Source organism: Schistocerca cancellata, chromosome 1 (genome assembly GCF_023864275.1).
Source record: "Schistocerca cancellata isolate TAMUIC-IGC-003103 chromosome 1, iqSchCanc2.1, whole genome shotgun sequence".
NCBI lineage: Eukaryota > Metazoa > Arthropoda > Insecta > Orthoptera > Acrididae > Schistocerca > Schistocerca cancellata.
In genome coordinates this window covers 1,242,611,965-1,242,684,053 of record NC_064626.1, presented here as the reverse complement: position 1 = coordinate 1,242,684,053, position 72,089 = coordinate 1,242,611,965, and the positions used below count along the sequence as shown (strand labels likewise).

The 72,089-nt window shown below is 42.3% G+C and overlaps 1 protein-coding gene across 3 annotated transcripts; it reads left to right on the top strand.

The window, feature by feature from the left end:
- Positions 1-13,086: 13,086 nt before the first annotated feature.
- Positions 13,087-71,817, top strand: LOC126094791 (SREBP regulating gene protein). Of its 3 annotated transcripts, none has more exons than XM_049909377.1 (5): positions 13,087-13,305; positions 19,075-19,234; positions 41,092-41,243; positions 66,538-66,914; positions 69,888-71,816. In XM_049909377.1, the coding sequence occupies exons 1-4, from the start codon at positions 13,204-13,206 to the stop codon at positions 66,760-66,762; spliced, it is 639 nt and encodes a 212-aa protein (XP_049765334.1). In that variant the 5' UTR covers positions 13,087-13,203; the 3' UTR covers positions 66,763-66,914; positions 69,888-71,816. The 3 variants fall into 3 exon arrangements, with proteins under 3 accessions (XP_049765334.1, XP_049765325.1, XP_049765318.1); XM_049909368.1 differs by lacking the exon at positions 13,087-13,305 and adding an exon at positions 13,408-13,646 and having other exon boundaries at positions 66,538-66,777; positions 69,888-71,817; XM_049909361.1 differs by lacking the exon at positions 13,087-13,305 and adding an exon at positions 13,411-13,646 and having other exon boundaries at positions 69,888-71,817.
- The last annotated feature ends 272 nt before the right edge of the window (positions 71,818-72,089 follow it).

Genomic DNA, 72,089 nt, shown 5'->3' with positions numbered 1-72,089 from the left:
GGCGACAGTGCGGAACTGTATCGAACGCCTTCCGGAAGTCAAGGAAAATGGCATCTACCTGGGAGCCTGTATCTAATATTTTCTGGGTTTCATGAACAAATAAAGCGAGTTGGGTTTCACACGATCGCTGTTTCCGGAATCCATGTTGATTCCTACATAGTAGATTCTGAGTTTCCAAAAACGACATGATACTCGAGCAAAAGACATGTTCTAAAATTCTACAACAGATCGACGTCAGAGAGATAGGTCTATAGTTTTGCGCATCTGCTCGACGACCCTTCTTGAAGACTGGGACTACCTGTGCTCTTTTCCAATCATTTGGAACCTTCTGTTCCTCTAGAGACTTGCGGTACACGGCTGTTAGAAGGGGGGCAAGTTCTTTCGCGTACTCTGTGTAGAATCGAATTGGTATCCCGTCAGGTCCAGTGGACTTTCCTCTGTTGAGTGATTCCAGTTGCTTTTCTATTCCTTGGACACTTATTTCAATGTCAGCCATTTTTTCGTTGGTGCGAGGATTTAGAGAAGGAACTGCAGTGCGGTCTTCCTCTGTGAAACAGCTTTGGAAAAAGGTGTTTAGTATTTCAGCTTTACGCTTGTCATCCTCTGTTTCAATGCCATCATCATCCCGGAGTGTCTGGACATGATGGTTCGAGCCACTTACTGATTTAACGTAAGACCAGAACTTCCTAGGATTTTCTGTCAAGTCGGTACCTAGTATTTTACTTTCAAATTCACTGAACGCTTCACGCATAGCCCTCCTTACGCTAACTTTGACATCGTTTAGCTTCTGTTTGTCTGAGAGGTTTTGGCTGCGTTTAAACTTGGAGTGAAGCTCTCTTTGCTTTCGCAGTAGTTTCCTAACTTTGTTGTTGTACCACGGTGGGTTTTTCCATCACCACCTAGAGAGAAGGCCGCGGCGCGAAATTCATAGCAGGTCGTGACGTCACTCCAAGCGGGCCACCATGTTGTTTTTCTAAGCGTTTGTTTATCTACACGTTTGTTGGATCGAGTGCTATATTCGTGCTTAAAACTAGTGATTACAGTGTTTACGTGTAGTGAAGCTACTGTGAACATGGTTTACAAGTGTTGTGTGCCGAGGTGTCGTGGGAATTACGGAACTCGACCGAAAGTAATGTTATTTTCCTTTCCGAAAGATGCGAATCTGCGTTGGAAATGTCTTTCAGCGATTCATCGAGTGCTATATTCGTGCTTAAAACTAGCGATTACAGTGTTTACGTGTAGTGAAGCTACTGTGAACATGGTTTACAAGTGTTGTGTGCCGAGGTGTCGTGGGAATTACGGAACTCGACCGAAAGTAATGTTATTTTCCTTTCCGAAAGATGCGAATCTGCGTTGGAAATGTCTTTCAGCGATTCATCGAGTGCTATATTCGTGCTTAAAACTAGCGATTACAGTGTTTACGTGTAGTGAAGCTACTGTGAACATGGTTTACAAGTGTTGTGTGCCAAGGTGTCGTGGGAATTACGGAACTCGACCGAAAGTAATGTTATTTTCCTTTCCGAAAGATGCGAATTTGCGTTGGAAATGCTTTTCGGCGATTCATCGGGGCAATTTCCAACCCACTGAACACACGAAGGTATGTAAAAACTATATACCTAGTACAATTAATATTTTTTTCTGGTGGAATATCTTGCATTTTGGATACATTTGACTAAAACTGTGAGCAAAAGTTCGCAGTAAATAGGCCTAGTATTCGTTATCAAGTGGCTTTATTTTGATTTTGAAAACGAAATATAAATTTGTGGCTCGTGTTACTTTTTATTCGTGTTTAAATTTCTCTGCAGTTCGTATTTTGTTACGCATTACCGTTACGTTTTATTCTCTATTTGTGAGTGGCTGTTGTTTTTCACTCTCGCGTTAGTTAGCATGAGTGCTAACGAATGTTGAAACAGCTGTTTTCATGTTTAAAAAGCGATCTCTCTGTATGAAGCATATCTGTTTTATTTTTCGATGTGTCAAAAAATGGAACAAATTAATCTAGAAATAGGTTAAATTTATTATTGACGTTTTTAGCTTGACACATTGTCTCATTCCAACTGCTGCAAATGTCTGCTGAAGGTTTGTAGATTTTCACTGTTGACCTATGCTCAAAATCTGCCATATTTTTACAGGAAAGAAAATTTACATTACAATAACAACGCATAATTGTTTATGTGAGGTGAGTTAAAAGTGATTGTTTGCTTGGGGAATGTACTCAGCTTTCCTGAGGGAGCTCTATAAACAGCTACACAATATTTATTTAGGATACTAAAGGCAGAGGAATTTAATATTATACACTGTATTAGTGCAGAATTTTTCAAGTGAGTGTAAATAATAGTTGTCTGGTCCAGAAAGAATGTACTTTATCACAGTGCATTTTTCACAAATGTACCTTGTTTTATCATGTATATCGCAATATTATTTACATCCCGCACTCGTACGTTTTCACTGGCTATTGATAAGTCTTATGCAATTACATTACCGGTAAAAAAAAATTATAAACTATAGTTTCTGCTATATCGCGATTGATAAAGTTACTTATTTTAACCATTCGGCAAAGTACTCTCCTCTTTGCGTGGTGTCATTTGCCAAGATCTCGTTTCGTTATCTCCAGCGGTTTACGAGATATGATAGGCGTTATGAATATTTCATTCCCGCGCGTTGCGATCGGAAGTGAAGTTGCTGCAGATGCTCAATTTTTTCGACATTGGAAGCAGATATTGATCCAAAGTTTTACGAAAATTTCAAAACCTCATCTGTATTTCATACTCAGCAAAAAGAATGTGTAATATGCATCAAACACAAATTCATAGCGACCCCTATTTTTGATGCCAACGTTCTCGAATTTGATACTCATCTGTGAAATACCACAATAGTTATGACCATTATCGAAATGATTGGCACTTCATCATGAAGCTGCCATATAAAGCTAAAAGTATTTCAGAAATTAATAATTTTGTACGGAATAGGTTCTGTTAAACCGTTTGACAAAGATTTGCAGGCCGTGCGTCTCGATTCTTTAAGCGCAGCGCCAGGTCAACCCTGGCCCGCTTTGCGTGACGTCACAAGAGCGCGCCGCGGCCTTCTCTTTAGGTGGTGGTGGTTTTTCCCGTCCCTCACAGTTTTGCTCGGCACGTACCTGTCTAAAACGCATTTTACGATTGCCTTGAACTTTTTCCATAAACACTCAACATTGTCAGTGTCGGAACAGAAATTTTCGTTTTGATCTGTTAGGTAGTCTGAAATCTGCCTTCTATTACTCTTGCTAAACAGATAAACCTTCCTCCCTTTTTTAATATTCCTATTAACTTCCATATTCAGGGATGCTGCAACGGCCTTATGATCACTGATTCCCTGTTCTGCACTTACAGAGTCGAAAAGTTCGGGTCTGTTTGTTATCAGTAGGTCCAAGATGTTATCTCCACGAGTCGGTTCTCTGTTTAATTGCTCGAGGTAATTTTCGGATAGTGCACTCAGTATAATGTCACTCGAAGCTCTGTCCCTACCACCCGTCCTAAACATCTGAGTGTCCCAGTCTATATCTGGTAAATTGAAATCTCCACCTAAGACCATAACATGCTGAGAAAATTTATGTGAAATGTATTCCAAATTTTCTCTCAGTTGTTCTGCCACTAATGCTGCTGAGTCGGGGGGTCGGTAAAAGGAGCCAATTATTAACCTAGCTCGGTTGTTGAGTGTAACCTCCACCCATAATAATTCACAGGAACTATCCACTTCTACTTCACTACAGGATAAACTACTACTAACAGCGACAAACACTCCACCACCGGTTGCATGCAATCTATCCTTTCTAAACACCGTCTGTGCCTTTGTAAAAATTTCGGCAGAATTTATCTCTGGCTTCAGCCAGCTTTCTGTACCTATAACGATTTCAGCTTCGGTGCTTTCTATCAGCGCTTGAAGTTCCGGTACTTTACCAACGCAGCTTCGACAGTTTACAATTACAATACTGATTGCTGCTTGGTCCCCGCATGTCCTGACTTTGCCCCGCACCCGTTGAGGCTGTTGCCCTTTCTGCACTTGCCCAAGGCCATCTAACCTAAAAAACCGCCCAGCCCACGCCACACAACCCCTGCTACCCGTGTAGCCGCTTGTTGCGTGTAGTGGACTCCTGACCTATCCAGCGGAACCCGAAACCCCACCACCCTATGGCGCAAGTCGAGGAATCTGCAGCCCACATGGTCGCAGAACCGTCTCAACCTCTGATTCAGACCCTCCACTCGGCTCTGTACCAAAGGTCCGCAGTCAGTCCTGTCGACGATGCTGCAGATGGTGAGCTCTGCTTTCATCCCGCTAGCGAGACTGGCAGTCTTCACCAAATCAGATAGCCGCCGGAAGCCAGAGAGGATTTCCTCCGATCCATAGCGACACACATCATTGGTGCCGACATGAGCGACCACCTGCAGATGGGTGCACCCTGTACCCTTCATGGCATCCGGAAGGACCCTTTCCACATCTGGAATGACTCCCCCCGGTATGCACACGGAGTGCACTTTGGTTTTCTTCCCCTCCCTTGCTGCCATATCCCTAAGGGGCCCCATTACGCGCCTGACGTTGGAGCTCCCAACTACCAGTAAGCCCACCCTCTGCGACTGCCCGGATCTTGCAGACTGAGGGGCAACCTCTGGAACAGGACAAGCAGCCATGTCAGGCTGAAGATCAGTATCAGCCTGAGACAGAGCCTGAAACCGGTTCGTCAGACAAACCGGAGAGGCCTTCCGTTCAGCCCTCCGGAATGTCTTTCGCCCCCTGCCACACCTTGAGACGACCTCCCACACTACCACAGGTGAGGGATCAGCCTCAATGCGGGCAGTATCCCGGGCAACCACAGTCGTAGTCCGATCGGGGGATGCGTGGGACGAGCTGGCCGTCCCCGACAAACCCCCATCCGGACCCCCACAGTGATGCCCATTGGCAACAGCCTCAAGCTGTGTGACCGAAGCCAACACTGCCTGAAGCTGGGAGCGAAGGGATGCCAACTCAGCCTGCATCCGAACACAGCAGTTGCAGTCCCTATCCATGCTAAAAACTTGTGCAAAGAACGTCTGAACTAATCTACAGAGAGCGCAAACAAAACGACACAAAATTGAAGCGGTTATTAAAATACAAGATTGCCTAGTAAATGCAGTAATGCTGCCACTTGTGCACTGCTGACACACTGCTCGGCGGCGGAAGGAGACTACGCGATTTAACACTATTCGAGTACTAAAACGTGATGCTACAACTCTCAAATACTATAATACGCCCGAAATTTATGAATTAAACAATGCAAGTACCAAAACCTTGCAAAGAAATTAAGAATTAAACTATGTAACAAATGAGTGAGCTAGGAGTATACGACTTGCTGCTGCAGCTGCTTATCCAACGGCGGCAGGGAGCACACTGACTGTGACCAACCGACACTGGCCGTTCAAAACAAAAACAGATGACAGACGACTACGCGAATTTACACTATTCAGGTACTAAAACGCGATGCTACAACTCTCAAATACTATAATACGCCCGAAATTTATGAATTAAACAATGCAAGTACCAAAAACACGCAAAGAAATTAAGAATTAAACTATGTAACAAATGAGTGAGCTAGGAGTATACGACTTGCTGCTGCAGCTGCTTATCCAACGGCGGCAGGGAGCCCTGGGGTACCCCGTTTTCTTGGGAGAAGGTACGGGAGAGAGTAGTGTTCACTCGCACCTGAAATGTGCGCTCTGCCATAAATACACGAAGAAAAAGGGGCAGCCGACCTCGAAAGGCCCAAGAGAACAGTGTGCGGTGGATGCGTGTCCTCCAACAGGTATCATATGCTCTCTCCAGATCAAAAAAATATCGCTACCGTTTGGCGTTTCCAGAGAAAATTGTTCATGATATAAGTGGAGAGAGCAACAAGATGGTCAACTGCAGAACGGTGCTTTCGGAAACCGCATTGGGCAGGTGTTAAACTGCGGGACTCCAGCCACCAGGCTAAACGGCTATTCACCATACGCTCCAAAACCTTACATACACTACTCGTGAGAGAAATGGGGCGATAGCTAGAGGGGAGATGTTTGTCCTTTCCAGGTTTTGGAACAGGAACAACGATAGCTACCCGCCATCGTCTGGGAAAAGTACTGTCGGTCCAAATTCGATTATAAATGTGAAGGAGGTAACGCAGACTGTGGGTTGATAAATGCAGCAACATTTGGATGTGGATACCATCCGGTCCTGGGGCGAAGGAGCGAGAAGAATAGAGTGCATGTTGGAGTTCCCGCATGGATAAAACAGTATTATAGCTTTCGCGATTTTGAGAGAAGAAAGCAAGAGGTTGCATTTCCTCTGCACGTTTCATCGGGAGAAATGCTGGCGGGTAAAGCAAAGTGTTGACCCAATGAATTAGAAATTGCGACGGGGTCCACCAATTTATCATGCGCGACAGTGAGCCCAGAGACCGGGGAGAAACTAGGCGCTCCAGACAACCACCGAATCCGACTTCAAACTTCCGAGGAGGGAGTGAAGGTGTTAAATGAGCTAGTAAAGAAGTCCCAGCATGCCTTCTTGCTATCGCGGATGACGCGATGGCATCGCGCACGGAACTGCTTATATCTGATACTGTTGGCCAAAGCAGGATGGTGTCTGAAAACGCGAAGAGCACGTCGCCGCTCACGTATTGCGTCACGGCACGCCTCGTTCCACCAAGGAACTGGGGGGCGCCGGGGCAATTCGGAGGTGCGAGGTATTGAACACTCCGTGGCTGTAAGAATAACTTCTGTAATATGAGTGACCTCATCATCGACGCTAGGAAAGTGACGGTCATCGAATGTCGCCAGAGACGAAAAAATTGTCCAATCGGCTTGGGCAAACTTCCAGCATCTCGGGCGCATATATGGCAGTTGTGGCTGCAATCGAAGGACACATGGAAAGTGGTCACTCGAATGTGTATCAGCAAGAGCGAACCATTCGAAGCGCCGAGCTAGCGAAACAGTACCGACCGAAAGGTCCATATGAGAGAAATTTGTCGTGGAGGCAGACAAAACGATGGAATGTAGACAGTACAAAGAGAGAAATTGTATCTAGAAAGGGAAAGACGGACATCGACAGCTTGGAAGGAAGTGTTTAAGGGGATTGGGTGATAATGGAGAGTATCATGGAGAAGAATCATGAGGCCTCCATGTGCTGGAGTGCCTTCAACAGAGGGGAGATCAAATCGGACTGGCCGAAAATGGGGGAAAACAAAGCGGTCGTGGGGACGCAGCTTTGTTTCCTGAAGACAGAAGATCACCGGCAAGTAGGATCGCAAGAGGATCGACAGTTCATCCCGATTGGCTCGAATGCCGCGGATATTCCAATGGGTAATGGACATAGGGTGGACAGAAAATGAAAGAATGTGACTAAGGTTGCCCTTAGCTCAACGACTGCTCAGAGCTTGTGACCGACAGTGTGGAATGGCATTCAGCCGAAGGCAGAAGATCCTCATCCATAGGTTGTTCAGCCGAGGGCGGTTACCGCCAGGCAGTGCTGCAGATGAGACACGCCGTGGCGGGGAAGGAGAGGAACTAGGTTCCTTATTAGCCTTTTTGGAAGCAGAACGTTGAGATGAAGGAGGAACCGATGGTTGTGAAGTTGGTGTACGTAAAAAATCTTCACGAGTAGGCTCTTTTTTGGAAATCCGGGTGTCTGATTTTGGGGCTCGAGATTTAGCAGAACCCGATGAAGAGTGAGCCATAGAGCGGGCAGGTGAGAGTGGGGAGGTTGAACAGGTGATCTTCGCGCTGGCCGATCTGACGACCGTGTCACTAAAGGTGAGATCACAAGTCTGAGTGGCTGCCTCCTTTGTTGGCTGAGGAGAGGCAAGGACAGTGCTGTATTTACCTGTGTGAGGCACTGTGGGGTTTCGACTGGCGAATAACTTTCGAGCAGCAAAGGTCGACACCTTTTCCTTCACTCTGATTTCCTGAATGAGCCGTTCGTCTTTAAAAATGGGCAATCTTTAGAGGAAGCAGCGTGGTCACCCATACAGTTGATGCAACAAAGCCATGGAGGTGGACAAGCACCCTCATGGGCATCCTTGCCACACGTAATGCATTTGGCCGGATTGTAACAGGACTGGGTGGTATGATTGAACCGCCGACACCGATAGTAACGTGTAGGGTTTGGGATGTAAGGGCAAATGGAAATTATCTCATAGCCCGCTTTTATGGTCGATGGGAGTTGAACTCTGTCAAATGTCAAGAAGGCAGTATGCGTTGGAACGATGTTCGTGTCAACCCTTTTCACGACTCTATGAACAGCCGTGATGCCCTGGTCAGACAGGTAATTTTGAATTTCCTCGTTGGACAATCCGTCGAGGGAGCGTGTATAAACGACCCCAAGTGATGAATTTCAAGTGCAGTGCGCTTCCAACCAGACAGGGAAGGTGTGTAGCAGTGAAGTATGCAGCAATTTTTGTGCCTGGAGGGCACTGACTGTTTGTAACAACAAGGTGCCATTTCGTAATCGGGAACAAGACTTTACAGGACCTGCGTTGACACCTTTCTGAATAATGAAAAGGTTGACCGTGGAGAAGTCTTGACATTCGTCAGACTGAGAAACAACAAGGAAATGTGGCAACGATGGAAGAACTGCCTGAGACTCAGTGAACTTATGCTTGTGAGGAGGCATAGTAGATGATGAGGAAATCATTGCGGAAGTATCCCCACGATTATCGGCGTCTCCGAAGGCGCGCTCCTTCCTTGTGCGGGCCCTCTCTGAGGGCACCCCTGCCTTAGGTGATAGTTCACACCTCAGGTCATGCCTCCCAAGAAACAGACGGAGGGACCAATCGGCACTTTCGGAAGGCCCTCCCTGGGCCTGGCCGTTACCAGGGGGTACGTACGTATCCTACCTGTCTACCCGGGGAGGGGAATTACGTGTTACCCCGTCACCGGCTACGCATGGAAATGCGTGGGTCGGCCTTCAGACACACACAGGGAGGAAAAAAGAGAAAGGGAAAAAACAAAGAAAGGGAAAGGAAAGAAGAGAGGTCTCAAACGCCGCAGCAGAGAAAAGGGTAAAGAGAAGAGGTAATGAAAAGAGAAGGACAAACGAAGGACAAAGACTTGCCAACAGAGAAAGCGAAGAAGAGAGACTGTTGTACATTTTCGAGCGTCTGTCTCTGGACGTAGGCACAAAACATACTCCCAGAGGGGGAGAAAGGGAAGGAAAGAGGCGGAGGTGGGGGGGTGGGGCGAAGATGGGGGATGGGGAAGAATGCGGAAAAGGAAGGTATGCAGCCCGGAAAGGAAGGAGGGCCACATCAGCTCGGGGTCCCGTACTCGCTATGCACGTATCCACAAAAGAGTTGTGGACCCCCTGTGGGCTCGGGGAGGGATCTGCCAACCCTCGAGCCAAAACCTTTGAATACAGTTGGATGTGACAGACATGAAGAGGCCCCCGTCGTCCCACCACCGCAGCCTGGGACAGAACGGGCGATAAGCCATCGAACAGTGCATCCCAGTCCACCTCGGGAAGGGCAAGACCCAGTGGCGGGAATGATGGGGAAGGGATGACCACAGGTGAACCAGCCACCTGAGAAACTGGGCCTGCGAGGGGGGCCAGCTCTCGCCGGGGCATCTCTAACGATGGCAATGCCGGTGCTGGAGCTACTGGAGGCCGCCAAGGCTCAGAACCCTCGCAGTGTGGTGGAGTCACAGGTGGGAGCTGCTGTAGCGTTCCCTGAGAAAGCACGGGTGCTGGCAATGGGGAAGCCGGTGCCCGAGGGGTTGGAGAGTGGGTGCCCAAACGATGACGTAGCTGATTTTGGTGACGATGTACCTCCCGGTCCCCCGCCTGCAAGGTATAGAGCCAGCAGCCATTGCGGTGCAGGACCGCTGCCGGTATCTGATGTGGATTGCGACCAAACCCACGTGCCCAGACCGACATACCTAGTGGAAAGCCGGGTACCCCATTTTGCAAAGACTGGCGAGGACCAGGCCGGAGGAGGTGCAACAGAGTCCTAGGTTGGCGCCCGTGGAGGAGCTCTGTGGGGCTGCGTTCTCCCATCGGTGTGGTCCGGTATGCCTTCAGGAAAAACGTCAATGCCTCCTCTGCAGGAAATTCGTGCATATACTTTTTCATCTACGTCTTAAATGTGCTCACCATGCGTTCGGCTTCCCCATTCAATTGTTGATGAAAGGGGGGAGAGCAAACGTGCCGAATACCGAAGCACCTACAAAAATCCTGGAAGGTCTGTGAAATAAACTGCGGTCCATTGTCCGATACCAGGGTGACTGGCAGACCTTCCACAGAAAAGATTTTTGCTAGTGCCTGGATTGCAACTTCTGAAGTGGTTGAGGAGCAGTGAACCACATATGGGAATCGGGAATAAGCATCAATGACAATGAGCCAAAAGCCATTGAGAAACGGGCCCGCAAAATCTATGTGAACACATTCCCATGCCTGGGTTGCAGGCGGCCATGAAGAGAACGCTGACCTGGGAGATGCCTGTTGGCTCGCACACTGGGAACAGGTAGCCACCAAGTGCTCAATTTCTCTGTCAATACCGGGCCAGTACACATGTCTGCGAGCCAAGGTTTTAGTATGGGAAACACCCTAGTGCCCCTCATGTAATAAAGTGAGGACCTCCCTTCGCAAACTTGCAGGAACAACCATGCAAGGAGCTGAATCATTGGTAGCCAGGAGGAGGACTCCTTCCAAGACAGAGGCGGTCTTGTAGAACAAAATAATTACGAAGATTGTCCGAGGCCCGACCTGGAGGTCGGGACGACCAACCCCGCTGAACGAGGTGAACTACTTGCCGGAGAACCGAGTCAGCTGCCATTTCCAGGGCAACTCTAGAACTAGAGATCGGGAAGCCATCAACTGCTTGGCGGGATGCCACATCCAAATGAAAACACAATCTCCTCCCGATTGAACTTAGGATCTGGTCCCACCGGAAGACGGGAAAGAGCGTCGGCGTTGGCATGCTGTCTGGTAGGGTGAAAATGAATGTCATAATGGTACTTAGAGAGGCACAAGGCCCAGCACTGCAGACTGTGGGCCGCCCTACCCGGAATCTGAGAGGCGGGGCCAAATAACAATATTAATGGTTTATAGTCAGTGATTAACTGAAACTCCGTGCCATACAAGAAAGGGTGAAACTTGGTAACAGCGCAGACAATGGCCAAAGCCTCTTTTTCCACCTTATTTGTTTTATTTCCAGCTTATTTGTTTTAGTTGTAAATATTTGTCATGTATTGTTGTTTTTCTGACATGTTCCACATCCTGGAGGACCTCCTTACTACAGATTTGTTTTATTTCCAGCTTATTTGTTTTAGTTGTAAATATTTGTCATGTATTGTTGTTTTTCTGACACGTTCCACATCCTGCAGGACCTCCTCACTACAGATTTGTTTTATTTCCAGCTTATTTGTTTTAGTTGTAAATATTTGTCATGTATTGTTGTTTTTCTGGCATGTTCCACATCCTGGAGGACCTCCTCACTACAGATCAATTGGAATGAAAGTAAATCTATTCTAATCTAATCTTACATGCAAGTGATTTGAGTATCTTGTCTATTGCCACAAATACATTACATCCATTTCCCATTTGCCTATCCTTTTGATACACAATGAAATTTTCCCCAAAAATCTCACTGCTACCAGTTTCAGGTTTCATCACGCTACCTGGAGGCCACTTCCGTTTCTGTAGAAAGTAGAGTTGGAAATAAAGGGAATACTTTCCAAGAATGTTTGCCTATCGAAGCCGCGGGCTCCACACGATAGATATCGAACGTGCGATTCTAAATCGATCACGCAGCTATGGTGGCGCGCATTATGAGCATGTTTATAGTGGTCACTGCAGCAACGGCAAAAGAAGAGCGTTACTTAAATAGTTGTAACTACAAAGGAAACGACTTACCACACTCGACGTCGACATTGTGGTCATGAAGTCCATTTGATGTGTATGCTATGGGAAGAATTCCTTTATTGCCGTAACCTGGGTAGACTCTGCAAGTGTCACGCAGAAATATGGGTAGAGTGCCACATTTCCTACAAAAAATTCAAACAATTTTCTACATTGCATAAGCATAGAATTAGATTCTTCCACGTGAGGCAATCGGCCGAAGAAGAGTCTACAATACCAGATATCCCACTCATTACCGTTATAAATCGTTTGGGTTTTTCTAGCCTCTCACAAATAATTCATCAAAACGCGCGCCACCATACCTGCGTGATCGATTTAGAATTGCACATTCGATATCTATCGTTTGAAGCCCGCGGCTTCGATCGGCAAACATGCTTGGAAATCACCATAAGGCATAAAGGATGTCGGCTGTGATGATGAGAGGTAAGGACATTATGCAGCACCACCTAGACGTCTCTAGGCGATGTACTATGCAAGGAGGTTAGAACCTGTTTGGTACTACGCCATTATGAGCTATCCTAGAACAATAACGTATTGTTTATTCTTCGATTTCATTTTTATTCGTTGACTTCATATATTCTGCGGTTAACTCGAGGTGTTCCGATTGTTCGCTCTCGCGTGTATATTAAAATGTTGTTAATAAAGTGCTCGTCCTAAAACTCAACGGGAAATAATCTTTCATTTCAGAAAGTAACGCATTAGCAATTTATTAGTGATTTAGCAAATTCCAGGTTGTCGTGGTTAATAATAGCCATAAAATTTACTAATTCGTTCAGACTTACTCCGAAGAACAAGATGCCTTCAACGTTGTGTAAGAAAAGTAGACAGTTTCGTTGTGTTTTAAAAATAGAAATATTAGTATCTGTATACCATTATACGCGTTATTATCGTAGAATAAAGAAGCTTTTAGTCACTGAAAACTAATTAGGACGATAAAAAATGTACAGTACCTTTTTTATTGAAACTGCAATTGCTGTAGTTCGTCAATGACATTTTTAATCATATTTTCACAACAACTCATATTATTTTTACCCGTAACAAATAGGATGAGAGAAAAAATCCGCAGTGAACACGCCATGGATTATTTACGTTTTTGTACATTGTTTATATGCTATTGTGGCCAATAACGTACACGACTGGAAAAGTAGAAGTCGTGCGTTGCCATTTGAAAAAGGCGCCGCACAAGATCGAAAGCGCAAAGCGAAGACTCAAAGCGATGCGCGGAATGCAATAACAAAAACATTTCATAATGTAGGCGCTATTAAGTTTATCTTGCTTTTAGAGGTGAGGAATATATGATCGAACATGTGGACAGCATTTTTAATGCGTATAATAAGAAAAAGAATTGTGCTAGGATTGATTTTCGCCGTCTCTTTTACTTACTGCGTGGTAAGCTTCGTGAAAGAGGTACGTTGTTAAGGTTAGGACATCTGATTCTTGATCCATTTCATTTCCTACAGCAGAAATGTATGTATGTTTCTTGTTTAGTGTTTAATCTATTTGTGAGAACAGCTGGAGGCCGTATGATCAGGGAGAAATTGCTGTTTTCAATTGTGGTAATGACGCCTCAGAAATCAGGAGATCTACGAACCATTGTGACCGGTGCCAACACATGCCGAATACGTCTTTGGAACTTTGTGACGATTATTGCATTAATAAAGAGAAAAGTTTTTTGCAGTTCATTTGCAAAGCTCCGTTGTCTTTTCTCTTGTAAACAAAATAAACGTAATTACTCTGGTGGCAGAAAAGTATGTGGTTTTGTAGTCTTTATTACCAATTTGTATCATTTGTGTACGGCAAGTACGCTACATTATGATATTGAACTGGTCATTTTTTATGACATAGGAATAAAGGTGTTCAATTAGCCTTCTGCAATAGGATGGAATGCATGCAACCATTTCACAAAGGCTATACAAATCTTACGCTATAATTATATTAATCCGATAATAATTTACACATTTAGGTTTCAGCCATTTGTCAGGTACATAATACTAATACTTTTTGGGTAGTTATGCCTAAACATATGTTTTAAATGCTGAAATGCCTTGAGAATTTTTGATGTCACAAAGTAATTAGTTGTACAGCTTGTTTCCTGCTTGGAATGGTCCACTTTGTCTTAGTTTTGTATCTGAATATTCGACATGTATATCTTGGTTCCCTCTCGTGTTACATAAGTGAATATCTTGGTTTTTAACTACAAGCCGGTTATCATCATCTAAGATTTTCCTAATGAAAGTACTTGAAAAAAATATATAAACAAGATAATGGAAAAACTTGTAAGTCATTAAAAAAAAGGGGGGGAGAGAGAGAGAGCACTTGTAAGAGTTTCTGGAAACTGTACCTTCTATGGCCCATATTGTGGAACAACTTGTGTTCGCTGCCACTTGACTTTCACCAGAAGATTACACTGTATTGCACTAGAGATTCTGCTTTGGCTAGAACATCCTGGTGTGACCTCTGTTAAAAGGAATTTATCTTTCAGTGTGTAGTCTACATTATGATCTTTAATGAGATCAGCTACAGTTTCGTGCGGCCTCCTGGTGCTTTCCCTAATTTTGTTAACATATTTTATACAGTAGTTATTAAATTCACCTGCTGAAATTTCTACCTCAGCTTTCTGCTTGCTTTCGGCCACGTAATTTATTATAGTCCATGCTTCTTTGCATGTATTTTTTGATGGCTCAATGCTGACTAGGTTATGTTGCTTTTTGGCCTCATTTAGAGCATACTTATATTCCTTTTGTGCTCTTGGGTACCTTTGTTTAGCCATATCAGTTTTCTGAAGTCTGTAAGAATCTCCATACAACAACAATCTCATTTTCATATTGGCTAGTTGAGTGGTATACCATGGATTCTTATCCCTATGTCTATTACTGTTACTTTTAGGATTAACTTTACATTTGTATTGAGGGCAGTTGGTCTCAAATATATTTAAGGAAGAATGAAAAAATCTATCGAACAATGTATTGCCAGAGCCCTGGGGATTATTGTTAAACATATGTGACAAGTCATAATTACTGAGTGAGACCATGAAATTTGACAATTTTTGGTCTTGTGGTGACTATTCTAGGCTCTTTAAACTCCTTATATTCCATATTAGACCTATCTGTACCTGTTTTTACCCAAACTGAGTCTTGGTCCGAGAAATCGAAGACAGCTACATCTGAAGATAGTAACTCTCTATTGACATTTGTAAGTATGTTGTCGAGACAAGCGGACTGTCTTGTGGGTTTGCAGTTTATAAAAATGAAGTTGAGTTGTCTTAACAGGTTTCTAAATTCGTCTTTGTTTACATCAAATGTGGCATCTATGTCACCACCAACCACTATACTATATTTCTTCCACTGAGGACTAAGAAATAAATTTAGTAAAGTCTCAAGTTTTTCAAAAAATATTAGTGTAGATAAATAAAAATGGGGGCTGTATTCACCTGGCGAGATGTGTGTACCTTCTTCCACTGAACCTTTTCAAATTCCGACTATATCTAACATTAACCTATCCATTTCCCTTTCTAAATTTTCTAACCTACCTCCACGATTCAGGGATCTTAACATTCCACACTCCGATCCATAGAACACCAGTTTTATTTCTCTTGATGTTGACATTCTTCCCACCCAGAGAGAACTATTTTGCCTCTGGAATATTTTATCCAAGAGGATGCTATCATCATTTAACTGTGCAGTAGAGCTGCATGTCTTCAGGAAAAATTATGGTTGTAGTTTCCCCTTGCTTTCAGCCGTTTGCAGTACCAGCACAGCAAGACCATTTTGGTTGATGTTACAAGGCCATATTTAAATCAGTTAATTGATTAAAAATGATGATCAGTCATTTCAATGAAGATCTAAAAATTTAAAAAAAAAGTTACTGCATCTGGTGATATTCAAATCCGCAACATCCTGCATGTGAAGCTTCTGTCCTTATCCATTACAGCATGCAACTAGACTATATCATGCACCCTATTTTAAAGCTATTGAGCACCACACAAAGTTCCGAAATTTTTTTCGTCAATTTTATTTATTTATTTATTTATTTATATACTTGTTCCATAGATCTGTACATGTGAGCAAGTCACTCAGATGTGGAACGTGTCAATGTACATAATAAAATACATAGAATAAAGACATTGTTATAGTATTAATAACAGTGCACAAAAGTCATACTTATTAGCTTAAAAACTAGTCAACATAAATGTGAAGATAGCAGTTTCATATATAGGGCATTATTTCATCTATTTTAACCTTGAACAGTAATCAAAACTTCCCACTTTGGGTTTAAAAGTGACCCAAAAATGGAAATGAGAAAAACAGGAATTTTTACATTAGGGCATTATTACATTAGTTTAACAGTAAACAGTGTCAAAAAATTTAAAATCATCTTTCCAATCTGGGTTTTACTTATTTCTCTGAAAGAATTCCTCTAGTGAATAAAGTGAGGTCTCAAGTAAATAATTTTTCAAGCTACGTTTAAATACTGATGTACTACTCCTTATACTTTTGATGCTGTTGGGTAGGGAATTGAAAATTTTCGTTCCAGCGTACTTTACCCCTTTCTGAATAAGTGTCAAGTTCTTTAACTCACAGTGGAAATCCTCTTTTCTTCTGGTGTTATGTTCATGATGTAGACAATTCGTTTCATACAGAGTGGGGTTATTTATTACGAAGCACATCAGTGAATATATGTACTGAGATGTTGCTGTCAGTATTTCAAGTCGTTTAAAAAGATTTCGACATGAGGTTCGTGGGGGTACACCACAAATGATTCTTATTGCTCTTTTTTGTGCTGTGAGGATTTTCTTTGCGGCAGGTGTATTGCCCCAGAAGATGATGCCATAACACATGACTGAATAAAAATAGCCAAAGTAAGCTGACTTTGAGATGGTAATGTCATTGAAGCGTGACAAAATTCGTAAAGCAAATGTTGCCGACGTCAGCTGTTTTAGTGTTTGTAGAACGTGATGTTCCCAGTTCAGCCTACTGTCCACGTATACGCCTAGGAATTTTGATAAGTACACTTGCTTTATCATCTGATCATTCTGTGTGATAACTATTTCTTTTGGGTTTTTGTGGGTTGTCTGGAACTGGATAAAATTGGTTTTTTTCAGGTTTATTGAAAGGGAGTTAATACTAAACCAACCCAGAACTTCTTTAAGGATATCATTGACCTCAGATTCTAAGTCAGTAGTTGGCACATTATCCACCACAATGCTCGTATCATCAGCGAACATTGTAAATTTACACTGCTTATTGATGGATAAAGGCAGATCATTAACATATATGAGGAACAGCAAGGGCCCAAGCACTGATCCCTGTGGCACTCCCTGCTGCACAATTCCCCACTCAGTCCACTATATATTGTGATACACTATCTGAAACATCTAGAATAATCTTCTGCTTCCTATTTTCGAGGTACGATTTTAACCAGTTTCCTACAGGTCCTGTAATTCCATAATGACAGGCCTTCTTGAGGAGTATCTGGTGATCTACACAGTCGAACGCCTTTGATAGGTCGCATAGGACACCAATTGGCAGCCTCTTTCTGTTTATAGACTCTAGAACATCATTTGTGAATGAGAAAATTGCGTTATCTATTGAAACTCCCGTTTCAAAACCAAACTGCTGACTGTTAATGATGTTCAGGTCACCAAGGTGTGCCACAATCCTGTTGTACAGAGCTTTTTCTAGGACTTTTGAAAATATTGTTAATAGAGAGATAGGGCGATAGTTTGACACATTTGTAGCATCCCCTGCTTTGTACAGGGGCCTGACAACAGCGTATTTCATTCTGTCTGGAAACACTCCTTGTTGCATGGATGTGTTGCAGATGTGAGCCAAAACTTCGGTCACTTCACTACAGCAAGCCTTCAACAGCTTGCTTGAAATATCGTCGATACCAGCAGAATGTTTATTTTTCAAAGACTGTATGATTTTTTTGATTTCATTGGCAGTAATGGGAGGCACACTTATTTGACTGAAAGGCTCTGGAAAATTATTTTTCATTATACAGGCAGCTTTATCTACAGAACCATGGCAACCTATCTGTGTTGGGACAGTTAAAAAATGCTTGCTAGTGAGGGCCCACCAGGTTGAACGGCTGCAATGTATGATACCTGGGATCTTAAACTACATAACCATATAGATGGTTTCAAAAAATTGATCCCACCACTGGGGACCTCTCCTTGTTAGAATGTGTGTGCCTTATGACTGTCTTGTGCCTTATATCTAAAATGATTTAACCTTGGTACAGAGTGATTGTTATTAAATTTTCTTTCATTTATGTATTTAAAATATGTGTGCCTCATAAAATCTTTTGGCCTTACTTCTCTAAAATTATGTAAATTTACAGTAGTAGTATTGTGGCTAAAATTTATTAGTTACCTAAGTAAATCTACAATTTGAATCAGTAAAACTAATGTTTTTTAACATAAAACCGACAAAGCAAATAAATACTTGGCCCTGCTCCATAGATATGCTGAATAAATAAAGGAGGTAGGACCCAGTCAAGGGAAGAGACTGCAGTGAATTCAAACCAAATGGGCAGATAGAGCTAGCATTCATTTAAAACTTCCCTTTTGAATACATTTCCTTTGTTAGCTTGTGATTTATTTGTAAAACCAAATGGTAAATCTGCCAGCAGATTATCCAACAAGTGAGTTATGTTCTACATTGCAACTGCAAGCAGCTGCAAGAACAGCTGTTCAAACACAGTTGGACTTACTGACAACAGGCATATAGTAAATCAGCTCTTCATCTTTATACATATGGTCGACTTGAGTTCACAACTTTATATGACCTTTCTTGACTTATTTTGAGAAGGATATAATCATTGTCCACCTCAGATGCACAAATCATCTTTATTGTGTTTATTTTCCAGTGCTGAAAGGATGTAATGTATTTGGTGCAAATGTCACTTTCCATTACTTTATCCTAGATGGAATTTACTTGTGCTCTGAAGGTTGTAACAGATAATAATGTTCAATTATAACTCTGTGACAACTCTTTGCCCTGAAGAAGAATTTCTTGTCAAATGGTGTGATGTATATATTCTGACAATTATTTTTTGTGTTAGTTTGCAATTCTCTGTGTTCCTTTGTGATTCACTTTCTTTTTCTCCCCTTCTATTAAAGGAAATTTAAGGGAACTCTTATGTATGACCATCAGTATCATTTTATTATTACAGAATAGCTCCCAGAATAATGAAATTGAATCCTTGCCTGTGAGAAGATTTCAGCAACCATTTCTGTGGCATTCTCCAAAAGATGATTCAAATGGGACAGATGTCAAAGTTACAACTTGCAGGAATTCTGTGCAAGGGAAGGTGCTTATAGTTGATGACAGAGGTATGTATTTCTGATTTCTATCGTTTGCCTATTATCATTATATGTAGTGATGTAGCCTAAATATTTTACAATGGTGACGATAAAATACCAAATCAAATATAGGCTGAAAATAATTTGATGTAGAAAAAAGTTAATATATGTATTGTTACTGTTAGAGTAACAATCTAAAAATGGATTCCATCTTTTTAATCCTACCTGTCAACAAAGGCTCAGCCACTGTGTTTATGAACTGCAGAGGTCACCTTGTAGTCTCCACCAGCTATTACGTACGTCCACTTACAAGCCCTGCCACAGTGACCCCATTCCAGAAATCCAACAGGTTCTCCAGTCCTTCCTCAGATCCTAGGGTCCATCCTAGAACTTCTGCCTCGAGTCTCTCTCTCTCTCTCTCTCTCTCTCTCTCTCTCTCTCTCTCTCTCTCTCTCTCTCTCTCTCTCTCCCCTCATCCCAAACACTCACTTTACTCCTATCTTCTAATTGTTCCTGAAGTTTATAAACCCAACCACTGGGATGTCCCAATTGTGGCTGATAACTGTGCCCTCACAGAATCTCTACTCTTGTGGAAACATCTTCAGCCTATTACCCACACCTACACACCTGTATAAAATACGCAAATATTTCCTCCACTGACTCATCACAGTTCTTGTTCCTTTATCACCCAACACCCACCCAGCCCCCCCCCCCCCCCCCCCAGGGGGTTCACAACTCATTTGTGGATATGTGCGTAGCGAGCACGGGACCCCAAGCTAATGTGGCCCTCCTTCCTTTCCGGGCTGCATACCTTCCTTTTCCGCATCCTTCCCTATCCCCCATCTTCGCCCCCCCCCCTCCCCTCACCTCTGGCTCTTTCCTTCCCTTTCTCCCCCTCTGGGAGTATGGTTTGTGCCTACGTCCGGAGACGGACGCTCATAAATGTAACGCATTCTTCGCCTTCTCTGCTTGTATGTCTTCATCCTTCCTTTGTCCTTCTCTTTTCCTTACCTCTTCTCTTTACCCTTTTCTCTGCTGCTGCGTTTGAGGCCTCTCTTCTTTCCTTTCCCTTTCTTTATTTTTCCCTTTCTCTTTCTTCCTCCCTGTGCGTGTCTGAAGGCCGACCCACGCATTTTCGTGCGTAGCCGGTGACGGGGTAACGCATAATTCCCCGCCCCGGGTAGACAGGTAGGACACGTACGTACCCCCTGGTAATGGCCAGGCCCAGGGAGGGGTGATTACCCGAGCTGATACCTTCCGAAAGTGCCGATTGGTCCCGCCGTCCGTTTGTCGGGAGGTGTGACCTGAGGTGTGAACAATCACCTAAGGCAGGAGTGCCCTCAGAGAGGGCCCCCACAAGGGAGGAGCGCGCCATCGGAGACGCCGGTAATCATGGGGGATTCTTCCGCAATGGTTTCTTCACCTTCCTCACCTATGTCTGCTCACAAGCGTAAGTTCACTGAGTCTCGGCCACAGACAGTTCTTCCATTGTTGCCACAGTTCCTTGTTGTTTCTCGGTCTGATGGTCACGACTTCTCCACGGTCAACCCTTTCATTATTCAGAAAGGTGTCGACGCAATTGTAGGTCCTGTAAAATCTTGTGCCAGATTACGGAATGGCACCTTGTTGTTAGAAACAGTCAGTGCCCTCCAGGCCCAAAAATTGCTGCGTACTTCACTTCTCCACGCCTTCCCTGTCCGGTTGGGACCGCACTGCACTTTAAATTCATCACGTGGGGTCGTTTATACCCGCTCCCTCGACGGATTGTCCGACGACGAAATTCAGCACTACCTGTCTGACCAGGGCGTAACGGCTGTTCATAGAGTCGTGAAAAGGGTTGACACGAACATCATTCCAACCCGCACTGTCTTCTTGACATTTGACAAAGTTCAACTTCCATCCAAAATCAAAGCAGGCTATGAGATAATTTCTGTTCGCCCGTACGTCCCAAACCCTACGCGTTGCTATCGGTGTCAGCGGTTCAATCACACCAGCCAGTCCTGTTCCAATCCGGCCAAATGTGTTACGTGTGGCAAGGATGCCCATGAGGGTGCTTGTCCACCTCCATCCCCTCGCTGCATCAACTGTATGGGTGACCACGCTGCTTCCTCTCGAGATTGCCCCATTTTTAAAGACTAAAAGCTCATCCAGGAAATCAGAGTGAAGGAAAAGGTGTCGACCTTCGCTGCTCGAAAAGTATTCGCTAGTCGACAGCCCACCGTGCCTCAGACAGGAAAATACAGCACTGTCCTTGCTTCTCCTTGGCCAACAAAGGAGGCGGCCACGCAGACTTGCGACCTCAACTTTAGTGCCACGGTCGTCAGATCGGCCAGCGCAAAGAACGCCCGTTCCACCTCACCACTTTCGCCTGCCCACTCTACGGCTCACCCTTCATCGGGTTCTGCTAAATCTTGAGCCCAAAAGTCAGACACCAAGACTTCGAAAAAAGAGCATACTCGTGAAGATTTTTTACGTACCCCACCTTCACAACCATCGGTTCCTCCTTCATCTAAACATCATATTTCCAAGAAGGCTAATAAGAAACCCAGTTCATCTCCTTCTCCGCCAAGGCGTGTCTCATCTACAGCACCACCTGGCGGAAATCGCCCTCGGCCGTCTTCTGTGTCGCTGAGGCGCACTGCTGGCGGCCGATCAACCGGCCGATCGCTGGTGGCAGGAACTGCTCCTGAGCAACCTATGGATCAGGATCTTCTGCCTTCGGCTGAATGCCATTCCATGCTGTCGGTCACAAGCTCTGAGCAGTCGGTGAGTTGACGGCAACCTTGGTCACATTCCTCCATTTTCTGTTCACTCTATGTCCATTATCCACTGGAATATCTGCGGCATTCGAGCCAATCGGGATGAATTGTCGATCCTCTTACGATCATACTCGCCGGTCATCTGCCTTCAGGAAACAAAGCTGCGTCCCCATGACTGCTTTGTTCTCCCCCATTTTCAGTCCGTCCGATTTGATCTTCCCTCTGTTGAAGGCACTTCAGCCCATGGAGGACTCATGATTCTTCTCCAAGATACTCTCCATTATCACCCAATCCCCTTAAACACTTCCTTCCAAGCTGTCACTGTCCGTCTTTCCCTTTCTGGATATACCTTTTCTCTTTGTACTGTATACATTCCATCGTCCACACCAATGGCACGAGCTGATCTCCTTCATCTTCTTGGTCGGCTTCCAACCCCCTATTTGCTGGTTGGGGACTTCAATGCCCACCACCCGCTTTGGGGATCTCCACATCCTTGTCCACGTAGCTCACTATTGCTAGACGTCTTCCACCAAGAGGATCTAGTTTGCCTCAACACTGGGGTCCCTACATTTTTGTCTGCCTCCACGACAAATTTCTCTCATTTGGACCTTTCGGTCAGTACTGTTCCGCTAGCTCAGCGCTTCGAATGGTTCGCCCTTAATGATACACACTCGAGTGACCACTTTCCATGTGTCCTTAGACTGCAGCCTTAACTGCCCTATATGCGCCCGCGACACTGGAAGTTTGCCCAAGCCGATTAGACACTTTTTTCGTCTCTAGCGACATTCGATGACAGTCACTTTCCTAGCGTCGACGATGTGGTCACACACATTACCGACGTTATTCTTACAGCTGCGAAACATTCAATATCACGCACCTCCGAATTGCCCCGGCGCCCCCCAGTTCCTTGGTGGAACGATGCATGCCGTGATGCAATACGTGAGCGGCGACGTGCTCTTCGCGTTTTCCGCCACCATCCTACTTTGGCCAACTGTATCCGCTATAAGCAGTTTTGTGCGCGATGCTGTCGCGTCATCCGCGATAGCAAGAAGGCAAGCTGGAAATTCTTTATTAGCTCATTTAACACCTTCACTCCCTCCTCGGAAGTTTGGAGTCTGATTCAACAGTTATCAGGCGCACCTAGTTTCTCCCCGGTCTCTGGGCTCACTGTCGCGCATGATACGTTAGTGGACCCCTTCGCAATTTCTAACTCCTTGGGTAAACACTTTGCTGAGATATCGAGCTCTTCCAATTACCCTCCAGCGTTTCTCCTGAAGAAACATGCAGAGGAAATGCAACCTCTTGCTTTCTTCTCTCAAAATCGCGAAAGCTATAATACTGTTTTCTCCATGCGGGAACTCCAACATGCACTCTATTCTTCTCGCTCCTCTGCCCCAGGACCGGATGGTATCCACATCCAAATGTTGCTGCATTTATCAACCCACAGTCTGCGTTACCTCCTTCACATTTATAATCGAATTTGGACCGACAGTACTTTTCCCAGACGATGGCGTGTAGCTATCGTCGTTCCTGTTCCAAAACCTGGAAAGGACAAACATCTCCCCTCTAGCTATCGCCCCATTTCTCTCACGAGTAGTGTCTGTAAGGTTTTGGAGCGTATGGTGAATTGCCATTTAGCTTGGTGGCTGGAGTCCCTCAGTCTTTTAACACCTGCCCAATGCTGTTTCCGAAAGCATCGTTCTGCAGTTGACCATCTTGTTGTTCTCTCCACTTATATCATGAACAATTTTCTCCGGAAACACCAAACAGTAGCAATATTTTTTGATCTGGAGAGAGCATACGATACCTGTTGGAGGACAGACATCCTCCGCACACTGTTCTCTTGGGGCTTTCGAGGTCGGCTGCTCTTTTTCTTTGCGAATTTATGACAGAGCGCACATTTAGAGTGCAGGTGAACACTACTATCTCCTGTACTTTCTCCCAAGAAAATGGGGTACCCCAGGGCTCCGTGCTAAGTGGTGTACTGTTTGACATTGCCATAAATCCAATTATGGATTGTCTCCTTCCTGACGTCTCGGGCTCCCTCTTTGTGGACAATTTTGTGATCTACTACGGCTCTCAACGGACCAGCCTTCTTGAACGACGTCTTCAAGGATGTCTCGATCGCCTCTACTCTTGGAGCACCGAAACCGGCTTCTGTTTTTTCTCCCAGTAAGACCGTTTGTGTTAATTTTTGGCGAAATAAGGAGTTTCTTCCACCCTTCTTACATCTAGGACCTGTCAACCTTCCATTTTCGGACATCACTAAATTCTTGGGTCTTATGTTTGACAGAAAACTGTGCTGGTCCTCCCACGTTTCCTATCTTTTGACTCGCTGTCTGCGATTGCTCAACACCCTCCGTGTCCTGAATGGTGCCTCCTGGGGAGCGGACCAAGTGGTCCTTCTCCGCCTCTATCGCGCCTTAGTGCACTCGAAATTGGACTATGGAAGCATAGTTTACTCCTCTGCTCGGCCGTCTATTCTTCGTCGTCTCGACTCTATCCACCGCTGTGGATTACGTTTAGTGTCTGGAGCCTTTTACACCAGCCCTGTGGAAAGCCTTTATGCTGAGACTGCTGAACCTCCGCTGTCCAATCGGCGAGCAGTCCTTCTGAGTCGTTATGCTAGTCATCTGTCTTCCATGCCTGCTAATCCAGCCCATGACATTTTTTCGACGCCTCCTTTGATGTAGGGTATGCAGGCCGCCCCTCCTCCCTACTACCACCGGGAGTCCGCTTCCGTCAACTGCTCCATTCTCTTTCCTTCCGCTTTCCTAAAACCTTCTTGACAACTTGGGGTACAGCACCGCCTTGGCTCTGTCCCCGGATCTGCCTGCTCTGTGACCTTTGTCAATTTCCCAAGGATGGTACCCCTTCACTTGTTTATCGTCGGGCATTTGCTGCTCTATGTGCACAAATGAAGGAAGCCACATTTATTTACACTGATGGCTCGAAAACATCGTTAGGTGTAAGGAGTGCCTATATTGTTGGTGACACCCCAAATCGCTTTCGGCTTCCCGACCAGTGTTCGGTTTATACTGCGGAGCTTTACGCTGTTCTCCAGACTGTCCACTACATCCGCCGCCATCAGCGGATGCAGTATGTTATCTGTTCAGATTCTCTCAGCTCTCTCCTCAGTCTCCAAGCTCTTTACCCTGTCCACCCTATGGTCCACCGGATTCAGGACTGTCTGCGCTTGCTCCACCTGGGGGGCGTCTCGGTGGCATTCCTCTGGCTCCCGGGACACGTTGGTATCTGTGGAAATGAGGCGGCCAATATTGCAGCCAAGGCTGCAGTCTCTCTTCTTTGGCCAGCTATTCAATCGATGCCCTTCGCCGATCTACGGAGCGTTTTATGTCGTCGTGTTGTTCCTTTATGGCACGCACATTGGTCGACGCTTCCCCATAATAAATTGCGGGACGTGAAAGCCCTTCCTTGTGCTTGGACCTCTTCCTCCCGAACACGTCATCGGGAGGAGGTAATTTTAACTAGACTCCGGATAGGGCACTGTCTTTTTAGCCATCAACATCTTTTAAGCGGCGATCCTCCCCCACTCTGTCCCAACTGCTCTCAGCTGTGGACGGTAAGACACCTTTTAATTGAGTGCCCCTATTTTACTCCGTTCCACGCCTGTCTACAGCTGTCGCCTGATATATCGTCAATTTTAGCAGCTGACACGCAATCGGCCGATCGCGTTCTTGAATTTATTAGTGCCAGTGAAATGACATCAGTCATTTGAAGCCTTTTTTAGGGTCAACCAACCCCTTTCTGTAGTTGACTTTTAAGCCTTCCTTCTGCTTTTAGTTTCTCCAATTTTTTGAGTTTCGTTCCCATTGCTGCTGGTTTCCATTTTCGGTTTTCACTGTTTCCTAAGTCACGACCGGGCGCTAGTGACCATAGCAGTTTTGCGCCCTAAAAAAAAAAAGGAAAAAAAAATACCACCCAGTCACCGTCAGTGACACCTCCCTGTACACTCACATCCCCAATGTCCTTGGCCTTGCCTACACTACCTTTCCTAGTGCCTGTCTGACTCCAAACCTATAGCCCCCTTCCTGGTCACTGTCCAACTATATCCCCACCCATAATTACTTCTCCTTTGAAGGCAACACTTACAAATGGACCCAAATGGTACAGCAATGGGCTCCCCCATGGCACCATCCTTAGCTATCATATCCATGGACCATCCAGAGGAATACTTACTAACCGCCATGTATCCCAAACTCCTCAACTGTTTCAAATTCATTGATGATGCCTTCATGATCTGGACCAAGGGTGGGCATACCCTATTTACATTCCTCCACAGCCACAACAATTTCTCTCCATTTGCTTCACCTGTTCTTCCTCATCTACCTTCCTCTATTTTGACCTCCATCTCAAGGATGGTTACATCAAACCAACCAAGGAACCACCAATAATAACTCCACTTCGATACCTGCCACACATTTCAAGTCCCTTCCATACAGCCTAGCAACCTGTGGTCATCACATCTGTAGTGATTAGCAGTTGGGAAGCTGAGATGGGGTCTATGCGAGATGTACATGAGAAAGCTATGGATGTCATTACAGCTGCGCATGCCATTTGTCCACCGCTGAGGAAGCTCCAGTCTAATGTGCAAACTGCAGCAGTGCCATTGCAAGCTGCCATGGCTGTGAGAAGTTTAAGGCCATGGTAGCTCATCCTGATATGAGAAATATTCTCCGTACTGTCATTACCACCCCTCCCAGAATGGTATTCTGTTACCCACCCAACCTATTCATTATCATTGCCCTACCCCCCCCTCCCCCCTTCCTCCCCCCCCCCTCCTCCCACATACTGCTGCCACCCTTGCCTCATCGCTCATATCCCTGCAATAGATCCAGGTGCAAGATCTGCCACTACCACCTACTCCAGTCCTGGCACAGGCACTCCGACCCCATCAAAGGCAGGGCCACCTGTGAAAGCACCTGTGTGATCTCCGGACTTAGGTGTAACCACTGTGCCGCATTCTAAGTGGGCTTGGCTACTAGCGGTCACAGCTACTGCCCACTTGAATGGCCACCACCAAATTGTAGCCATGAGACAGACGGATCGTCCAGTTACTGATGAGATGCTTCACTTTAATGACTGAGAAAAGCAAATGGTTGTGTATCTGAAAATGAATAAATTTCGAACAGTAGCTTCAAGAGCAAAAATGAGCATGGAGAAGGCGGATACTTGGAACGAAGAAAATCTGAACACAATGAACTACAGATATTGGTTGAGTGATTACCAAAAAGCAGCTGAGATTTGTGAGTAATAACAGGGTGTATACAACCAGGGAGATCCGGGAAAAACCCGGGAATTTTTTCATGCGGGGGAAAACCGGGAAAAACATGGGAATTTTTTAGAACTCCAGGAATTTTTCAGAGTTTTTGTTTTCAATTAATTTTTTGTAATTTTGATTGCTAACAACTGATAGCCTAACTAAGGATATTACTGTACCTCACTGCTGCAGAATTATATTGCAGCTATAAAACATAAACAAGAGAAAAAAATTAAGTAAAACTTAAGTTGCAAAGGAAATGCACCATTTACAACAAAACAAGCTGCACACACAAACTTTTGCCAACAACAAAACGTATTAAAGGCATTAGGACAAAAGACTATGCAGTACTTCATAACAGCAAACAGCAAACAGCTTGCGATGAGCATGACGTCACAATTGTTTACGTTAACATCGTTAGAGAAGAAGCCAGTCACGTATGAACAATACATTCTCCCGCTTCTGGCTACTTGGAAGTGTGGCTGTAGCAAGCAGCCAGATGCTACCTGTAAATTTTTTTTCTGGCACACAGTGTTTACATTTAGTTATTTTGCTGTTTCCTCTCCATTTACAGATCTCATGCCATGAAAACAAAACGCACTTCTGTGGCCAGGAGCCATCAATTCATAGATTTCATAGATAAAATAGATTCACATGATTGTTGTTGTTGTTGTGGTCTTCAGTCCTGAGACTGGTTTGATGCAGCTCTCCATGCTACTCTATCCTGTGCAAGCTTCTTCATCTCCCAGTACCTACTGCAACCTACATCCTTCTGAATCTGCTTAGTGTATTGATCTCTTGGTCTCCCTCTACGATTTTTACCCTCCACGCTGCCCTCCAATGCTAAATTTGTGATCCCTCGATGCCTCAGAACATGTCCTACCAACCGATCCCTTCTTCTGGTCAAGTTGTGCCACAAACTTCTCTTCTCCCCAATCCTATTCAATACCTCCTCATTAGTTATGTGATCTACCCATCTACTCTTCAGCATTCTTCTGTAGCACCACATTTCGAAAGCTTCTATTCTCTTCTTGTCCAAACTAGTTATCGTCCATGTCTCACTTCCATACATGGCTACACTCCATACAAATACTTTCAGAAACGACTTCCTGACACCTAAATCTATATTCGATGTTAACAAATTTCTCTTCTTGAGAAACGCTTTCCTTGCCATTGCCAGTCTACATTTTATATCCTCTCTACTTCGACCATCATCGGTTATTTTACTCCCTAAATAGCAAAACTCCTTTACTACTTTAAGTGTCTCATTTCCTAATCTAATTCCCTCAGCATCACCCGACTTAATTTGACTACATTCCATTACCCTCGTTTTGCTTTCGTTGATGTTCATCTTATATCCTCCTTTCAAGACACTGTCCATTCCGTTCAACTGCTCTTCCAAGTCCTTTACTGTCTCTGACAGAATTACAATGTCATCGGCGAACCTCAAAGTTTTTACTTCTTCTCCATGAATTTTAATACCTACTCCGAATTTTTCTTTTGTTTCCTTTACTGCTTGCTCAATATACAGATTGAATAACATCGGGGAGAGGCTACAACCCTGTCTCACTCCTTTCCCAACCACTGCTTCCCTTTCATGCCCCTCGACTCTTATAACTGCCATCTGGTTTCTGTACAAATTGTAAATAGCCTTTCGCTCCCTGTATTTTACCCCTGCCACCTTCAGAATTTGAAAGAGAGTATTCCAGTCAACATTGTCAAAAGCTTTCTCTAAGTCTACAAATGCTAGAAATGCTAGAAACATGATTATGGAAGACTAAAATACGTTATTCATTTCAGTTTTTTGGTTTTATTTTATTTCCAGGTTTTTAACAGGCAAGCATTAATCGCCTTGCCGAACGGTGAAGTTATTTTCGTCTGTTTGCTAAAGAAATTTGGCTGTTCTTAATCTTTTCCGCTGAGGCAGTCAGTTTACTTGAAACAAAGAGTTTTGTTCCATACTTTTGGCTAGTTTCAACTGTTTGCAATTTCAAGTGTTCGTTTTCATCTTCTGGCACGTATGGAATTATCGATATAATGAAATGATAGTATGGCATGATTGGCCGGGAGGCCCCTATTCGGGGAAGTTCGGCCTCCAGGTGCAAGTCTTTATTTCATTCGATGCCACGATAATAAAGAACCAAACATGGGATCTACATCTACATGATTACTCTGCAATTCACATTTAAGTGCTTGGCAGAGGGTTCATCAAACCACAATCATACTATCTCCCTACCATTCCACTCCCGAACAGCGTGCGTCTCCCTACCATTCCACTCCCAAACAGCGCGCAGGAAAAACAAACACCTAAACCTTTCTGTTCGAGCTCTGACTTCTCTTATTTTATTTTGATAATCATTCCTACCTGTGTAGGTTGGGCTCAACAAAATATTTTCGCATTCGGAAGAGAATGTAGGTGACTGAAATTTCTTAAATAGATCTCGCCGCAACGAAAAACGTCTTTGCTTTAATGACTTCCATCCCAGCTCGCGTATCGTATCTACCACATTCTCTCCCCTATTACGTGATAATACAAAACGAGCTGCCCTTTTTTGCACCCTTTCGATGTCCTCCGTCAATCCCACCTGGTAAGGATCCCACACCGCGCAGAAATATTCTAACAGAGTACGAACGAGTGTAGTGTAAGCTGTGGACTTGTTGCATCTTCTAAGTGTCCTGCCAATGAAACGCAACCTTTGGCTCGCCTTCCCCACAATATTATCTATGTGGTCTTTCCAACTGAAGTTGTTTGTAATTTTAACACCCGGTACTTAGTTGAATTGACAGCCTTGAGAATTGTACTATTTATCGAGTAATCGAATTCCAACGGATTTCTTTTGGAACTCATGTGGATCACCTCACAGTTTTTGTTATTTAGCGTCAACTGCCACCTGCCACACCATACAACACTCTTTTCTAAATCGCTTTGCAACTGATACTGGTCTTCGGATGACCTTACTAGACGGTAAATTACAGCATCATCTGCGAACAACCTAAGAGAACTGCTCAGATTGTCACTCAGGTCATTTATATAGATCAGGAACAGCAGAGGTCCCAGGGCGCTTCCCTGGGGAACACCTGATATCACTTCAGTTTTACTCGATGATTTGCCGTCTATTACTATGAACTGCGACCTTCCTGACAGGAAATCACTAATCCAGTCACACAACTGAGATGATACCCCATAGGCCCGCAGCTTGATTAGAAGTCGCTTGTGAGGAACAGTGTCAAAAGCTTTCCGGAAATCTAGAAATATGGAATGAACTTGAGATCCCCTGTCGATAGCGGCCATTACTTCGTGCGAATAAAGAGCTAGCTGCGTTGCACAAGAACGATGTTTTCTGAAACCATGCTGATTACGTATCAATAGATCGTTCCCTTCGAGGTGATTCATAATGTTTGAATACAGTATATGCTCCAAAACCCTACTGCAAACCGACGTCAATGATATAGGTCTGTAGTATTGGTACTCCAAGAAAATTTACATACAGAAAACCACACTGAAAAGCTTAATATCAGGTTTGGACCTACTTCATCATGAATCTGGACATACGAATGTACACTATGAGCGGAATTAGGTATTTTAGTATGGTTTACGAAATTCCGATGCTCTTGGATTATCGTGTGATGTTCTGTTTCTTTTACTATGTTATGTAAGTTCTCTTAATGCTTTAAACGTACGAATATACATGCTGCTCACGGGCAGTAACAACTGTTTTCTGGCGGCCAATGGCAGCTGAAGAAACGAACCTGTTTCTAATAGCTCGTGGGAAAATATCACGAATGGTGGTTTGAAAAGCGTCATTATAAATATCCTTTTAAGCAAGATGAATTATGTTGCGTATGAGAATATTCGATGAATTTCTTAAATCATAGACCGTTTGACTGTCATTTAAAACTTAAAATTTTACTGGCGGATTTGTGTGATGTATCTTAAAGTGCAACACGCGTAAAGAAAATAACAGTTGAAATCTTAGCTTTTCTGGTGGCTAATTGATCTTAGAGTCCAGTATTATATGTGAAAGCATACCTTCCCTTGCAGCCACACTTGTATATTAATTTAAACCATTAACTTTTTCTTCTCTTGTGTTCGTGCTATTTAACAGCGATGTTGCTGTTGACTACATCACGTGTTCTATGCTCTGAATACCTGCTTTCATTGGCTGGCGAGATCATGTGGCATGAGCTATGATTGACTTACAAAAGCGCATCGCAATCTCGATTTCAATGCTTCGGAAACTAACTTTCCAAGTTTGGTGGAAATTCGAATTTTTACTTTTGTTATATGAAAATATGCAGCGTACTTGTTGCTGCATATAATTTTTTTTATCCCGCTCACAGTTGTTAGCTAATATGCCGGCAATTTCAGGCCGGTGTATGAAACCTTAACGCTTCAAAGGATTGATAAGTTTTACAGCTCCGAGGGAACATATCCTGTCATTTAACATGGAAAAAGTGTGTTTTCGTCCGGGAGAAAGTGTATTTTTAACTGGGAAATCCAGGAATTTTTTTTCCTTGTCCGCGTATACACCGTGAATAAGGAAACCGTGTTTGAGGCAGTGAAGCAGTTTGACGAATAATACTCCAAGGAACCTACAGCACTACAAATTGTTTGCAGAAAATTTTAGGCAAACTGATGTTAAAAGACTAATGAAATGGCAACACTCTTAAGTTTTTTTTTTAGAGAGAGAGAGAGAGAGAGAGAGAGAGAGAGAGAGAGAGAGAGAGAGAGAAACTATGAACAAAGTAAATTTAGCAGGTGTGAAGGTGACAGAAAAGGAGAAGCATGTTGAGAACTTTTCAGCTATCTTTGAGCTATTGGAGGGTTGTCAGCATGGGCAAAGCAGTCGACATGGTCACGTGGTTGAGGTGAGCAATATGGTTTAAGAGGTAGTTGGTGTCGTGAAGGCTTAGGGTATCAACAGAATGGAACTGGCGTGAGCAGATCTGTGGCAGAGGTACAATCCACTGCAGCAAACAATAATGTTGAGTCAGTTAATAACATACAAATGGATTTAATTATTTAATTGGATAGATAAAAAATCTACTCACCAAGCCGCGGCAGAACACACACGTAAAGGATGGTTGTAATTGGCAAGCTTTAGGAGCTAGTAGCTACTTTTTCAGGCAGAAGGGTTGAAGGGGAAGGAAGAGGGGTGAAGGAAAAGGACTGGAGAGGTCTAGGAAAAGTGGTAGATTTTGGGAAAGTCACCCAGAACAGTGGGTCAGGGGAGACTTACTGTACAGGATAGAAGGAAAGACTGATTGTTGGGGACTGTTGGCAGTCATCTGGCAAATTATGCCTCTCACTTGCTTATGTAGTATTTGCTGCTTATCACCACCACCACCATCACCAACCACCACCACCCCTTGACAGCTGACAACAAATGCAGTAAAAATTTAGTTAAAAACTCACTGTGGTCACGTTTAATTCTCACATTGGCTATGACATCCACAGCATAGCACCCAGGACCCCACTGCACACTCATTGGCTGGCGGTGAATGCATGACGTAGGTGCGCAGAAAAAGCCTAAACTCGATTGCCGTTGTTCGTGAATCCAACTAAGCAGAGAAAAAAAAGGGGTGGGTGTGTGTGTGTGTGGGGGGGGGGGGGGGGGGGGGGGGGAGGGCGCACGCGCGCGCCTGCATGCATGCGTGCATTAGTACGAGTGAGAGAGAGAGAGAGAGAGAGAGAGAGAGAGCAGATACCCATAGAGTATCTAGAGAAAATGTATAATTTTTGTGAGACAGTTGAGAAGCTCCACATGGTAACAATATATTTTGGAAATACTGTAGAAGTAAAGGAGGCCACTCACCAGCACACACAAAAGGAAAGAAAATTTGTGATAGGATTTATTCCACATATGCATTAATAACTGACTTGGTGATGCATGCATTTAAATATTGTACCATAGATAATATTTCACTGCTTTTTGTGCCTCATACACTAGGAAGTTGTTCACACATAGCTTTCATCCATTAAATCATTATTTATTCTGTAACCAATAAGTTCTTCTGTCTCTATGCTGACACTGCTCTCTTATTTAATACAAGGCATTAAATTTGCTGTTGCAGCTAACATTTGAAGATAGCACAAGTCCACCTGTCTGAAAGAAGAGCAGAAGAAATGACCCAGAAAATGTCCACGAAATATCATTTACATCAATCTGTATCAGAATTTTAGAACAAACTTGGAACACTGTGTTATGAAGTACCTTGAACACAATTACCATTTCGATCTCAACTAGAATGAATTACATAAAGAAAGATCATATGACACCCAGCTCATGCTTTTCTCATATGACATCCTGAAAGTTGTAGATCTTAGGGAATCAGGTGGACACAGTGTTATCTTTCATGGAGATTCAATGGCAGAATTAGAATTGTCAGGGATGCCCCAGGGAAATATGTTGAGACCCTTGCTGCTCGTGTTGTATTAATAGCCTAGCAGAAGATAGTGATAGTCAGTTCAGACTTCTCGCAGAGGATGCCGTTATCTATAATTAAGTAGTTTCTGAAAAAAGCTGTACAAATATTCAGTTAGCTCTTGATAAGACTTCAAAATGGTGCAGATATTGGCAATTTATTTAAAATGCTCAGAAATGTAAAAACTGTGCCTTCGCAAAAGAATAATGCGTTAAGCTCAGTTGACTGAATGATGAGACTTTGAGGTGGTGAGTGACTGGAGAGATAAAGCATGGGAGATCTGTTTCTGGACAAGGTTGGGAGAGTAATTTTAGTATGTTTAGGTCTCGGTGAGACCCTTGGTATATTTGGCGAGGAACTGCTCATCACTACGGATGTCCCCCCAGGGGGTCCACAACTCTTTTGTGGATACGTGCGTAGCGAGCACGGGACCCCGAGCTAATGTGGCCTTCCTTCCTTTCCGGGCTGCATACCTTCCCTTTCCGCATCCTTCCCCATCCCTCTCTTCGCCCCTCCTCCCCTCACCTCTGGCTCTTTCCTTCCCTTTCTCCCCATCTGGGAGTATGGTTTGTGCCTACGTCCGGAGACGGATGCTCGTAAATGTACTGCATTCTTCGCCTTCCTTGCTTTTATGTCTTCTTCCTTCCTTTGTCCTTCTCTTTTCCTTACCTCTTCTCTTTACCCTTTTCTCTGCTGCGGTGTTTGAGACCTCTCTTCTTTCCTTTCCCTTTCTTTATTTTTAAGGACGAAAAGCTCATCCAGGAAATAAGACTGAAGGAAAAGGTGTCGACCTTTGCTGCTCGAAAATTATTCGCCAGTCGACAGCCCACCGTGCCTCAGACAGGAAAATACAGCACTGTCCTTGCTTCTCCTCGGCCAACAAAGGAGGCGGCCACGCAGACTTGCGACCTCACCTTTAGTACCACGGTCGTCAGGTCGGCCAGTGCAAAGATCGCCCGTTCAACCTCACCGCTTTCGCCTGCCCACTCTATGGCTCACCCTTCGTCGGGTTCTGCTAAATCTCGAGCCCAAAAGTCCGACGCCAAGTCTTCGAAAAAAGAGCATACTCATGAAGAGTTTTTACGTACCGCAACTTCACAACCATCGGTTCCTCCTTCATCTAAACATCATACTTCCAAGAAGGCTACAAAGAAACCCAGTTCCTCTCCTTCTCCGCCAAGGCGTGTCCCATCTACAACACCACCTGGCGGAAATCGCCCTCGGCCGTCTTCTGTGTCGCCGAGGCGCACTGCTGGTGGCCGGTCAACCGGCCGATCGCTGGTGGCAGGGGCTGCTCCTGACCAACCTATGGATCAGGATCTTCTGCCTTCGGCTGAATGCCATTCCATGCTGTCGGTCGCAAGCTCTGAGCAGTCGTTGAGTTGACAGCACCCTTGGTCACATTCCTCCATTTTCTGTTCACCCTATGTCCATTATCCACTGGAATATCTGCGGCATTCGAGCCAATCGGGATGAATTGTCGGTCCTCCTACGATCCTACTCGCCGGTCATCTTCTGTCTTCAGGAAACAAAGCTGCGTCCCCATGACCGCTTTGTTCTCCCTCATTTTCAGTCCGTCCGATATGACCTCCCCTCTGTTGAAGGCACTCCAGCCCATGGAGGACTCATGATTCTTCTCCATGATACTCTCCATTATCACCCAATCCCCTTAAACAGTTCCTTCCAAGCTGTCGCCGTCCGTCTTTCCCTTTCTGGATACACATTCTCTCTTTGTACTGTATACATTCCATCATCCACACCAATGGCACGAGCTGATCTCCTTCATCTTCTTGGTCAGCTTCCACCCCCCTATTTGCTGGTTGGGGACTTCAATGCCCACCACCCGCTTTGGGGATCTCCACATCCTTGTCCACGTGGCTCTCTATTGCTAGACGTCTTCCATCAAGCGGATCTAGTTTGCCTCAACACTGGGGTCCCCACATTTTTGTCTGCCTCCACGACAAATTTATCTCATTTGGACCTTGCGGTCGGTACTGTTCCGCTAGCTCGGCGCTTCGAATGGTTCGCCCTTAATGATACACACTCGAGTGACCACTTTCCATGTGTCCTTAGATTGCAGCATCCACTGCCATATATGCGCTCGCGACGCCGATTGGACACTTTTTTTCGTCTCTAGCGACATTCGATGACCGTCGCTTTCCCAGCGTCGACGATGAGGTCACACATATTACCGACGTTTTTCTTACAGCTGCGGAATGTTCAATACCACGCACCTCCGAATTGCCCCGGCGCCCCCCAGTTCCTTGGTGGAACGAGGCATGCCGTGACGCAATACGTGAGCGGCGACGTGCTCTTCGCATTTTCCGTCACCATCCTACTTTGGCCAACTGTATCCGCTATAAGCAGCTACGTGCGCGATGCCGTCGCGTCATCCGCGATAGCAAGAAGGCAAGCTGGAAATTCTTTATTAGCTCATTTAAAACCTTCACTCCCTCCTCAGAAGTTTGGAGTCGGCTTCGACGGTTCTCAGGCTAGCCTAGTTTCTCCTCGGTCTCTGGGCTCACTGTCGCGCATGATACCTTAGTGGACCCCGTCGCAATTTCTATCTCGTTGGGTCAGCACTTTGCTGAGATTTCGAGCTCTTCAAATTACCCGCCAGCGTTTCTCCCGAAGAAACGTGCAGCGAAGTGCGACATCTTGCTTTCTCCTCTCAAAATCACGAAAGCTACAATACTGTTTTCTCCACGCGGGAACTCCAACATGCACTCTCTTCTTCTCGCTCCTCCGCCCCAGGACCGGATGGTATCCATGTCCAAATGTTGCTGCATTTATCAACCCATAGTCTGCGTTACCTCCTTCGCCTTTATAATCGAATTTGGACCGACAGTACCTTTCCCAGACGGTGGCGGGAAGCTGTTGTCGTTCCAGTTCCGAAACCTGGAAAGGACAAACATCTCCCCTCTAGCTATCGCCCCATTTCTCTCACGAGTAGTGTGTGTAAGGTTTTGGAGCGTATGGTGAATTACCGTTTAGCTTGGTGGCTGGAATCCCGCAGTCTTTTAACACCAGCCCAATGCAGATTTCGAAAGCATCGTTCTGCGGTTGACCATCTTGTTGCTCTCTCCACTTATATCATGAACAATTTTCTCCGGAAACGCCAAACGGTAGCAATATTTTTTGATCTGGAGAGAGCATACGATACCTGTTGGAGGACAGGCATCCTCCGCACACTGTTCTCTTGGGGCTTTCGAGGCCGGCTGCCCCTTTTTCTTCGCGAATTTATGGCAGAGCGCACTTCTAGGGTGCAGGTGAACACTACTCTCTCTCGTACTTTCTCCCAAGAAAACGGGGTACCCCAGGGATCCGTGCTGAGTGTTGTACTGTTTGCCATCGCCATCAATCCAATTATGGATTGTCTCCTACCTGATGTCTCGGGCTCCCTCTTTGTGGACGATTTTGCGATCTACTACAGCTCTCAACGGACCAGCCTTCTTGAACGGCGTCTTCAAGGATGTCTCGATCGCCTCCACTCGTGGAGCATCGAAACCGGCTTCCGTTTCTCACCCAGTAAGACCGTTTGTGTCAATTTTTGGCGAAATAAGGAGTTTCTTCCGCCCTCCTTACATCTAGGTCCTGTCAACCTTCCGTTTTCAGACGTCGCTAAATTCTTGGGTCTTATGTTTGACAGAAAACTGTGCTGGTCCTCCCACATTTCCTATCTTTCGGCCCGCTGTCTGCGATCGCTTTACACCCTCCGTGTCCTGAATGGTACCTCCTGGGGAGCGGACCGAGTGGTCCTTCTCCGCCTCTATCGTGCCTTAGTGCGCTCGAAATTGGATTATGGAAGCATAGTCTACTCCTCTGCTCGGCCGTCTATTCTTCGGCGTCTCGACTCTATCCACCACCGTGGATTACGTTTAGTGTCTGGAGCTTTTTACACTAGCCCTGTGGAAAGCCTTTATGCTGAGACTGCTGAACCTCCGCTGTCCAATCGGCGAGCAGTCCTCCTGAGTCGTTATGCTAGCCATCCGTCTTCCATGCCTGCTAATCCAGCCCATGACTTTTTTTTCGACGCCTGCTTCGATGTAGGGTATGCAGGCCGCTCCTCCTCCCTACTACCCCCAGGAGTCCGCTTCCGTCAACTGCTCCATTCTCTTTCCTTCCGCTTTCCTAAAACCTTCTTGACAACTTGGGGTACAGCACCGCCTTGGCTTCGTCCCCGGATCTGCCTGCTTCGTGACCTTTGTCAATTTCCCAAGGATGGTACCCCTACACTTGTTTATCGCCGGGCATTTGCTGCTCTATGTGCACAAATGACGGACGCCACATTTATTTACACCGACGGCTCGAAAACATCGTTAGGTGTAGGGAGTGCCTACATTGTTGGCGACACCCCAAATCGCTTTCGGCTTCCCGACCAGTGTTCGGTTTATACTGCAGAGCTTTACGCTGTTCTCCAGGCTGTCCACTACATCCGCCGCCATCAGCGGATACAGTACGTTATCTGCTCGGATTCTCTCAGCTCTCTCCTCAGTCTCCAAGCTCTTTACCCTGTGCACCCTCTGGTCCATCGGATTCAGGACTGTCTGCGCTTGCTCCACCTGGGGGGCGTCTCGGTGGCGTTCCTCTGGCTCCCGGGACACGCTGGTATCTGTGGGAATGAGGCGACTGATATAGCGGCCAAGGCTGCAGTCTCTCTTCCTCGGCCAGCTATTCAGTCGCTTCCCTTCACCGATCTACTGAGCGGCTTATGTCGCAAAGTTGCTCATTTATGGCATGCGCATTGGTCGGCACTTCCCCGTAATAAATTGCGGGAAGTGAAAGCCCTTCCTTGCGCTTGGACCTCTTCCTCCCGAACGCGTCGTCGGGAGGAGGTAATTTTAGCTAGACTCCGGATAGGGCACTGTCTTTTTAGCCACCAACATCTTTTAAGCGGCGATCCTCCCCCACTCTGTCCCCACTGCTCTCGGCTGTGGACGGTCAGACACCTTTTAATTGAATGCCCCTATTTTAATCCGTTACTCTCCCGTCTACAGCTATCGCCTGATCTATCGTCGATTTTAGCAGATGACACGCGCTCAGCCGACCGCATTCTCCAGTTTATTAGTGACAGTGAAATGACATCAGTCATTTGAAGCTTTTTTTGGGGACTACCACCCCCTTTCTGTAGTGGATTTTTAAGCATTCCTTCTATTTTTAGTTTCTCCAATTTTATGACTTTGTTCCCATTGCTGCTGGTTTTCAATTTCGGTTTTTTACTGTCTTAAGTCACGGGCTGGGCGCTAATGACCATAGTAGTTTTGCGCCCTAAAACCAAAAACAAAAAAAAACAAAAAAAAACTATGGATGTGATTGCCATATGTGGCTAGGCTGTATGGAGGGGCCTTCTTGGTATAGAATGAGTGTCGGTTGACATGGAGGGATTGCTGCTGGTTGGTCGTTTGGTATGAATGAAGTACTGATGTCGCCATCTTTATGGTGAAGCTCAGCACTAAGGAAGGTGGCTTGCTGGGTTGAGTAGGACCAGGTGAAGCAAATGGGGGAGAGGGTGTTGAGGTTTTGGAGGAATGTGGATAGGGTGTACTCACCCTTGATACAGATCACGAAGATGTAATCACTGAATCTGAACCAGACGAGGGTTGTGGGATTCTGAGTGGTTAGGATGGATTCCTCTAAATGACCCATGAATAGGTTGGCATAGGATGGTGCCATGCAGGTACCCATTGCCATACCATGGATTTGTTTGAAGGTGATTCCTTCAAAGGAGAAGTAGTTGTGGGAGGGGATACAGTAGGTCATGGTGATCAGGACGGGGGTTGTAGGTTTCGAATCAGTTGGTTGTTGGGGAAAGGCAGTGTTCCATAGCAGCAAGGCCATAGGCATTAGGGGTGTTAGTGTAAAGAGACATGATAAGCAGGGTGTTGTGTGGTAGAGGAACAGGAACAGTGGAAAGTCAGTGCAGGAAATTGGTGGTCTCTTTTATATAAAAGGGTAGGTTTCGAGTAATAGATAAATATTGAATAAAGAATGCAGCTTCTTGAATTTGTATAGCCTTCCCTCCTGTCAACAATATACCTTAACAAAGAGGTGGCCAACTCGAATGATGGGATTTTAGTCTTGTAGACGAGAGCATTGCCACAGCTAGAATTACACTTGCTTGTATTTTTCTTAATTTAGTCGTACATGTGCTCCTAACTCAATAAATCTTGCGCTGCAACTCCAATATTGTCAAACCATCTATGTTATGATCGCACATGACGGTTTCAGCGGCAGCAATATGTTGTTTATTTTTGTATTCAGCGTCACTGAAATCCCACAAACATCTATGCACAGCATACATATCCAAAAAGTGAACATTATTCTCTGTTCCCCCACTTCATATTTCAGTTTGTCTACACTCTACAAACAAACATAACCTCAAAACTCATGCAACTAGTGTCGCCAAAGTTGGAACGCACTGAAAGTGTTTAGTTTCACCACCGAGTTGCACAAATGCACGGCGCGCATGCGCAGTGGCCGATAGTGCAGTTGCCTGCAACCTAGTGTCATCATGTAAACTAGGCTTAAAGGTATGAGAGTTCATTTAAGGGGAAGGACTTTTTTTGAAAGCAGAAATATTTCTAGTATTCTTTTTTGTTGTGTCTGCCTGTGATCAGTGCCTCCTGTATGTGGTAAGTAACAATTTATCATTTCCATCATGCAATTTCCAATTTATGAATTGGCACATACTTGAAGATAGACATAAACTGTTCCTAAAAAGCTACCTCCTCCTGAGATGCTAGCCACCCACCCCAAACCCTCTCTCTGCCTCGCTCTCCCTCTATCCATCCCACTGGACACAATCCTCCCCCCACCACAAACTAGCCCAACTGCTGAAATGCAGCACTGGCATTGTGTGTCCTGTCTGCGCCATGTAATGACATAGGCTGCACCACTTTTTGTGTGTGTGTGTGGGGGGGGGGGGGGGGGGGGTCTCTTTTACTCCTGAAGTATTTACATTCTTCCAGAACTTTCCAGAAAATTATTCCTCAAGAATAGACTTACTATGTTTCAAAACACCGCTTTAACAATTGCAGAGATACAGGGCTAAATGTCCACATAGGTATTTAAGCTGTCATTCTTCCCACACTCCATATGTGAATGGGTTGAGAAGAAGCTCTAATACGAGGTACAATGGAAAATTCCTTTTGTCAGGCACTTCTCAGTGATTTGCAGAGTATGTATGCTGATGTAGATGACTGCTAAGGGGTTCTGATATGGTATATTTTTTTGGGCAGCAGGTATTGAAATAGGAGTGACTTGTGAAAGGGATAAAATTTATTTTGTTAATTGTTACTTATTTCTTTAAGCTCGGAGGAAAACCAGAAACAAAATACAGTGACTAGATTATGATGTCACATATTGCCTCTTTATTATAAAAAAAATATATATTTTTTTAAAATTTCATTTCACCCTTTTAGGCTATATATGTTCACGGACTGATGTTTTATCAACTGGATGTTGCAACACAGATATAGATACTACAAAGCAATATTCATGTGAAACCTGCAAAGACAATGGATGCTGTAGTATTTATGAATATTGTATATCATGCTGCTTACATCCAGATAAGGTAAGCTGATGTAAGAACTTTTTATTCTGTCATCTTTTACGTTTGTTAACATTGTATTCTGCACTTGGTAGCTGCTCTGGCACTATGTGTTCATGATCCTCCTGTCGTGAAAGTATTTTTCAAACCTGTGGCAAACAGTGTACAGTGCAGAGCAATATTTAATTTTCGATTTCTTCTTGTTTATTTTTAACCAATGTCACTGATGACGAGCTTTGTCACAAGCAATAGTTTCAAAATATAAACTATGTTAGCAGTTACATTCATAGGCGCAGTGTAACACTGTTTACTGGTGGTAACTTAATGCATCTATTCACATTATTTTGATTCAAATTTTACGGTTTTAGTGACTAAATTGTGCATTAGTTAAGTTTTTGATAATTAAAATGGTTCATGGTGTGGGTTCCTGTAGTCATGTCCTAGTTCATGAACCGTGGGCAACGTATGAGTGGCCAAGTAAGTGGTCCTGACAGTCGGGATACCAGTTACTTTGGAATAAGGCTGGACATCTCGGACATATTCTGAGTCGTGGTCACCTTTGTGCTCATACGGCAAAGACTACCAAATCCACCGGTTAGTCCCTCAGCCGTTAGGGGTAAAACCCAGTGGGACTCGGGGCAAGTAAGGCTAGCAACCTGCTTCCCTGCTACTTTAAATATGATGCTGGCAACAATCAGAGCAAAATGCCCCGGACCTTTGGAGGTGACGGAGTCCCACCTCTGACAAACCAGGGACTCCTAAGATACGACTTGGCAAACAAATGGTAATGAGATGGGGAGCTATTAATATCAATGGGAGCTACTCTGGGAAGAAGGTAGAGCTGGCAGAGGCTGCAAGTAAGATGGGGCTGGACATTTTAGCTCTTAGTGACATTCGGGTAAGGGGTGAGAAAGAAGAGGAAGTGGGAGAATACAAGGTCTACCTGTCAGGAGTCAAAACGGGAATAGCACAATGGGGTGTAGGGCTTTACATCAGGAAAGAAATAGAACCCAGCGTAGTTGCAATAAGATATGTAAACGAATGACTGATGTGGATAGATTTGACAGTGTCTAGCAAGAAAATTAGGATTGTGTCAGTATATTCGCATTGTGAAGGGACAGATCAAGATAAGATGCCTAGTTTTTATGAGGCACTCAGTGATGTAATTGTTAGAGTAAAGGACAAGGACAGTGTTCTGCTCATGGGTGATTTTAACGCCAGGATTGGAAATCGAACAGAAGGGTATGAAAAGGTTATGGGTAAATTTGGAGAGGATATGGAGGCCAACAGGAACGGGAAACAACTCTTGGATTTCTGTGCCAGTATGGGCTTAGTAATCACAAACTCCTTTTTTAAACATAAGAACATTCACCGGTATACTTGGGAAGGCAGGGGAACCAGATCTGTCATTGACTATATAATAACAGATCAGGAATTCAGGAAGGCTGTGAGGGACACACGTGTATTCAGGGGATTCTTTGATGACACTGATCTTTATTTAATCTGCAGTGAAATTGGGATTGTGAGGCCGAAAGTGCAGGAGGTCAGGTCCATATGTACGAGGATAAGAGTGGAGAAACTTCAGGGTAAGGAAATCAGGCACAAGTACATAACAGCGATCTCAGAAAGGTACCAGTTAGTTGAATGTAGTCAATTACAGTCATTGGAAAAGGAATGGACAAGGTACAGGGACACAGTGCTAGAAGTGGGTAAAGAATGTCTTGGAACAGTAGTGTGTAAAAGTAGGATGAGGCAAACAGCTTGGTGGAATGACAGTCAAGGCAGCCTGTAAAAGCAAAAAGAAGGTGTATCAAAAATGGCTACATACTAGAACCCTGGTAGACAGAGAAAGTTATGTTGAAGAAAGAAACAAAGCCAACAGATAACTGCAGCATCCAAGAAGAAATCGTGGGAAGACTTTGGAAACAGGTTGGAGACTATGGGTCAAGCTGCTGGAAAACCATTCTGGAGTGTAATTAGCAGTCTTCAAAAGGGAGGTAAGGAGGAAATGACAAGTATTTTGGACAGGTCAGGAAAACTGCTGGTGAATCCTGTGGATGCCTTGGGCAGATGGAGGGAATATTTTGAAGAGTTGCTCAATGTAGGTGAAAATGCGATCAGTAATGTTTCAGATTTCGAGGTAGAATGGGATAGGAATGATGATGGAAATAGGATCACATTTGAGGAAGTGGAGAAAATGGTCAATAGATTGCAGTGCAATAAAGCGGCTCGGGTGGATGAAATTAAGTCGGAACTCATCAAATACAGTGGAATGTCAGGTCTTAAATGGCTACACAGGATAATTGAAATGGCCTGGGAGTCGGGACAGGTTCCATCAGACTGGACAAAAGCACTAATCACACCAGTCTTTAAACATGGAAACAGAAAAGATTGTAACAACTACAGAGGTATCTCTTTAATCAGCGTTGTGGGTAAAATCTTCTCAGGTATTGTTGAAAGGAAAGTGCGAGTATTAGTTGAGGACCAATTGGATGAAAATCAGTGTGGGTTTAGGCCTCTTAAAGGTTGTCAGGACCAGATCTTCAGCTTACGGCAAATAATGGAGAAGTGTTATGAGTGGAACAGGGAATTGTATCTATGCTTTAGAGATCTAGAAAAGGCATATGACCGGGTTCCTAGGAGGAAGTTATTGTCTGTTCTACAAGATTATGGAATAAGAGGCAAACTTTTGCAAGCAATTAAAGTTCTTTACATGGATAGTCAGGCAGCAGTTAGAGTTGACGGTAAGTTGAGTTCATGGTTCAGAGTAGTTTCAGGGGTAAGACAAGGCTGCAACCTATCTCCACTGTTGTTTATATTATTTATGGATCATATGTTGAAAACAATAGACTGGCTGGGTGAGATTAAGATATGTGAACACAAAATAAGCAGTCTTGCATATGCGGATGACTTAGTTGTGATGGCAGATTCGATTGAAAGTTTGCAAAGTAATATTTCAGAGCTAGATCAGAAATGTAAGGACTATGGTATGAAGATTAGCATCTCCAAAACGAAAGTAATGTCAGTGGGAAAGAAATATAAATGGATTGAGTGCCAAATAGGAGGAACAAAGTTAGAACAGGTGGACGGTTTCAAGTACTTAGGATGCATATTCTGACAGGATGGCAACATAGTGAAAGAACTGGAAGCGAGGTGTAGCAAAGCTAATGCAGTGAGCACTCAGCTACGATCTACTCTCTTCTGCAAGAAGGAAGTCAGTACCAAGACTAAGTTATCTATGCATCGTTCAATCTTTCGGCCAACTTTGTTGTATGGGAGCGAAAGCTGGGTGGATTCAGGTTACCTTATCAACAAGGTTGAGGTTACGGATATGAAAGTAACTAGGATGATTGCAGGTACTAGTAGATGGGAACAATGGCAGGAGGGTGTCCACAATGAGGAAATCAAAGAAAAACTGGGAATGAACTCTATAGATGTCGCAGTCAGGGCAAACAGGCTTAGATGGTGGGGTCATGTTACACGCATGGGAGAAGTAAGGTTACCCAAGAGACTCATGGATTCAGCAGTAGAGGGTAGGAGGAGTTGGGGCAGACCGAGGAGAAGGTACCTGGATTCGGTTAAGAATGATTTTGAAGTAATAGGTTTAACATCAGAAGAGGCACCAATGTTAGCACTGAATAGGCGATCATGGAGGAATTGTGTAAGGGGGGCTATGCTCCAGACTGAACGCTGAAAGGCATAATCAGTCTTAGATGATGATGATGACGATGATGATGATGACGATGATGATGATGACGATGATGATGATGACGATGATGATGATGACGATGATGATGATGACGATGACGATGATGATGACGATGACGATGATGATGACGATGACGATGATGATGATGATGAAAAACAAACCATCCAACAACTCAATCATTGTCTCAAATGCCTACATCTATACACACTTAAGATTAGAAATCAAACTTTGTTGTTAAATGTTAAGTGTTAACACAAAAGATAGCAAAATTAGAGGATACAAAATTACAGTAGGCAAGAGAGCAATCTCTTTCACCATGAGCTATTTAACCACAACAAAGGCAAAATATTATGTATTGTTAAATGGAAATGATTTCTACTTCCGCAGTCATTCCCAAAGCCCTGCTGAAACTTGCTAAAATGGAATTATGCAAATTGAATGATTAACAAACTAGTTGGCTTGTGTCTGTATATGTGTGGATGGATATGTGTGTGTGTGTGTGTGTGTGTGTGTGTGTGTGTGTGTGTGTGTGTGTGTGTGTGTGTGTGTGTGTGTGGGTGTGCGTGTGTGCGCGTGTGTGCGCGAGTGTATACCTGTCCTTTTTCCCCCCTATGGTAAGTCTTTCCACTCCCGGGATTGGAATGACTTCTTACCCTCTCCCTTAAAACCCACATCCTTTCGTCTTTCCCTCTCCTTCCCTCTTTCCTGACGAAGCAACCGCTGGTTGCGAAAGCTAGAATTTTGTGTGTATGTTTGTGTTTGTTTGTGTGTCTATCAATGTGCCAATGCTTTTGTTTGGTAAGTCACATCATCTTTGTTTTTAGATATAACAAACTAGTAAGTTATTAGAGTGAAAGTGGTTATTTTTGGAATCAGAAAAATATGGGCTACGAAACTAGGGTACTATATTTTGCAATCACTATTTAAGATTTGAACTTTCATGAACACAATTTTTGGAAATGAGTAACTTTTTAAATAGTTTTAAAGTGTTTGCTGAAACGAAAAGAATGAGGGCTTTTAAATAAGCTCTGACAAGTTAGAAATAAGCAGCCATTTGCTCAGTCAAAATTTCATCTCTGTATGTTTTTATCAATATTAAATTGTGGATATTTCTTTAGAAAAAAAAACTTTCCTGGTGAAGTACCTAATAGTATTGTCGGCAATTGAGAAACTATACGGTAAATAAGAAAGTTTAATATAATAAGGCATGCATAAGAAACCAGCTATTTGTAAAATTGCTGCATGTGTACTCTTACCAAAATGAGTTCAAATAAAGGAAACAAATGTATATATACTGGTGTCAGGAGTGGTATAAGAAAAACTAGGATGGTCCACCTCTCTCATATCCATTGTTATAATTTTTCATTGTGCCACAAAAACTACAGAAACCACCCACTATGCACAAAAAATTCAAGGAACGAACTAAAGGAAATTAAGTGAATTATTGTGCGAGTGCAGTCTTTCTCAGCAAATTTCATATATGAAGTCTTCATGGGTTGTGAGCTGAGTAGTGTTGTTGTCTTGTAGCAACGTTTCGATGGAATGTATCTCCATCATCTTCGCTCGAAGATGATGGAGACGCATTCCATCGAAATGTTGCTACGAAATGACGATGCTACTCGGCTGACAACCCGTGAAGACTTCATATATGGTAAATTATTGTGTGTAAAATGAATCAATTTAGGAAGGTGAAACAGCCTGGAGACAGCAGCAAAGGCACAGGTGATGCTAATTTCAATTCACTGAATTATTCATGAAAGTAGCTGAAAACACAGGGACAAAAAACTGACTATTGAAAACAGACCCACTAAATTTACTTGGACAATCATTGCTTACTTCACTCTTGGACACTGATGTTGCCAGATAAACTGCTGACAAGATACTAAAAATCATTTGGTCACTGACGAACCGTAACTCTTCTGATTACGATTGTTGTAGTTAACAGATGTTTTGTTTCGTGCAGGTGGGTGGGTACTGCTGATGTGTGGTATTTTTTGTTTTTTTTGAGCTGCCATGTGTTCTTTGAAACTAATCTCAAATGATGTGCCTGTCTGGCCTATGTAGAAGCAGTCACAGTCCAAACATACAATTTTGTACACACCTGTGTGATGATGTGGGTTTCGTGTGCTGATGTTGTGGGGTAACTTCTGTTTTTTTTTAATGGATATGTTTATGCTATTTCATATGAAAACATTGGCAATCTGATATGTTACTAAGAAATTGAATTATATGGAAAATGTTTTCTTTTTGTTTTTTGTGATGCGATTGCTTGGCCACTGTAGAGTGTTTTAGGGTATCTACTATGGAGCTGTTGTAACCATTTGCAATTTCAATTTCTTGTTGATATTTGTCTTCAGAGAGTGGTAGTTGGATACCTGAATTGATCTTGTACCGGGATGCTGCCATTTTGTGGGCTATAGTGTGACAAGCAGGGAAAGCAGAAAGCTGGAAGGAGTATGTAGAGGGTCTGTACAAGGTCGGTATTCTTGAGGACAGTATTATGGGAATGGAAGAGAACGTAGATGAAGATGAAATGGGAGATATAATACTGCGTGAAGAGTTTGACAGAGCACTGAAAATCCTAAGTTGAAACAAGGTCCCAGGAGTAGACATTCCATTAGAACTACTAACAGCCTTGGGAGAGCCATCCCTGACAAAACTCTACCATCTGGGGAGCAAGATGTATGAGACAGGTGAAATACCCTCGGACTTCAAGAAGAATATAATAATTCCAATCCCAATGAAAGCAGGTGTTGACAGATGTGAAAATTATCTAATTATCAGTTTAATAAGCCAAGACTGCAAAATATTAACACAAATTCTTTACAGGCAAATGGAAAAACTGGTAGAAGCTGACCTCAGGGAAGATGAGTTTGGATTCTGTAGGAATGTTGGAACACATGAGGCAATACTGACCCTACGACTTATCTTAGAAAATAGATTAAGGAAAGGCAAACCTATGTTTCTAGCATTTGTAAACTTAAAGAAAGCTTTTGAAAATGTTGACTGGATACTCTTTCAAATTCTGAAGGTGCCAAGGGTAAAAAACATGGAGCGAAAGGCTATTTACAATTTGTACAGAAACTAGATGGCAGTTGTAAGAGTCGAGGGGCATGAAAGGGAAGCAGTGGTTGGGAAGGGAGTGAGACAGGGTTGTAGCCTATCCCCGATGTTATTCAATCTGTATATTGAGTAAGCAGTAAAGGAAACAAAAGAAAAATTCGGAGTAGGAATTAAAATCCATGGAGAAGAAATAAAAACTTTGAGGTTTGCCGATGACATTGTAATTCTGTCAGAGAGAGCAAAGGATCTGGAAGAGCAATGGAATGGAATGGACAGTGTCTTGAAAGGAGGATATAAGATGAACATCAACAAAAGAAAAACAAGGATAATGGAATGTAGTCGAATTAAATCGGGTGATGCTGAGGGAATTAGATTAGGAAATGAGAAGCTTAAAGTAGTAAATGAGTTTTGCTATTTGGGGAGGAAAATAACTGATGTTCGAAGTAGAGAGGATGTAAAATGTAGACTGGCAATGGCAAGGAAAGTGTTTCTGAAGAAGAGAAATTTGTTAACATCGAGTATAAATTTAAGTGTCAGGAAGTCGTTTCTGAAAGTATTTGTATGGAGTGTAGCCATGTATGGAAGTGAAACATGGATGATTAATAGTTTGGACAAGAAGAAAGCAGAAGCTTTCGAAATATGGTGCTACAGAAGAATGCTGAAGATTAGATGGGTAGATCACGTAACTAATGAGGAGGTATTGAATAGAATTGGGAGAAGAGAAATTTGTGGCACAACTTGACTAGAAGAAGGGTTCAGTTGCTAGGACATATTCTCAAGGGATCACCAGTTTAGTCTTGGAGGGCAGCATGAAGGGTAAAAACGATAGAGGGAGACCAAGAAATGAATACACTAAACAGATTCAGAAGGATGTAGGTTGCAGTAGATACTGGGAGATGAAAAAGCTTGCACAGGATAGAGTAGCATTGAGAGCTGCATCAAACCAGTCTCTGGACTGAAGACCACAACAACAGTGTGACAAGAGGAGCTGTGGATTGTAGTATGTTTTGTGGTAGGCTTCCAATAGATTTCAGACTGATGTCTGTTATTCCTTATTCTTTATTCTAATAAGGTCTAAAAAATTTATACTGTCATGTGCTTGGTGTTCAATTGCATTTTTTGTTTCATATTCTCAAAGAAGCATACACATTCAATAATTAGAGAACACTTCACCCCAAAAACACAGCAGAATTTACACAACATGTCACAAATATAGAAGTACCTGATGGAGCCACACTTGCCTCATTTGTCATACAAAATCTTTATTCCAGCGTTCCAATAGTTCTGACACTACAGATAATTAATGCCAACCTACAAAAGCACAAAAAATCCCTTCAACTCACATTATTGAACTGATTGACCTGCTCGAATTCACACTTTCACACAACTACACACCTGGAAATTGAAATAAGAACACCGTGAATTCATTGTCCCAGGAAGGGGAAACTTTATTGACACATTCCTGGGGTCAGATACATCACATGATCACACTGACAGAACCACTGGCACATAGACACAGGCAACAGAGCATGCATAATGTCGGCACTAGTACCGTGTATATTCACCTTTCGCAGCAATGCAGGCTGCTATTCTCCCATGGAGACGATCGTAGAGATGCTGGATGTAGTCCTGTGGAACGGCTTGCCATGCCATTTCCACCTGGCGCCTCAGTTGGACCAGCGTTCGTGCTGGACGTGCAGACCATCCAGTCCCAAACATGCTCAATGGGGGACAGATCCGGAGATCTTGCTGGCCAGGGTAGTTGACTTACACCATCTAGAGCATGTTGGGTGGCACGGGATACATGCGGACGTGCATTGTCCTGTTGGAACAGCAAGTCCCTTGCCGGTCTAGGAATGGTAGAACGATGGGTTCGATGACGGTTCGGATGTACCGTGCACTATTGTGTCCCCTCGACGATCACCAGTGATGTACGGCCAGTGTAGGAGATCGCTCCCCACACCATGATGCCTGGTGTTGGCCCTGTGTGCCTCAGTCGTATGCAGTTCTGATTGTGGCGCTCACCTGCACGGCGCCAAACACGCATACGACCATCATTGGCACCAAGGCAGAAGCGACTCTCATCGCTGAAGACGACACGTCTCCATTCGTCCCTCCATTCACGCCTGTCGCGACACCACTGGAGGCGGGCTGCACGATGTTGGGGCGTGAGTGCAAGACGGCCTAACGGTGTGCGGGACCGTAGCCCAGCTTCATGGAGACGGTTGCAGATGGTCCTCGCCGATACCCCAGGAGCAACAGTGTCCCTAATTTGCTGGGAAGTGGCAGTGCGGTCCCCTACGGCACTGCGTAGGATCCTACGGTCTTGGCGTGCATCCGTGCGTCGCTGCGGTCCGGTCCCAGGTCGACGGGCACGTGCACCTTCCGCCGACCACTGGCGACAACATCGATGTACTGTGGAGACCTCATGCCCCACGTGTTGAGCAATTCGGCGGTACGTCCACCCGGCCTCCCGCATGCCCACTATACGCCCTCGCTCAAAGACCGTCAACTGCACATACGGTTCACGTCCACGCTGTCGCGGCATGCTACCAGTGTTAAAGACTGCGATGGAGCTCCGTATGCCATGGCAAACTGGCTGACACTGACGGCGGCGGTGCACAAATGCTGCGCAGCTAGCACCATTCGACGGCCAACACCGCGGTTCCTGGTGTGTCCGCTGTGCCGTGCGTGTGATCATTGCTTGTACAGCCCTCTCGCAGTGTCCGGAGCAAGTATGGTGGGTCTGACACACCGGTGTCAATGTGTTCTTTTTTCCATTTCCAGGAGTGTATTTTAAATTTAACAATAAAATCTAAAAACAAATACGGCCTGACAGTGGGCTAAAGCCTTTCTGGATTGCTAGCTGAATTATTTATAAGTGATTTGGATGACAAAATCTTTAATTCAATCACCACCTCCTCAAAAATATCATCTATTACTGCAGATATGTAGATGATACCACAATTTTAATCAGTGGCACAAAAGATGACATCAGTGAGTTGAACCAGTTATTCAACACTTCTCAGGAAAATAAAACTTGACAAAATCGGATTTATATACCACCAGAAATATTTATTACAATGCATGTATTCAACACCTTGAAACAGAGATCTCCAAAATCCTTTAAAACTTATTGTGTAAAATCCTTTAAAATTTATTCTGTAATAATGTTGTTATGATGTGTATTCTTTGAACTTAGTGATAATGTTTCTCTTCTGTTATATGATCCTTGCACCTAATAGTTTCCTGACACTATATTTGTTTACAAAATATTACAGTATACATGTGATATGTTACGGCAGTGAAAGAAACCTGTGGCCTCTGGAGGTACTCTATTTTTCTTGTTTTATTTTTACCGTTAGATGTATGTTTAGTTTTTTGTCAAAAGAACCCCAAAACCATATTCTGAAATAGTGTTTTGTTTCTCCCATTAGATAGTGCCACAATACGCCTGAAAAATTGTAACACAACACATAGACACATGTCATATTAACAAATGTAAATCCACCTGATGATGGAGGTTTAAACATTTGATACGTGTCATGGAGGTAAATAAACAGTGACTGACAACAGAAAACTTGTTGTTTCATTTAATCTCCATAACGGTCATGGTAAAGCCTAACCAAAAATGTTCGCATTTAAAATTCCGGAACTTTGTCCACAAAATTTTTCTGCACTTGATTTTAACTTACTATACATGGTGTCCTTTGAAATACTTTCTTCAACAATTGATACACTGCTCCCAATGCTGTTTCCACTTCCTGAAGCAGTCTTGATATATCTGTTGCTGGATCGCACAAAGCGCCATCTGCGAATTTTCTTTTATCTTATCTGTCGTTGCAAATCTTCTTTTTAACAGGGTTTTCAACTTTGAAAATAAAAAAAAGTTCATAGGGGCCAGATCTGGAGAGTACAGAGGATGAGGCAGCACAGTGATTTTGTTTTTTGTGCAGTAGATTGTGAGGCGAAGTTCTTTCTGTTCTTGAAGCTGTACTGGCCCCATTTAACAACCAAAAACAAAGAAATAGTGGTTGCTGGTGATTTCAATGTAGATTTCCTTAAAGACTCTCCCAATAAGAACTTATTTGAGTTAGTAACACTATCATTCAACTTAATTCCCACAGTAAAGTTCCCCACTAGGATAGCCACTTGCTCACAGACAGCCATTGATAATATCTTATAGAAAAGTCCAATGAACAAAATTATGTTACAAAACCAATAGTCAATGGCCTCTCAGACCATGACATGCAGTTCCTTCTGTTAAATGTTAATACTGAACAGGATATAAAATCTGTTAAATCTGAGCTCAAGAGGGTAATCAGTAAGCCAAAAATTGATTATTTTAGGACACTCCTCAGAGACATTCACTGGACTGATGTTTACAGTGCTCATGGCATGAATGAAAAATATAACATTTTTGCTAATAAAGTGCTTACCTTATTCGAACACTGCTTTCCCCCAAAACTTACCAAGGTTAGAGCAAAGTCTACAAAGAAGCCATGGATTACTCGAGGAATAGGGGTATCTTGTAAAACAAAAAGAAAACTGTATCTGTCAATCCGAAACATTTCCAATGTTGATGCTATAGCACATTATAAGAAATACTGCAAAATATTAGACTGTAATACGGATGTCAAAGCAAATATATTACAAGGAAAAGATAGTCATATCAGATAACAAAATAAAGACAATATGGGATGTAGTGAAGGAGGAGACCGGTAGAACCAGACATGAAGAGGAACAAATAGCATTAAGAGTAAATGATACATTGGTGACAGATGTGTATAGTGTTGCAGAACTTTTTAACAAACATTTTATAACTGTTACTGAAAAGATGAGGTTGTCAGGTTCGGTAGATGCTGCTATGGATTACCTTAGACCAGACATTTCAAGTAACTTCCATAATATGAATTTGACCCTCACTACCCCAACAGAAATAATGTCCATCATAAAATCTTCAAAATCAAAAACATCTAGTGGGTATGATGAAATATCAACAAAGTTAATTAAAGAATGTGATTCTGAGCTAAGTAACATATTAAGGTATCTGTGTAACCAGTCGTTTATCAGTGGAATATTTCCTGAATGGCTGAAATATGCTGAAGTTAAGCCACTGTTTAAGAAGGGAGATAAAGAAATAGCATCAAATTTCCGTCCAATTTCACTGTTGCCAGCATTCTCAAAAATTTTCGAAAATGTAATGTACAGTCGTCTTTATAACCATCTTATCTCAAATAACATACTGTCAAAGTCACAGTTTGGATTTCTAAAAGGTTCTGATATTGAGAAGGCTATCTACACTTACAGTGAAAATGTACTTAATTCATTAGACAAAAAATTGCAGGCAACTGGTATATTTTGTGATCTGTCAAAGGCATTTGACTGTGTAAATCACAATATCCTTTTAAGTAAACTAGAATATTATAGTGTAACAGGAAATGCTGCAAAATGGTTCAAATCTTATATCTCTGGCAGGAAACAAAGGGTGTTATTAGGAAAGAGACATGTATCAAGCTATCAGGCATCATCCAACTGGGAAATAATTACATGTGGGGTCCCACAAGGTTCCATTTTGGGGCCCTTACTTTTTCTTGTGTATATCAATGACCTTTCATCAGTAACATTACCAGATGCCAAGTTTGTTTTGTTTGCTGATGATACAAACATTGCAATAAATAGCAAATCAAGTGTAGTCTTAGAAAGATCAGCCAATAAAATATTTGTGGACATTAATCACTGGTTCCTAGCCAATTCTTTGTCACTAAACTTTGAAAAAACACACTACATGCAGTTCAGAACTTGTAAGGGGTGTCCTAAGAGTATATGTCTAACATACGATGACAAGAAGATAGAAGAAGTGGACAGTGTTAAATTCTTGGGATTACAGCTTGATAATAAATTCAACTGAGAGGAGCACACCACAGAACTGCTGAAGCGTCTTAACAAATCTCTGTTTGCAATGCGAATTTTGTCAGACATAGGGGATATAAAAATGAAAAAGCTGCCATACTAAGCTTACTTTCCTTCCATAATGTCATATGGGATTATTTTTTGGGGTAATTCATCAAGCCAAGCTAAAGTTTTCCGGGCACAAAAACGTGCAGTAAGAATTATATGTTGTGTGAACTCAAGAACATCCTGCAGAAGCCTGTTTAGGGAACTAGGGATACTAACTACAGCTTCCCAATATATTTATTCCGTAATGAAATTTGTCATTAAAAATATATCACTTTTTCAAACCAACAGCTCAATTCATGGAATCAATACTAGAAATAAGAATAATCTTCACAAGGATTTAAAGTCACTTAGTCTTGTACAAAAAGGTGTGCATTATTCAGGAACACACATTTTCAATAACTTGCCAGCAGCCATAAAAAGCGTAACAACCAATGAAATTCAGTTTAAGAGAAGCCTAAAGGATTTATTGGTGGCCAACTCCTTCTACTCCATTGATGAATTTCTTAGTAAAACCAACTGAAACTTTTTTATTTTAAATTCAATGCATTAGTATTTGTAAAATGACTCTTAGTGTTCATTAAAAAATGACGATCATTTCACTTGGGACCTGTGGAATGGTACATTAGCTTATTTGTTTTAGTTGTAAATATTTGTCATGTATTGTTGTTTTTCTGACATGTTCCACATCCTGGAGGACCTCCTCACTACGGATCAGTTGGAATGAAAGTAAATCTAATCTAATCTTGACTTATGACCCATGGGACGGACTTGGCAGCAACACGATGCATTCCAAGATGCTGTGTGAGGGTTTCATGACATGATCAACTGAAATGTTACATTCATCTGTAAACTCCCGGACAGTCATTCTTCAATTGGCATGCACAATTTTATTGATGTTCCTGAAATGAGTGTCTATGGTAGACGTCGGAAGCGTCCTAATGAAGGTCAGGTTTAACTTCCATCCAGCCATTTTTAAAGTGTGTGTACCATTCATAACACTGAGTATGACTTAAGCATTCATCACCGTAGGCTTCCTGCGTCATTTGGTACGTGTTTGTAAAGGTTTTCTTGAATTTTGTGCTCATGGACTGTGCGGCTGATCCTGGCGGAGGTTAGAGTCCTCCCTCGGGCATGGGTGTGTGTGTTTGTACTTAGGATAATTTAGGTTAAGTAGTGTGTAAGCTTAGGGACTGATGACCTCAGCAGTTGAGTTCCATAAGATTTCACATACATTTGAACTACTTAAAAAAAAATTCACGAGCTGTGTGACGTAACATTCTGCTCAATATAGCGCTGAACAATAAGTAATAGACATACAATGATAAAACGTCTGGCAGTTACACATTAAACACAGGCATGTGCAGGGATGCCAACTGCATTTTGGTCCAATGCACCATTGGCGTGAAATTACGAATGTTCTGGAATTTTTTGAACGGCTCTCATACATCTTAAAAACTTCCTAGAAAAATTGAAATTTTAGGTCTTGAAAGGCCAAGGAAATAGAAGCATATCTTAACAAAGAAAACACTGTCACATTAACAAAAGTTACCACAGGAATAAGACTAAATTCAGAGTTGGCAAACATTAAATCTGGCATTTTACAAGATCTGCTGCTTGTCCTGCTCCTATCTTTGTCCTACATAATTGATTTACAGGGTGCTTTCGAGGACTCTCAAACTGTGATGTGTACTTACAAGACTAGTATCTTGATCAACAACACAAACACATTCATATTAGAGACAGCCTGGACAATAATGGAACAGGCTTACAACAGATTCACAGCAACAGCTTTATCATTAATTTTACAAAGACACGTGCATGTGAGACTCCATATGTGAAGTTCCATACCTGCTTAGTACTATCGTACAACATAGTCTACTGGGGCAATGATCCTAAGCTGAAATAAGTATTTATTCTACGAGATCCTACAGTAAGAATGTTATCTAAATATGATAGCTGAACACAATGCAGCCATTTATTCAGAGACCTAGGGATGCTAACATTAATAAGATAAAACAGTTATTCCCTAATGGTATTTGAGTTAATAACAAATGTGAATTTAGGATAACTGTGAAATTTAGTACCAGAGTAGCAGAAGTAAAAATATTTTCCACAGATACTATGCATCCCCATCTAGGTGTCAGAATGGAGTTCTATGTTCTGATTTAGAAACCTATGTGATTGGTAGTAGGCATCAGCCAGGAAACTGAAAAATCTCCATGTGCTCAAAAACAAAGTAAAACAGTACCATATTGGCCACCTTTGTATAATTTATCATAAAATAATGATGATGCAATATTCTTTTGGACATGCAAGTGTGTCCAAAGGAACATTGCATTGTAATTCTTAACAAAAAGGCACTGCAATGTCATTTTTATCTGCTGATACTGGCCAAGTATTTATACATATAAAAGCAGGATACATAAAGTGTGTTCACACTTTGAAGTAAAATGTAAAATTTATTTTTGTTTTTGGACATGTACTTTCCACTTAAAGTAAGAATTCCAGTTGTAGGTTAAAGTAAATGTTCGAATTGTTGACCTTCAGTATTAATATATTCCATAGTATGAATCACAACAAATTCACCAAAGTGTCCAATGGGACTTCTGCACACACACCATTTGAATTGTATCCTAAATTCTTCACGTTATGTAGTGTATGACCGTGTACTTTCTCTTTTTCTGTGTCTCTCAACAAAAAATTGAGCTCTTTGAAGTTTGGGAAGCATGTAGGAAACTCAGTTGGTCCCCTGCATCCTATTAACTGGTGTGGTACATTTTCATCCAGATATACTCCCACTCTCTGTGGTAGTGTGGTGGGATGCCATATTATTGGAATAAAATCTGTCATCGCCGTACCCCAAATGGATTCAGAAATTTACGCCAGGACTGTAAAAGATAGGTATAGCACCTATGGATGTAACAGAAATACTCAGGGAACTTAAATGGGAATCCATCAATAAAAGACAGTGTAGTTGTCACAAATCCTGTTGGATAAATCTAGAGAATTTGTATTTCAATAAGATGGTGCAACCATTATGCTGCCAGCTTCCTATATCTCGTGTAAACATCATGAGAATAAGATAAGAGAGATTAGGGCATATGGACTCGGTTTTCTCTTGTGATGCAAATGGAATAGAAAAAAAGGAGGTAATGTTGTTATGATGTACTCCATGCCATGCACAGTACAGTGGCATGCAGGTTATATATGGAGGTGTTAATAGCTTCAAAATGGAAAGGGTCAGTGAGTGCCTTGGGAGACAAACTACACCATACATTCACACCAGTAAAATTCAAAATCTTTTCAGCAGTAATACGATATTGTTTTCAGCTCAGTATATGTATTTATGTCAATGAAAATTCCATTAAGTTTGAAATGTGCTTCATCTGACCAAACAATGCTACAAATAAATACTGGTTCATGTGTGACCATCCCCTGATCCCAATCACAAAATATTGTATTATCCTGTGATCATGTTGTCATCATTTAGCTGTCACAGCAGCTTCAGGATTAACCCTTTGTTTCCTGACATAAGAAAACATTTACTTTTTAACATTTTCTTTGCAGAATTTATGCTATTGTGGCCTCAAATGACAGTAGGATTTTTTGTGAAATTTTACTTTATTTTTTACAACTTTTTTCACTCCTGGTACTCAGAAGTACCGTCAGACTCCATGGACAGAATCACAACATGCGCAGAAAAATGCTCCAATTTTTATAACTTGTACTTTATTCCACGTAAATATTAAGTATTTTTACATTAGAAAATTATACAAAAATACTATATTTCTGATTTCTTAAATTTCGCATAAATTTACCTTGTAGAGCAACTTTACAATACATAGTAACTTAGCTATACATTTTTGACAGTATATACATATCACATATTTAGTGATACCTCATGAAATTGTAGGAAACAGTTCTTTTTCTCATTGCAGCACAAATACACTTTACATGTACTACATTGTGAATGTGGTCTCGACTGAATTTTATTTTTCGCACACATTTCGCATCGTCCTCTTTTACAACTGAACACTACAAAATGGTTTCCTCGGTTGCCAAGACGTACATCCTTAGGAACAGAAAAGTTATCTTTCCTTCTCTTTGGGGGAGTTATTTCATCTTTACCAGAGTTTCTCTTTTTGAGATTTAGCACTTGCTGTTCATTCATTAGCCCTAGTGCCACAGCACGCCTGAATTCCAGCAGTGGCAGTGCCCCACGTAGATCACTGAAAATGACGTAAGCATTGACAAAAGAAATTTCTATTGCTCCCCAGAAGAGACGGTGCCACCATTTCTTTGATCGCCTGTCAAGACCATAAGCTGAACATAATCTGTCCGCATGATCCACACCACCCATGTTTTTATTGTAATCACATACAATAGTTGGACATGGTATTGTCATACTAGTTCCATCTTTCTGTTTTCTTGACACTACGCTCTGTTCAGTGCCATGGAAGTTTGACGCAAAATACACTACTTTATTGTCCTTCCATTGAAATACTGTTAGGTCTAAAGATGACACTCTGTGATTTGATTCCCCACGCTTTAGACATTTTTCTTTAGGTAAATTCACTGGAAAACCTTTCCTGTTTGTTCTAATTGTTCCACAGGCAAATGTATTTATGGATTTTAATTTCTCCAAAAGTGGAATAGAAGTAAAAAAATTGTCAAAGTACAATTTTCTGTACTGACCCCAATACGGTTTAGACAATTTCAGTACTACTCTCTCCCCTAAACCGTACCCTTCAAAGTCCTTCTCCAGTGTCTCATTTCTACCTTGATACACTTCAAAATTGAGTGTGTATCCTTTTTGATCACAAATTGCCCATAGTTTATAGCCTCTTTTGATTGGTTTTAATGGACTATATTGCTTTATGCTACTTCTTCCCTTGAAGACAATCATTGATTCATTAATACTGAGTTCTCTAGTGCCCCTGTATATGGACATAAATTGCTTATTCAAAGCAGTCAGAGGCGGGCGTATTTTATACAGTTTGTCAGTGTTTCTTTCTGGAATTTTTGTGTTGTTGTTAAGATGTAAATTACTCAAAATAAAATCAAACCTGTCCCTACTCACGCATCGCCTTACAATATAAATACCAAGGTCATCACACGCAGACCAGTAGTGTTTCCACGACGGCAGCTTGTGGTAACCCATAAATAAATTAATTCCCAAAAAAGCAAACAGCTCATGTTCCTTCAGATTTAAAATTTTTCCCTTCTGTGTTGCGTAAAGATTGCTCTGGAAAATTATGTCTTCTACAATTGGCTTCAGAATGAAAATAAAAACATCAGTAGCTGTGAGGCAATCCTGAAATAATTCTTCCATAGGCCCTGCAAAACGAATACATGAATGGAAATAGTACTGCAGTTGTCACAGACGGAACAGGATTCTATAGTAATTCGTGAAATGAAAAAGAAGAAATTGACTGATGCTGAAAAAGAATTTATGATAATCTAAGTGTAAGAAGATACGTTCACTATATCTGTATTCACAGTTCCTTGTTTCAATGTGTTTGTCTCTCCACATTCTCTTTGTCCAATATTCACATTGAGGTGAAGATGTAAACGGCAAAGAACTCTCTGAGGCATCATTATCCGAACAAGTGGAGTTTGTTTCACAATCTGCCTCTTGCAAATTGCACGGAAAAGCTTTGTCAAAATTATTAACATTCTCGTCATCATCTTCGATGTCAGTATCCTCTGAAATATCAGAGGGAATGTCCTCATACAAAATTGCTTCAATCTCTGCATCACTCAAAGGTCGAAAGTAGCCACCAGTTTTACGATTTTCGTCCATCTGTGTGAGAAAAAGTGGAGGTAACGCACTGTTGCTACAATAAAGTGTTCGCACAACCTGGCGGTACTAATAAGTCTGCTTCATATTTTCCACTTTATCTCACTCACTTGTAACGTAATGCTTCAAACTATTACAAAAAAACAAAGAAGGTAAGTACTTACAATGGAAAGCTCAACGGAAGTTTCAATAAATTGCGCACAAATTCAGGGCAACACCATGGAAACAAGCACATACAATCTTCTGTTTTCACAGCAGCGCGCGAATAACAATTTCAAGCTCTGACCGCCAGAGAGGTCTATATATTGCACAATAACATCTCTGAAACAGTAGAGCAGAGTTACTGTTACGTACCGGCAGGCTCTCAGATCACGAAACTGTACCACAAGAAAATAATTAGAGTCAAAACTTACTGGTACTTTTAAGTACCGTCAGGCAACAAAGGGTTAAGTTATGCATTTACTTCTTCATCTCCATCTAAAACTGCATCTGTACTATGCAAACCACTTGGAAGTTCACCGTAGAGGGTATGACCCATTGCACTTTTTCCCATTCCGTTCACATATGGAGCAGCAGAATGATTGATTAAACATTTAAACGCCTCTGTGTGTGCTGTAATTATTCTAATTTTGTCTCTGCAATCCCTATGGGAGCAATACTGAGAGTGTTGTAATATATTCCTAGATTCGTCACTGAAAGTTAGTTCTAAAAATTTTCCAAGTAGATTTTCACAGTATAGTTTGCATCTCTCTTCAAGCATCTTGCAGGTTCAGTTCTTTCAGAATCTTTGTGACACACACCCAGGGGGCAAACAGAACTGTGACCATTCATGCTTCCCTTCTTTGTATTCATTCAATATTCCCTGATAGTTCTGTGTGGCGTGGGTTACACACACATGAGCAATATTCTAGGTTGGGTCGAAACAGTGTTTTGTATGCAGTCTCCTCTGTAGACTAGTTGAATTTTCCTAGTATTCTACTAAGACTCACAGTATGCCACCAGCTTTACCCACGACTGAGACTATATGATTGTTCCATTTCATAACCTTACAAAGCTTTACAGTGAGGTATTTGTATGAGTTTAATCCAACTATGACTCCAGTACACTGATAACCTCACAGTTGAACATTCGTAAACTTTTTCCTCCTGTGATTCATTGATGTTATATATTTCTTCATATTGACAAGTGCACAATTTTACTTTGCTTAACATTTAAAGCAAGTTCTCAGTCTTTACACTATTTGAAATCTTATCAAGCTCTGACTGAATATTTGTGTAGCTTCTTTCACACAATCATTATAGATAACTTTGCCATCTGCAAAAAGGTTGAGGTTACTGTTAATATTGTCTATGAGGTCATTAATATACAACATGAACAGCTAGTGTGGGACCCTAGCACACTTCAGTGGGACACACTTGAACTTGTGGTGACATATTACAGTGACAGTAGTCCAGAGATGATAGTTGAGATGGCCGAGAAGTTCACCAGCATTGTTGATTCTTTGTAAATTACTGGTTGTCACAGTTTAGTGTTTATCAGTTTTGGGTTTGACATGAATCTATTAATCCTGTTATTTTGGAGAATAGTGAGCACCTGCATTGGTGACCCTGAACGAAAAAAAGTACAGTGCAAATCACAAATGAAAGGCAGTGTAGCATGATGGCAGTGCAATGAGAGGATACAAGCATACAGTCATCTTCGGCACAAATGTGCAATTTCACTACAGCAAACATAAGTATGACTACAATATTAAGTTCGCTGAAATTTTTTGACTGCATTACCAAGAGAGTGGTTTATAAGAGTGGAGAACGTTTTCCAGCAATGTAATGTGAACAGCAACAGCAACAGTGACAAACGAAGCTATATTTTTGCAAATATGGACCAAGAACTACCAAAGGTAGCACAAGATCTCATCACGAAGCTAGTTCATGAGCAATCGTATCAAGCCTTCAAAGAGACAGTTGTGAAGCACTTACTATTGCCCTAAGAACAACACACACAGCATGTTTTGTTTGAGGCAATTGGAGATTGTACTCCATCAGAATTACTGTAACATTTACACAACTTAGCAGGACATAGTCTATTTTAGATGAGACATTACATACGATTTGGCTCAACCATCTTCCAACAAATATCGGATTAGTACTGACGGCCCATGATAATTTGACGCTATCAGAACTGGGGGAAAAAATCGGACACGATCTCGCAGTTCTTACCAGTGGCCACCAACATCAAGGAAATGTGCTACAGTTAAGAGGGCATTGGAGGATGGATCTCAAGAGAACAGCACAGGAGAGAGGAAGGTGGAAGCCATATAGAACTCGTCACTAGTTGACATCCAAGGGAGACATGGTTTCCTCAACAGTATGACCACAGGCCGTGTTTGAGAAGGGAAGATTGGGTAGCGTGGTGCTGGTATCACAGGAAGTTCAGTTTATGGGCTAGGAAGTGTGGACAGCCATGTGGGTACCCAGATGCCAAGAGCAGCTGTGAAGGTACGTTATTGATCACCAGCAACAATTTTATTACCCCACAAACCCCAGTGAGAGACAGGAGCAACACAACATAACTGTAGTATGAAGTGCTAATCAACAAACCAGCAATATCAAAGATGCCTATTTTTGTCAAGGACACCATGAATGGTAAAGAATACTTTGTCGACAGCAGATCAGATATTAGCATTCTGCCCCAACAGTGCATTGCAATGATGCACCCCAAACAAATGTTTACGCCGAAAGCAGTGATTGAGACAATGCTATGGACGTCTGGAACGACTTGAATGTCAGAGACACTGAGTCCAGAGATTCAGGGAACATGGAATTTCGTCCTCATGGGGGTAGACTTCCTAGGACATCCACTTACTAATTGATATACATCAAGTTACTAATTAATATAAATAATCAACAACTAATTACTAGCAATTTCTCACACAAGATTCCTGCCATTAAACTGGTGGAATTTCAAACGGCAACAAGCATAGCTAAGGATGATGACCCATTTCAACAGATAATGCACTACCCGGAGTTAAACATGATGGAAGCAGAGTCAGTGTGCAATGATGCAGTACATCAGAACTGTACCTGGTCTGCCAATCTATGCCTGGGCCTGCTGTCTAGCACCAGAGAAGCGTGCAGCAGCCAAACAACACTTCGATAGATGGTTAGACATAGGGATTGTACGTCATTCAGACAGCTCCTTGGCATCGCCTCTACATCTGGTGAGTAAGAAAGATGGTACCTTAGGACCTTGTGATGATTTCAGGGTGTTTAACACCTGAACAGTTGGACAGTCCTAGACCATTAATGCAAACCCAAACATTCAAGACTTTACGGGTACATTACATGGGTCAACAGTATTCAGTGCCACAGATTGTGATAAGACGTACCCCTGGATCCCGAGGGCTCCCCGTGATATTCCAAAAACATAATAAGCTACAAGCTCTCTGAATTTCAGTTTATGCCGTTTGGGTTATGGAATGCTGCACAAACGTGGAGTGATTCACAGATGAGGTCTTACATGTTGTGAATATATGTGGATATTTTTGGTGATTTCAAAAGGCGGGGAAGAACACAAGAGACACTCATGACAATTATTGAGTCACTTACAAAAATTTGGCATGCTTTTAAACCTTGATAAATGTACATTAGAAAAAAGGAAGATCAAATTTCTGGGGTATGAGGTTAACAGTATAAACAGTATAAAGTCTCTTCAAGAGCATATACCGGGTGATTAAAAAGTCAGTATAAATTTGAAAACTGAATAAATCACGGAATAATGTAGATAGAGAGGTACAAATTGACACACATGCTTGGAATGACATGGGGTTTTATTAGAACAAAAAAAAAAGTTCAAAAAAGTCTGACAGATGGCGCTTCATCTGATCAGAATAGCAATAAGCATAACAAAGTAAGAAAAGCAAAGATGATGTTCTTTACAGGAAATGCTCAGTATGTCCACCATCATTCCTCAACAATAGCTTAGTCGAGGAATAATGTTGTGAACAGCACTGTAAAGCATGTCTGGAGTTATGGTGAGTCATTGGCGTCGGATGTTGTCTTTCAGCATCGCTAGAGATGTCGATCAATCACAATACACTTGTGACTTCAGGTAACCCCAAAGCCAATAATTGCGCGGACTGAGGTCTGGGGACCTGGGAGGCAAGTGGTGGCTGAGCACACAATTATCACCAAACGACGCGTGCAAGAAATCTTTCACACGCCATCTATCGGACATTTGTGAACTTTGTTTGTTTCTGGTTCTAATAAAACCCCAAGTCATTCGAAGCATGTCTCTCAATTTTTAGCTCTCTTATCTACATTATTCCATGGTTTATTAATTTTTTTTTATACTGCCTTTTTGATCACCCTGTATATGCAATAGTACATATGCACCAATCAGAAACATAGCAAGAGTTATGTTGTTTCTTGGAATTGATAAATTTTTACAAGTGTCACTTATCACATGTTGCAGGGATTGAGGAGCCACTTAATGCAGTGCTATCGGGGAAACATACCAGTGGTAAATGTCAAGTACCATGGTCACAGCAGATGACAGGAGCTTTCTTTAAACTCAAGGATTCTTCGGTGTCGGCTGCTTATGTCATCCAAGTCATACTGCAGAGCTAGTTCTAACGTTGACACATACTAGACCACTGTTGGTGCAGCAGTGCAGCAACGGACAGCAGGGATATGGCAGCTATTGGCATTCTATTCAAGAAAGCTCATGCCAACTCAAACTCTGTGGCCAGCTGTCAATAGGGAGTTTTTGGCAATGTGTGAAGCAGTAAAATATTTCCATGCAGATTTAGAGGCAAGACCCTTCTCTGTTTATACAGACCATTGTCCGCTAGTCAATGCCTTTGAGAGGATTCATCAAGAGAGTTCCCCACATCGCATCAGACATTTAGAATTCATAGGACAATTTACAACGGACATACATCACATCAGTGGTTATGATAACATTGTGACATACTGTCTATCAACAGAGTGTACAGCGATTCAAGGAATTTCATGGTTAGCTATTGTGTTGGCACAAAAAATGGACAAAGAAATGCATAGATTAAAAGAAGACAAAAATTCGAGTTATGAATTGAAAGAAATTTGTGCGCTGGCCACACAAACAACATTGTAGTGCGACACAGTTCATGGTCAGATTCGCCCCTACATTCCTGAACAATGGTGTTAGACTATATTTCACATGGTTCACAACCTTTCACATCCAGGAATTCAAGTGTCGGCACATGCAGTTACTCAGTGTTTTACTTGGCCGAAAGCAGGCAAGAATTGTTGACAGCTGGCAAGAGAATGTTTACAATGTCAACAATCTAAGGTCGGATGGCACAAGAAGGCCGTAGGTACTGGCTGTGGTACCTAGCAAGACACCTCGATCAACAACAGGACAGTGCAGCGGAGTGTTCTCCTGAGCTGAATGTCACAGTTAACCTACATGTCCAGAGGTTCCAGGTATACCACGGTTCCAGAAGAACATTTTTACAGTTGGAATAGAAGAAACAGCAGCCATATTCTCCAGAGTGTTGCCTCATATTGGTACTTGCATGCCCCACATTCAAAAAGGGGGAGCTACTGCAGCAAAGTATTACAGTGACAGTAGTCCAGAGATGATAGTTGATGTGGCTGAGAAGTTCCAGCTGTTGTTTATTCTTTGTAAATTACTGCTGGCAACATTGTTAGGCAAATAAGTAGAATGATGAAACTTCCTGGCAGATTAAAACTGTGTGCCAGACCGAGACTCGAACTTGGGATCTTTGCCTTTTGCGGGCAAGTGCTTTACCAACTGAGCATGACCCAAGACCCATCTCCACAGTTTTACTTTCAATGGTACCTTGTCTCCTACCTTTCAAACTTCACAGTTCTGGCACACAGTTTCAATCTGTCAGAAAATTTCATATCAGAGCACACTCTGCTGCAGAGTGAAAATTTCATTCTGGGAAGTAGATGTCTTGGCTTTATTTCACTCCTTAGAAGGTGTCTGTGTTTTTTCAGTGCTCATAGTAATTTATCCTATAGCTTATCTTGTGGGCCTAAGAAATTTGACAAGAGTGATAAAAAAATGTCATAAAAGGAGGGAAAAAATTAATTTCAGGAACGGAAAAGTGGGTATATATTTTATTTCAGTAGACTTTACACCCCATGAACAAACATCTTATGTCTGTAATTCAGTTGTTTTCATAGCCTTCGGCATCCCAGTAGCTGTCTTCAGGCGTAGAGTACCACCCCAAGGCAGCAGGGTGTTAGAACTTAAATCACCTCTTTCATTTTTTTTTTTAAATTAAATTTTTAATGGCCATTGTGGAAATGAGGGTGCCATCATATCACTTTTACCTAAAGCTTTGGCATTGGTGGAAATGAAATACAAGATCCTGAGATTCATAATCGAAGATGTTACCTCCTAGACTACAGTTGCATAATTTGTGACATAAAGTCATACAGGAGGCCTGCAACCATTGTGTGCACTCTGAGTGTGTCTTACATCTCTTTTTTTTTTAACTGTTGATTTTAGTGACGTAATAAAGCAATGATGCGAGATATGCTCGGAATGGACTACAGTGGCCACCATTCTGACTGGACAGTTTAATAATTTGAGTTCACTATTACTTGATATGGTAAATTATTTTATTTGTTGTGCACTATGTTGTATTCTGTAAAATTACTGATGTTTACACATTGAGCCTAGCTCAAAAGCCAAGGCCATATAATCCCTTGTTATTTTTAAACTGTGACAAACTCTTTATTGATGATCATTTTACTTTTTCCTTTCTATTACAGAAAAATGTTTTGCAGAATGTCTTGGGAAAAGCATCAGAAACTTTCAATGTGCTATTCGCCTCTGTCACAGACCATTTTGAGCTTTGTCTAGCGAAATGTCGAACTAGCTCTCAGAGTGTGCAGCACGAGAATTCTTACCGTGATCCACGTGCGAAACACTGCTACGGTGAGACACCCGCTGCTCCAGCAGGACCAGCTGGTGAAGGTGGCACTGCACCATCATGAGACTGTCAGAGCAGTGTGAGTGCATCCCTTTAATATGTGTGTGGGCTCAGAGAATGACTCGGTGCTCGTGTTGTCTTTTCCCTGGTGAGTGCTCTGGACTGACCCCTAATGACTACAGGGAAAAAAGAAACTATCCTGCTGTTCATTGAAAGGTGAGATGAAATCAACATTGTCAAACTTCTTTTATCCGTGTTAAAATTATTCCCAAATTAATGTTTAGTTTTTGACCTTATTTATTTCTGTAAAGAATTCTTTTGCAGATTGTAAGAAAGGAGGCATAATATCAGTGTGGGTCGGTGTAAGTTCAGTTGCTGTCTGATTAAATTAACTTGCATTGAAAGGAAAATTCATTTGAGATAACTGTAAAATTACAAGGAGACAGAATGGCTGGAAGACGCTTTGCTCCCTTTCATGAGGCAAAGCAAAATTACTAAATACTGCAAACACACACAAAAAAATGTATACCTAAGTCTAAGAATTTGTAAGTTGAAGTGTGATAAGTTGTGGAAAGTTTCAAGGAGGGCCTGTGCCTGGGCCAAATTACTCAGACTGCAGTTTGAGAGGGACTCACCTGTTATACGGACAAGGAGAGACAAAAGTCAACAGGGAGATGTAAGAGAGAATAGGAATCAAAGATCACATATTGGTAAGCACTGTGCTAGCTTTTGTCCAGATATGATAGAAGGATTGAGTGAGCAGTATAATGAATGGAAGAGAAATAAATAGTGTAATCAAGACCAGGAGGACAGTAGAAAAGGTGGTGAGGAAAATCAAAAAGGAGAAGGGGAGTGAAGATGATGGTAAAAAAATGATAAAAGTAATAGAGCAAATAATTAAGGAAATATAGAGCAAATAATTAAGGAAATAATAAGATCCAAACTATGAAAATAAAACAAAAAAGAGAGAAAGAAGGGGGAGAGGTGTTACTAATAGAAGCTAGATTGAAGGGTGGGGTTTTTTTTGGGGGGGGGGGGGGGCAGATGAGGATATGTTTGGAGAGCACGTTCCCATCACTGGAGTTCAGGTAAGTTAATACTGGGTGGTTCCTGTAAAGTAGCAGGTATTCATGTCCCTTGGGTCACACTGTAGAATGGGCTCAGTAACTTGATAATTTGTGTTCATGAGGTGGCCAGTTTTTCTATATCTATTCATGCACTTAACCATTTCATGGCCATAACTTTCAAATTACAGATGACAGTGATGAAGGGATGCACTGCATGTTGGCAGGCATCAGGCCGTGTACTTCTGTATTTGCTGGTTGAAAGGGCATTGCAAAAAGAAACAAAAATGTGTATTTCGAATTATTTGCTGAGAGGGTTTGCTGGTGGTTATTTTGGTGGCAGCAGTAGAAAACAGAAGAGATTGTCTTGCATATATTGACACTGTAATTACTTGTTTAAAGTTAGTGGAAATTAAAAGAGGTTACACACAGTAGATGTTGTGAATCTAACAACTCCATACAACTGATACAAGTACATTTTATAAGATCAAAACATGAGTCTATTTATATACAGTATGAAGCTCAAGTTTCCCCCAGCATATAAAATGTGTGAAACAATTTATGGGAATCCATCCGAAAATGTCCTCGACAATTGCCAGTATTTTTGACAGGTGTGTGCCCTATCATTTTCAATGTAGAAGTCATCATCCTGTAAACTGTTTGAATATTTGCTCATATTTTATTAGAAAAATCAGTCAACTGTCTGTGAAAGCAATTTATTAGAAATATTATATATTTTAGACAGCTTAATCTTCAGATTTCTAGAACTGCTGTAATGAAATAATAAATTACTGTTTGTTAGTTTGGTTCTTGTACTCATTCATTTTCCCAGGGTGTTCTACTTCTGGTGAACATTTTTTTCCATTGTTTGCAACACAGCTCTAATCTTAATTTATGCTATTGAGAGAAACATAATAATCTAGGCATTCCAGGGATCCATGTCAGTATTTCTTAGTCAGGTACACTTATAAATAGAGAGACAATATTAATCTGATCCATGAGATCCAACAGTTCGTCCTTTCTACAGCCAACTGGTATGGAAATATTCTTCACTTCAGATTTTGAGTAATATCATTTCTCTGGAGGCAACTGTTGGTGACATGAGTAGAGTTGATGAACGGATCTGATTAAGTGACGAGTAAGTCAGAGTTTTGAAGTGGTGGTGTGCCCCCTCCAACCATCTCTGGTGCTGCCATAGGAGATGATGTACAATTGGAGCCTGTCTGGAGCAAATAGAGCAGGTGGTTATTTAACAAGAGCAGAGCCAGTCAGTAGATGCAGAGTTACTGCGTAGTGCACTCTGAGTGGGCATCAATAAATAAAAGTAAAAATGTTCATTTTCATGTAATGGAAGACACAGTGAACTTTTGCAATGTGCTGTGGTACATTTTACAGGCCACACGGAGCAGCAGTTTCTCTGAAAGTACTACTGCATTTGTTATCACAAAACATACTATGTTATGTTTAGGTACAGTCAAGCACCTTGGCACAGTGGCTCTGTTAGGTGCCATGCTTCAAATCCAGAGGGCTAGGGTTCAATCCAAAGTTGATCCTAGATTTTTCTTCTGTCACTTATTGCATCTTTCACTTCTGGTAATAATTTGTTAGTGTGAAAAATGCGAAGTTACCCCATGGTACAAAGTCCATATCTGTCTCTCTCCATCATCATCATCATCATCTAATTTATGTCTGTGGCTTCTGTGTCTCCTTCCTTTATCCCTAACTTTTCTCTCTTCTCTTAAACCCCATGCTTTCTAACCTCAGCCATTGCTGACATTTTATTGTTGTCATCACTTTTGTCCCATTTTGCAGTTTTGCATGGGAATCTAAGCAGTTTTCACTTATTGTATTTCTCCCATCTCATTCTTTTCTTGTGTCAAAGAACAGGTCTCATTTTCCAAAAGCTTGAAATTTTCTCTCCTTTTTTTGTGTTACTTTTCTATCAGTTTGCTGTTGTCTGGTAAGTAGTTATTATTTAAATTATTAATAGTTTGAGCTGTTATTTTTCACATTAAAAGAACATTTTTCACCAGTGAAGAGCTCTTAACACATGGATTATAAATATCAAATTTATATATTTTGATAAGGAAGGCAGAAACTAATAAAACATAATTTTCTTCTTTAGGTTTTGGAGGTGCTCGTTGTGAGAAGATATTCATAATTGTTACTGGTATTGTAGTCATTACAGAAGAGTTGTGATTTCTGTATCACCGACATTGTGATACATCAGTGTGATAACCACCATATTACATGAAACTCTGCAGTTTCACCCTAGCACTTGTCATTTCCCATTAACTGTGATTGTATTGTTTTGCAAAAGTCATCTCGTACATTGCAAAGCTGCGTAATATAATGATTTTTGTATACTTAGGCCTTTAGCAGTATATTTGGAATTGTGGTATGTTCAAGTTGGCATGTGATTGGAAGTTGTTGTCGAATGTGGTTAAGAACTGTGCTCCTTTTAGACTCAAATTTGACTAAGTCATAAAATATGCAATTTGTTTTATATATGCTGTTTATTTATGACAGCTGTTAGATTTTGATGTAATGACATGACAGTATTTTATTTTATTGAAACAGATTATATTCTGTTAATAAGTTTCAAGCATATATCAGAATGTTTTTGTTCAGAATTGGGTGTTCCTTTAATCTGCTGGTGCTTAATAGAAAATTTCTGTAAGAAATGAACTATGTATGTTTTCAGTCCTTTGTGTAATCATAGAAAAAAATAATTTAAAGTTTTAATACGTTGTTTGCTTACCATAAATACCTCACATGGGAGCCTATTATCTAATTGAGGTGTGTAACCTATATACCAGATCATAACTTATCTCCATTGTCACATTGGATGTTTCACACAATAGCATACGAGGGTTGTGCAGAAAGTAATACACTGCATTTTTTCTTCAACAGTTCTGTATTGAACATAGTGAGAATTACACACATTAAAGAGTGGTGTTTTACCTACACACCCTATTTTTTCACTTAATCTCCAACCTGTTATATGGATTTCCTCCAGTACGAAACAAAGGCGCGTGTGCCCTGTCAGTACCTATCCGTGTCCAGATGGCAGAGCCAGTGCTTCACTGTGGGAATCACCTCCTCACTATCCTCAAAATGTTTTTCATGAATGCCTCTGTCCTCGCGAATGGCATCATCAGCTCAATGCAACATGTCATGTGTGACAGATGTGGATGATCTCCCCAACTGCTGAAAACTGTGGAGCTCCACCAAACCATCTTCTGATGACCCACCCTCCGTGCCCAGCAACTAACTGTACTGTCGACAGCAGATGCTCCATGGCCTTTGCACAAGCGTTGGTGAATATTCCCCATGTGTTTTTTCTGTGCAGTGAGAGATTCAATGATGACACATTACTTGTAACATACATCACCTACAGTCAGTCATTTTGAAACTGTCCTGCAGCTGCGCTATCTGTTGGAAGTGATGGAATCGTGGCAGGCTCACTCAGGAGACTTCAAATAATACAGACATTACAATTCACATTCGTAGAATTGTTTTCAGTTGAGAAAAAAATGCGTTGCGTTACTTACTGGACAATCCTCATATATTGTGAGTTAGAACATTACTTAGTGATTGAAAATGTTAATCGCAAGTTGAGACGCAAATGGTTACTTCATTAAGCGACACAATACGTTCATATTGTGCTCTGTAGCAAGCTGAAAAGGAAATAACCAGAGTGACAAGTCATTGTGCAAGTCCTCATCAAATCTTTTGGTCTCTTAATAGTATAAACATTTTTTTTCTGTTTGTGATTTAATATTTTATAGATCTATATGTTCTCTTGCCCCTCCCCCTGCCCCATAGCCAGATTTTATTTGAAAGTTTTACAGCCATATAAAATGATAGTTTTCCACATTATTTACCAATGACTAGGTTGTGTCTAGTTCAGTACAGATGTTCAGAGGAGTTGCCCTCAAAATGTTCTAAATTTTGATGGATACTATGGATCTATTGTTTTTTAAGTAACCACCATCTCTCTCTCTCTCTCTCTCTCTCTCTCTCTCTCTCTCCCTCCCTCCCTCCCTCCCTCCCCCCCCTCCCCCCTCTGTCCCTCCCTATCCCCATCCCTCTTCCTATCTGTCTCCCTGGTTACGAAGCAGTTAAATCTGGTGACACTTAAATATTCCAGTTGCTTTGCGACATAATATGTTCCTCTTTAAATGAAATGAATTTATGTCAAGTTATTGCAGTTAGAAATTTGATGAAACATAAGCAGTATGAATGGGAGGAGTAATTGAGCATACATCTCAAGATCTGCTCATTGTCCTGGAAGTCTTGCCAAGAACTGGATTCATGTTTGAAA

Excerpts from the sequence above, each read along its gene's own strand:
- LOC126094791 (XM_049909368.1), top strand. The coding sequence starts at position 13,422 with ATGATCAGGGAGAAATTGCTGTTTTCAATTGTGGTAATGACGCCTCAG. Across the intron at positions 13,647-19,074 it reads ATTACTCTGGTGGCAGAAAA|AATAGCTCCCAGAATAATGA; the intron begins GTATGTGGTTTT and ends TTATTATTACAG. Across the intron at positions 19,235-41,091 it reads GCTTATAGTTGATGACAGAG|GCTATATATGTTCACGGACT; the intron begins GTATGTATTTCT and ends TCACCCTTTTAG.